The 72,089-nt window shown below is 39.0% G+C and overlaps 4 protein-coding genes across 4 annotated transcripts in view; all 4 read left to right on the forward strand.

The window, feature by feature from the left end:
- Nucleotides 1-4,786: 4,786 nt before the first annotated feature.
- Nucleotides 4,787-8,360, forward strand: LOC133997664 (uncharacterized). The gene is made up of 7 exons (XM_062437343.1): nt 4,787-5,070; nt 5,213-5,485; nt 5,646-5,702; nt 7,591-7,713; nt 7,802-7,830; nt 7,916-7,972; nt 8,225-8,360. Exons 1-7 carry the CDS (start codon nt 4,815-4,817, stop codon nt 8,267-8,269), a joined length of 840 nt encoding a protein of 279 aa, XP_062293327.1. The 5' UTR covers nt 4,787-4,814; the 3' UTR covers nt 8,270-8,360.
- A 9,720-nt stretch (nt 8,361-18,080) lies between these two features.
- btbd9 (BTB (POZ) domain containing 9) lies at nt 18,081-32,772 on the forward strand. The gene is made up of 11 exons (XM_062437269.1): nt 18,081-18,231; nt 21,961-22,169; nt 23,592-23,955; nt 25,213-25,480; nt 25,569-25,788; nt 26,671-26,790; nt 28,166-28,275; nt 28,426-28,615; nt 29,761-29,868; nt 30,813-30,891; nt 31,016-32,772. Exons 2-11 carry the CDS (start codon nt 21,985-21,987, stop codon nt 31,196-31,198), a joined length of 1,827 nt encoding a protein of 608 aa, XP_062293253.1. The 5' UTR covers nt 18,081-18,231; nt 21,961-21,984; the 3' UTR covers nt 31,199-32,772.
- A 3,596-nt stretch (nt 32,773-36,368) lies between these two features.
- zfand3 (zinc finger, AN1-type domain 3) lies at nt 36,369-55,241 on the forward strand. The gene is given in 7 exon segments (XM_062437526.1): nt 36,369-36,932; nt 46,359-46,399; nt 50,230-50,402; nt 50,404-50,422; nt 53,014-53,079; nt 53,180-53,350; nt 55,019-55,241. Coding segments are annotated over 7 exon segments (693 nt in total). The 5' UTR covers nt 36,369-36,864; the 3' UTR covers nt 55,174-55,241.
- A 9,839-nt stretch (nt 55,242-65,080) lies between these two features.
- The window catches only part of galnt14 (UDP-N-acetyl-alpha-D-galactosamine:polypeptide N-acetylgalactosaminyltransferase 14 (GalNAc-T14)), a 182,689-nt gene continuing 175,680 nt past the window's right edge, over nt 65,081-72,089 (forward strand). The window contains exon 1 of the mRNA XM_062437652.1: nt 65,081-65,419. Within this exon, the coding sequence (XP_062293636.1) occupies nt 65,264-65,419 (156 nt within the window). The 5' untranslated portion in view covers nt 65,081-65,263. The remainder of the gene's footprint in view (nt 65,420-72,089) is intronic.

Here is a 72,089-nt window from a genome sequence, read left to right on the forward strand (position 1 = left end):
CTCAGTTTCATGTTTACTTGTACAGAAGAAATCATTTTAACTTTCATTTATCATTGTTGTTAACATGTTTATCAGGAGTCCATCATGTGTTTGGTTTGAATGAGTCTTCCTGCAGTCAGTAACAGTCTTATCTTTGTTACATCTGATAATAATATAATATTCAAATAAAGAAATTATTACCATTTAATTTTACTGTGTTTTGTGATTATTTCATGTACAAACAGTGTTGTGCTGCTGTTGTTTCCACATTCTCACCAAAACACTTCACACATCTCTCATTTCTCAGAACATTTTACTGCAAAGATAAAATGAGGAACTAAAAGGTGTCAGATCAACAAAACATCATCTCATCTGTTCTTTCCAGCAGCTACAGCATCACCATGTTGCATCATGAGCATCAAGACTCAAAGTTTGACTCTTCATCAGTCTGTTCATGGGTGCTGTCAAACATCACCATGAATCCTGTCTGTTGTCTAATAAACACTAAATACAGAAAAGAAGAGTTGCATTATTACAAACATTTATCTTAAATAACAATCTTCACACGTTCAACTTCCTCAGTTCTCGTCTTCTTCCTTTCAGGAGGTCAAACATTGACAGAAATGCATCATGGGAAAGGAGTGTGCACAGTATGAGTCTTAATATTCAGTTGTTTGCTTGTTACAGCATTAGATTGACTCAGTTTGTGATTTAACCCTCCTGTTGTCCTCGGGTCAAGGAAGGAAGGGAAGAAGGAAGGAAAGGAGGTAGGGAGGAAGGAAGGAATGGAGGAAGGAAGGAGGAAGAAAAGGAGGGAGGAAGGAAGAAGGAAGGAAGGAGAGAAGGAAGGAAGGAAAGGAGGGACGAAGGAAGGGAGGAAAAGAAAGGAAAGAAGGAACGGAGGAAAGAAAGGAAGGATGGAGGAAAGAAGGAAGGAAGAAAGGTAGGAGGGAGGGAGGATATAAGGAAGGAGGGAGGGAGGGAGAAAGGAAAAGAGGAAGGAAAGGAGGAAGGAAGGAAGGAAGGAAGGAAGGTAGGAGGGAGGGAGGAAAGAAGGATGGAGGGAGGGAGGGAGAAAGGAAAAGAGGAAGGAAGAAAAAAGGAAAGAAGGACAAAGGAAAGAAAGAAAGGGGGAAGGAAAGAAAGAGAGATGGAAGGAGGAAGGAAGAAGAAAGGAAAGGAGGAAGGAAGGAAGGAAGGAAGGAAGGAAGGAAGGAGAGAAGGACGGAAGGAAGGAAAGGAGGGAGGAAGGAAGGGCGGAAAGGAAAGAAGGAAGGGCGGAAAGGAAGAAATGAAGGAAAGAAAGGAGGCAGGGAGGAAGGAAGGAAGGGAGGAAGGGATGGAAAGGAGGGAGGAAGGAAGGAGGAAAGAAAGGAGGTAGGGAGGAAGGACGGAAGGAAGGAAGGAAGGGAGGAAGGAAGGAGGAAGGAAAGGAGGTAGGGAGGAATGAAGGAAGGAAGGAAAGGAGGGAGGAAGGAAGAAGGAAGGAAGAAGGAAGGAAATGGGGAAAGAAGGAAGGAGAGATGGAAGGAAGGAAGGAAGGACAGGAGGGAGGAAGGAAGGGAGGAAAGGAAAGAAGGAAGGGAGGAAAGGAAAGAACGACGGAGGAAAGAAGAAAGGAAGGAAGGTAGGAGGGAGCGAGGAAAGAAGGAGGGAGGGAGGGAGGGAGAAATGAAAAGAGGAAGGAAGAAAAAGAAGGAAAGAAGGACAGAGGAAAGATGGAAAGGGGGGAAGGAAAAAAAGTGAAAAAGAGGGAGGGAGGAAAGAAGGAAGGACAGAAGGAAGGAAGAAAGAGGAAGGAGGAAGGAAAAAAGGAAGGGAGGAAAGAAAGAGAGAAGGAGGGAGGGAGGAAGGAAGGAAGGAAGGAAGGAAGGAACGATGGAAGGAAGGAAGGTAGGAAGGAAAGAAGGAAGGAAGGAAGGAAGGAAGGAAGGAAGGAAGGAAGGAAGGAAGGAAGGAAGGAAGGAAGGAAGGAAGGAAGGGAGAAAGGGAGGAAAGAAGGAACAGTCAAAACAGACGTGGTCCATTTGACCCGGGAGGACGACACGAAGGTTGAAGGCAGAAACATATTGCTGACACATAATCAGGTCTCCATCCTACATGTTCAGTGTGTTCAGTCTTTGTCAGGCTGCTGTGACCTCTGACCTCTGACTGTCTGTAGCTTCTGTTATTGCTGATCAAACAGTTTTTGACCGTTTGGATGAAAATGGGATGAACTCTGTCAACTTACAGTGAATTCAACACCTGACAGAAAACAGAATAAAACAGACTAAATGTCTCTACAACACAAACTACTGTACAGACTCTGACAGTTGAGAGCAACCATCTTCACACGTTCAACTTCCTCTTCTTATTTTTAGGAGGTCAAACACGTCATTGTGACAAACACACCCTGGTACCAAACACAGTGTGCACTTGTTGAATCTTAACATGGTTTAATATGGCTGCTCTGAATGCAGAAACATATTTCTTTACCTTGTGATCCATGATTACATCCCAGTTTCACAGGATCTTTGTCAGATGTTGCAGTTATGTGATATGTGTCTTAACCAATACTGAGATGCCACAGAAAATATCCTCTTTATTAGGAGGAAATCATTGAATATAAATACATGTCCTGTGCACAGGATGTGACGAAAGATGACTTACCTTGAAATTCTGCAGTAGAAAGGATGTGTGTTGTGGTTTCAGAGGTGAGTAGGTGGACACATTCACCCTTAACGTCTACAATCCTTTATGTATTTACTCTCAGCTGATTATAATATAAGATCTTATATAGATATAAGATACTGCAGATGTGAGAGGTTGCTTTCTCATGAAATACAAAAATGTGCAAATTTAGAGTCAGTATGCATCATCTAAAAAAGTTAACTCACAAGGAAGAAAAAAAGACGGAAGCCACAAAGAGGAGGAGACACTTTGCTCTTAATAGGAAGTAGATAGTGGATTTCTGCATTTTGAGAGCTGAGAGCGTGAGAAGAAGACAGAGAGAAAGACAGAGAAGCACGATGGTTGAACTCAGATGGATTAAAATGTTTTTATTTCTGATTCTGGGGCTTCAGTTTACAGGTAAGATACACAAATCTTATTATATAATTTTCATTTTACTGAGACAGTCAATTAAGCTGTTTGTTTTTAACATTCACACTACAGTCATATTCTCATTTCAGTTAATTTATCACATTTTTACAACGTAGTAAAAAGTGGAGAGGTTGTGATATGTAGCTCAACAAGCTAACAAAGTCCTGTCAACACAACTGCTTTTCTGCACATGCTCAGTGGCCTCACACACAATTACTGTCCAAAGACTAGAGACAAGGTCTAAGTAACCACTAAGTAGGTTATTAGTGATGACTGATTCATGTACACACTTCTGGGACAAACACAGAGCAGCAAGCACACCAGTTATCATCAGAAACATACTGCTGGAGTCTCACTGGTGAGTTTCAGAGATGAAAGTATTCTCTTTGTCTGGTGCCTTGATAAAGTTTGGCCTGTCTGTGACTGTGAGCCTCGTGTGGTTGTAGTGTTCATGTCGTCATATCAGAGCTCTGCTGCTGTTGTACCCACATTCTCACCAAAACACTTCCCCTCAGTTCTTAGAAACGGACTTCAAAGATACAATGAGGAACTAACAGGTCTCAAACCCCTAGTCACCATCTTTCTTTCCCAGCTGCTGCAGTATCACCACTTTGCACCGTGAGACTAAAATTCTGTCTTTACGCTATTCTGTCTGTTCATATGTGCCATCAAACATCAAAATGAATCCTGTCTGTTTTCTACTCCATGCTGTCTTAAAAAAAGACTAGTTCCTTTTTCATAATCAATAATCTTCACACATTCAACTTCCTCAGTCCTTTTCTGTGACTGTGAGCCTCGTGTGGTTTTGGTGTTTATTAGGTCATCATTAGAGGTTAAAACCTGCAGACCTCTGCTGCTGTTGTTTACACGTTGTCATGGAAACACTTCCACCTCAGTTATTAGAAACTGACTTCAAAGATACAATGAGGAACTAACAGGTCTCAGACCTCTGATACACCATCTTATCTGATTGACTCTTCATCTGTCTGTTCATGTGTGTCAAACATCACCATGAATCCTGTCACTACTGAATCCTAATTCTGTTTCAACACATATTTTATACATTTTATTTAACAGACATTAGAGTGGGAACCACAGAAAAAGTCATTTTTAAATGGGAATCATTTGTCTAACTGGTCATACTGGTCCTGTGCACAGAGAAGTGTCACATGATGAGGTCATGGTTATAAACATGAAGTACTTTGAAATGCAGCAGTGGAAAGGAAGTGTGTTGTGGTCTTGGTGGTGAGTGGATGGATACATTCACCCTTAACTACTACAATATATAATCCTTTATGTATTTACTTTTGGCTTTCTTGTAAAATACAATAATGTTTAAATTTAAAGCAAATATCCTCCACCTACAAAAGATAACTCACAAGTGATAAAAACTGTCTGAAGCCACAAAGAGGAGGAGACACTTTGCTCATTACAGGAAGTAGATAGTGTATTTTCTGCATTTTGAGAACTGAGAGCGTGAGAAGAAGACAGAGAGAAAGACAGAGAAACACGATGGTTGAACTCAGATGGATTAATTTTATTAAGACAGTGAAATAAGCAGTTTCTTTCTAACATTGACACTACAGTCATACTTTTACTGAGACAGTCAAATATACTATTTGTATTTTAACAGACGTCTTATTTCAGTTCATTTATCACATATCTCTTTCAAACTCTCAACAGCAGTAACTGGACAAACCCTCTACATCACTGTCAGAGATGGAGATGAAGCCACTTTGTCCTGTGAAAATGTGATGACTGATCAGGATAAATGTGACAGAACTACCTGGTTCTTTGATGGTTCAACAAACACAGCAGTAGTAGAGCTGATTAAACTTGGGCAGATTGGTGAAGAAGCCAAAGCTAAATCAGACAGACTGAGTGTTACAGCGGACTGTTCTCTGGTTATAAAGAAGGTCACAGTTGAGGATGTTGGTCGTTACACCTGCAGACAGTTCGACAGATCAGGACGATCTAGAGACTCTAATGTTCTTCTGTCTGTTGTTAGCAGTGAGTATTTACATCATAATGTTTTCAGATCAAACTGTCTTGTTAGAACAATATACTGAAACATTACAATAATTATGATTACAGTGATGAAGTTAATTTGACTCTTGTTGTCTTTCTCTCACAATATCTCCATCTTCACCAGTGACTGAACATAAGGACACTGATGAGGTGAAGTTAAACTGCTCTGTGTCGATATATGATGTATGCAGACACACAGTGAAGTGGCTGTATGAAGGAAGAGACTGGAACATAAATACCAGAGACACAAAGATATCACAGTCTACCTGCTCAGTCACTGCAGTCTTACCAACTTCTAATTTTATTTATACATCGAATTATAAGTATTTGCAGTGTAAAGTCACAAATCTCATCAGTAATGAAGAGCAGCTGTATAACTTCAGTTATCAGTTATCAGGTAAGAAACCAGGTGAGAAGATGACGAGCTGTTTAAAATTATTTTATTCTAATAAGAAATATAACAAACTACATTTGTTTATTTGATGTATTTTAAATGTAGAACAATGTGTTTTTATTTAATTATTTTAAAGTTTGTTGGTTTTAATTGAATCTGTCAGGTGTGGTTGCAACAACATCAAAACCTGAAACAACACGATCAACAGAACGATCAGAAGGTAAGCAGTAAAGTCATTTATATGTATTCAACATTTTATTTAATGTATTTAAACACTGCTGGCTTCAGAAACATGTGTAAACAGCTGTGTTTATATCCCTCCACTGGTGACCAGCTGCTGCTCACATCACATTCAGATTCCTGACACTTACTTACAGAAACTAAAACAGCTTGATGGACTGAAACCTAACAAACTTCCTCTAAACTCTCTATTCATTGTGTTTATGTAATGTCTGTTGGTACCAACGTCCTACTGGACTCAAACTTAGCTTCATGGCACTTACTAGTTGTTCTCTCTTGACTCAACCAAGTCTCACAGCAAAACGTATCACAGCTACGTTGGTCCACAGTGCAAAACGGAGCCATGGTGATGGTGTCATTCATTTAATTCTCAGTGTAAAATGTTATATTTGAAGATAGTTTTCGCATTAAAATGTGTTTTGATGACATTTCTAGAGAGAAATATGCATTTTGTTTTCACAATCTCTGTTCAGTGAATGTATATGATGTCTAGTTTATCACTTATTACCAAGTAGTTTCCAAGTGCGCCACAAAATTGTAGGAATACAACGTTTTGTCATTTGCTGTGGATTACGTTTGTTGGTAACGTTTTATAAATACGTTTCCATTAAATATAATTTAGTTTTCCTACAATAAGCTCGGCCATGCGCGGTAATATTAATTCAAAGTTTCTTGTATTTATTATTTTTCTGTGAATATTGTGAGATGAGAAGAGATTTAGAAGAGCAGTAATATTGGTGACAGGCTGATGAGGTTACATTTAACAAGTGATTTGAGATCGTTAACAACAAATAATCTTTCTGTTTTTCACTGAACGTGCTCATTTTAATGAATAGATTCATTTATAATTCCTGTGTATCTTACAGTATATTAATGATTCATCAAATGTCTCAAATATTCTTTCTCCTATAATGTTTGCAGATAACACATCCCTAGTGCTCTCTCACTTTAATTTCAATTCACTGATGAAGGAAGCTAATCTTGGTTTAAATGCCTACACTTCATGGTTCTGACTAAACAAATTATCTTTAAACATGAAAAAGATCCAAGTTCATAGTTTCAATGGTAAAAACTCATATCCAAAAGATTTCTCTTATATATATATTGAGTCAGTTGAGATGACTCAAGTATCTTCAGTACTTATACTTCAGTTCTCAGTTATCAGGTAAGAAACCAGGTGAGAAGATGACGAGCTGTTTAAAATCACTTTATTCTAATAAGAAATATAACAAACTATATTTGTTTATTTGATGTATTTTAAATGTAGAACGATGTGTTTTTATTTAATTATTATAAAGTTTGTTGGTTTTAATTAAATCTGTCTCGTGTGGTTGCAACAACATCAAAACCTGAAACAACACGATCAACAGAACCATCAGAAGGTAAGCAGTGAAGTCATTTATATGTATTCAACATTTTTATAGATCTTTTGAAAGCATTTGATACATTTAACCATCATATTTTACTGGAAAAGCTGCATAAATATGGTTTTCATGATACTACATACACAGAAACACACACACTTACTCTCATTTTCCTGGCTTTATTTCTTATTGTTGTAACTAAACAGTTCTCCCTGACTCTTCAGTGCTACAGGAAACACAGCAGCACTGTTTGGAAATGAGCAGATTTATAAAGATGTTGAAATTAAATCAGACAAACTGAGACAGTGTTTTGTCAGGTGGAAAGAAAAATATTTCTTGGAAGGTTTTTCCCATATGTGAAAATATGTGAAGTAAAATTTTGGCTAAAAAAACACAGACCTGCTCCTTAAAATGTTTTAAATTTGCCAAAAGCTGTTAAATGTTTAATGGAAAGGGGAAAAAAGTTTCATCTAATTTCTTCTAAAACTCTTCTTTACTCCACAGTTCGTGCAGATTGTTCTGCTCTGATCTACATAATGTTGGTGATGCGTGTGGTTGAATTCGTCCTCATCACTGTTGTTACTGTTCTCATCACTGTTGTTACTGTTCGTCACTTCAGAGCTCGAGGTGAGAAAATGTTCACCAACCTTTGTTCAGTCTGATTAACACAAACTGTAAGTTTAGAGCTGAAATGTTCCTCTGATTTGTTTAGCAGGGAACCAGAGACCACCTGATGACCACACTGTGAGTTGATGTATAAAATCAACTAATAACGTCCATGTTACTGTAATGCAGGACTGTGAATGTCTCACTGTTTGTGTTTGTGCAGGTTTCTTACTCAGTAAGAAGCAGAACAGCGAGGCGTTCAGGTCCAGCAGCCAGTCAGGTAAATATCTGATGGTGCGTTCAGGGTCTACTGACTCCACTGTGACCTGTGTTCAGTTTAAAACTTCAACAGTCAGCTGGGAGGAACATCTGGGAGTTTGAGACTCTTTCAAATTCATTTATTTGTATATATAAGATTATTTGTGATTGTGTTGAATGTAGAAACCTAAAGGTGAAAGAAGTGGGGTTGTGATTTGTTAGTTTTCAGTGTGAGTGTGTCAGACTTTGTGTTTCTTTGTGTTGTTTTTCACAGGAGATGAATGATGAAGATGATGGTGCGGTGAACTATGAAAACTGATCAACCACTTCCACACCAACATCAGCTCACCAGAGAAACGACTCCCTGACTGTTATATCATTAATATCCTCTCAGTTTTACATGACTAGTTGAATTATTTACTGAATGAAAGAATCATAACATCACTTTGACTGTTTTTATGATGATTTTCAGGATTTATTATTGTAATAGCTTCATTTGTCCAGCAGGGGGTGTAGTGAGTTAACTAGTAGCACTGTGTTCAAAGGAGGCTGTCTGGAGTGTAAATAGGCAAAATACATTATATGATACATGTTGGTTGATAAACTTGCTGTCAGGCATTTTAATGTGTTAGTGTTGTAGTTAAAGATGTTTTAGTTTGAACTTTTTACTTGTTTTTGTATCTTTAAAAAAAAAGTATCACCTGTTATTGTTTTATATGCAGTATTTTCTTACATGAATAGTTGAATTATTTACATAAAGAAAGAATCATAACATCACTTTGAGATTTTGACTGTTTTTATGATGATTTTCAGGATTTATTGTTGTAATAGCTTCATTTGTCCAGCAGGGGGTGTAGTGAGTTAACTAGTAGCACTGTGTTCAAAGGAGGCTGTCTGGAGTGTAAATAAGAAATGTTCATATGTTTTGTGTCCTGAGACACTTTTTAGTTTGACAAGAATATTAACATCTGGATTTTATCTCTAGTTATGTAAGAAGCATAGTGTGAGTTTTATTAAATGTGTTTTGCTGCATTATGTCTCTAACTTTTCTCATGTTTTCACTCATTTAACTCCCTTAAATCTGCTTCAAGTGGAAGAATTTAGACTTTAATTTAAAGTTTTAAGACTTTCTTGGCTGTTTTGTAAGTTGCAGCAGCTGCAGCTCAGTTTCATGTTTAAATTGTACAGAAGAAATAATTTTAACTTTCATTTATCATTGTTGTTAACATGTTTATCAGGAGTCCATCATGTGTTTGGTTTGAATGAGTCTTCCTGCAGTCAGACTTCTCTTTGTTACATCTGATAATAATATAATATGCAAATAAAGAAATATTTACCATTTAATTTGACTGTGTTTTGTGATTATTTCATGTACTAACAGTGTTGTGCTGCTGTTGTTTCCACATTCTCACCAAAACACTTCACACATCTCTCATTTCTCAGAACATTTAACTGCAAAGATAAAATGAGGAACTAAAAGGTGTCAGATCAACAAAACATCATCTCATCTGTTCTTTCCAGCAGCTACAGCATCACCATGTTGCATCATGAGCATCAAGACTCAAAGTTTGACTCTTCATCAGTCTGTTCATGTGTGCTGTCAAACATCACCATGAATCCTGTCTGTTGTCTAATAAACACTATATACAGAAAAGAAGAGTTGCATTATTACAAACATTTATCTTAAATAACAATCTTCACACGTTCAACTTCAAACATTGACAGAAATGCATCATGGGAAAGGAGTGTGCACAGTATGAGTCTTAATATTCAGTTGTTTGCTTGTTGCAGCATTAGATTGACTCAGTTTGTGTTTTAACCCTCCTGTTGTCCTCGAGTCAAGGAAGGAAGGGAAGAAGGAAGGAAAGGAGGTAGGGAAGAGGGAAGGAAGGGAGGAAGGAAAGGGAAGGAAAGGAGGGAGGGAGGAAGGAAGGAAGGAAGGAAGGAAGGAGAGAAGGAAGGAAGGAAAGGAGGGATGAAGGAAGGGAGGAAAAGAAAGGAAAGAAGGAAGGGAGGAAAGAAAGGAAGGATGGAGGAAAGAAGGAAGGAAGAAAGGTAGGAGGGAGGGAGGATATAAGGAAGGAGGGAGGGAGGGAGAAAGGAAAAGAGGAAGGAAAGGAGGAAGGAAGTAAGGAAGGAAGGTAGGAGGGAGGGAGGAAAGAAGGAAGGAGGGAGGGAGGGAGAAAGGAAAAGAGGAAGGAAGAAAAAAGGAAAGAAGGACAAAGGAAAGAAAGAAAGGGGGAAGGAAAGAAAGAGAGAAGGAGGGAGGAAGGAAGAAGGAAGGAAAGGAGGAAGGAAGGAAGGAAGGAAGGAAGGAAGGAAGGAAGGAAGGAAGGAAGGAAGGAGAGAAGGACCGAAGGAAGGAAAGGAGGGAGGGAGGAAGGGAGGAAAGGACAGAAGGAAGGGCGGAAAGGAAGGAAGGATGGAGGAAAGAAGGAAGGGAGGAAGGTAGGAGGGAGGGAGGAAAGAAAAAGAGGAGGGAAGAAAAGAAGGAAAGAAAGGAGGTAGGGAGGGAGGAAGGAAGGGAGGAAGGGAAGGAAAGGAGGGAGGAAGGAAGGAGGAAGGAAGGAAGGGAGGAAGGAAGGAGGAAGGAAAGGAGGTAGGGAGGAAGGAATGAAGGAAGGAAGGAAGGAAGGGAGGAAGGAAGGAGGAAGGAAAGGAGGGAGGAAGGAAGAAGGAAGGAAATGGGGAAAGAAGGAAGGAGAGATGGAAGGAAGGAAGGACATGAGGGAGGAAGGAAGGGAGGAAAGGAAAGAAGGACGGAGGAAAGAAGAAAAGAAGGAAGGTAGGAGGGAGGGAGGAAAGAAGGAAGGAGGGAGGGAGGGAGAAAGGAAAAGAGGAAGGAAGAAAAGAAGGAAAGAAGGACAGAAGAAAGAAGGAAAGGGGCATGAAGGAAGGAAAGAGAGAAGGGAGGAAAGAAAGAGAGAAGGAGGGAGGGAAGAGGGACAGACGGAAGAAGGGAAGGAAGGAAGGAAGGAAGGAAAGGAGGTAGGGAGGAAGGAAGGAAAGAGGAAGGAAGGATGAAGGAAAGGACGGAGGAAGAAAGAAGGACGGAAAGGAGGAAGGAATGAAGGAATGAGAGAAAGAAGGAAGGAAATGAGGGAGGGAGGAAGGTAGGAAAGGAAAGGAAAGAAGGAAGGGAGGAAAAGAAGGAACGACGGAGGAAAGAATGAAGGAGGGAGGGAGAAAGGAAGGAAGAAAAGAAGGAAAGAAGGAAAGGGGGAGGAAAGAAAGAGAGAAAGAGAAAGGGAGGAAAGAAGGAAGGACAAGGAAGGAAGAAAGGGGGATGGAGGAAGGAAAAAGGAAGGGAGGAAAGAAAGAGAGTAGGAGGGAGGGAGGAAGGAAGGACAGACGAAAGGAAGGAAGGAAGGAAGGTAAGAAAGAAGGAACAGTCAAAACAGACGTGGTCCATTTGACCCGGGAGGACGACACGAAGGTTGAAGGCAGAAACATATTGCTTACACATAATCAGGTCTCCATCCTACATGTTCAGTGTGTTCAGTCTTTGTCAGGCTGCTGTGACCTCTGACCTCTGACTGTCTGTAGCTTCTGTTATTGCTGATCAAACAGTTTTTGACAGTTTGGATGAAAATGGGATGAACTCTGTCAACTTACAGTGAATTCAACACCTGACAGAAAACAGAATAAAACAGACTAAATGTCTCTACAACACAAACTACTGTACAGACTCTGACAGTTGAGAGCATCCATCTTCACACCTTCAACTTCCTCTTCTTATTTTTAGGAGGTCAAACACGTCATTGTGACAAACACACCCTGGTACCAAACACAGTGTGCACTTGTTGAATCTAAATATGGTTTAATATGGCTGCTCTGAATGCAGAAACATATTTCTTTACCTTGTGATCCATGATTACATCCCAGTTTCACAGGATCTTTGTCAGATGTTGCAGTTATGTGATATGTGTCTTAACCAATACTGAGATGCCACAGAAAATATCCTCTTTATTAGGAGGAAATCATTGAATATAAATACATGTCTTGTGCACAGGATGTGACGAAAGATGAATAACCTTGAAATTCTGCAGTAGAAAGGATGTGTGTTGTGGTTTCAGTGGTGAGTAGGTGGACACATTCACCCTTAACGTCTACAATCCTTTATGTATTTACTCTCAGCTGATTATAATATAAGATCTTATATAGATATGAGATACTGCAGATGTGAGAGGTTGCTTTCTCATGAAATACAAAAATGTGCAAATTTAGAGTCAGTATGCATCATCTAAAAAAGTTAACGGACAAGGTAGAAAAAAAGACGGAAGCCACAAAGAGGAGGAGACACTTTGCTCATTACAGGAAGTAGATAGTGTATTTCTGCATTTTGAGAGCTGAGAGCGTGAGAAGAAGACAGAGAGAAAGACAGAGAAGCACGATGGTTGAACTCAGATGGATTAAAATGTTTTTATTTCTGATTCTGGGGCTTCAGTTTACAGGTAAGATACAATAATCTTATTATATAACTTTATATTACTGAGACAGTCAAATAAGCTGTTTGTTTTTAACATTCACACTACAGTCATATTCTTATTTCAGTTCATTTATCACATTTTACAACGTAGTAAAAAGTGGAGAGGTTGTGATATGTAGCTCAACAAGCTAACAAAGTCCTGTCAACACAACTACATTTCTGCACATGCTCAGTGGCCTCACACACAACTACTGTCCAAAGACTAGAGACAAGGTCTAAGTAACCACTAAGTAGGTTATTAGTGATGACTGATTCATGTACACACTTCTGGGACAAACACAGAGCAGCAAGCACACCAGTTATCATCAGAAACATACTGCTGGGGTCTCACTGGTGATTTTCAGAGATGAAAGTATTCTCTTTGTCTGGTGCCTTGATAAAGTTTGGCCTGTCTGTGACTGTGAGCCTCGTGTGGTTGTAGTGTTCATGTCGTCATATCAGAGCTCTGCTGCTGTTGTACCCACATTCTCACCAAAACACTTCCCCTCAGTTCTCAGAAACGGACTTCAAAGATACAATGAGGAACTAACAGGTCTCAGACCCCTAGTCACCATCTTTCTTTCCCAGCTGCTGCAGTATCACCACTTTGCACCGTGAGACTAAAATTCTGTCTTTACGCTATTCTGTCTGTTCATATGTGCCATCAAACATCAAAATGAATCCTGTCTGTTTTCTACTCCATGCTGTCTTAAAAAAAGAGTAGTTCCTTTTTCATAATCAATAATCTTCACGCATTCAACGTCCTCAGTCCTTTTCTGTGACTGTGAGCCTCGTGTGGTTTTGGTGTTTATTAGGTCATCATTAGAGGCTAAAACCTGCAGACCTGTGCTGCTGTTGTTCCCACGTTGTCATGGAAACACTTCCACCTCAGTTCTTAGAAACTGACTTCAAAGATACAATGAGGAACTAACAGGTCTCAGACCTCTGATACACCATCTTATCTGATTGACTCTTCATCTGTCTGTTCATGTGTATCAAACATCACCATGAATCCTGTCACTACTGAATCCTAATTCTGTTTCAACACATATTTTATACTTTTTACTTTTCAGACATTACAGTGGGAAACACAGAAAAAGTCATTTTTAAAAGGGAATCATTTGTCTTACTGGTCATACTGGTCCTGTGCACAGAGAAGTGTCACATGATGAGGTCATGGTTATAAACATGAAGTACTTTGAAATGCAGCAGTAGAAAGGAAGTGTGTTGTGGTCTTGGTGGTGAGTGGATGGACACGTTCACACTTAACTTCTAAAATATCTAATCATTTATGTATTTATTCTCAGCTGATTAAAATATAAGATCTTATATAAATATGTGAGATTATATAAAGGTACTGCAATTGTGAGTGCTAGCTTTCTCATAAAATACAAAAATGTTCAAATTTAAAGTGAATAAGCTCCATTTACAAAAAGGTCACAAACTCACAAGTGAGGAAAGACTGAAGCCACAAAGAGGAGGAGACACTTTGCTCATTACAGGAAGTAGATAGTGTATTTCTGCATTTTGAGAGCTGAGAGCGTGAGAAGAAGACAGAGAGAAAGACAGAGAAGCACGATGGTTGAACTCAGATGGATTACAATGTTTTTATTTCTGATTCTGGGGCTTCAGTTTACAGGTAAGATACAAAAATCTTATTAAATAATTTAATGAGACTGTCAAATATACTGTTTGTATTTTAACAGATGGTTGAACTCGGCTGGATTAATTTGATTAAGACAGTGAAATAGTTTCTTTAGTTTCATTTATCACATTTCTCTCTCAAATTCTCAACAGCAGTAACTGGACAAACTTTCCTCTACATCACTGTCAGAGATGGAGATGAAGCCACTTTGTCCTGTAAAAATGTGATGACTGATCAGGATAAATGTGACAGAACTACCTGGCTCTTCAGTAATTCGACAAAAACACCAGCAGTAGAGCTGATTAAACTTGGGCAGATTGGTGAAGAAGCCAAAGCTAAATCAGACACACTGAGTGTTACAGCGGACTGTTCTCTGGTTATAAAGAAGGTCACAGTTGAGGATGTTGCTCTTTACACCTGCAGAGAAAACGACAGATCAGGACGATATAGAGACTCTCAGGTTTATCTGTCTGTTGTTATCAGTGAGTATTTACATCATAATGTTTTCAGATCAAACTGTCTTGTTAGAACAATATACTGAAACATTACAATAATTATGATTACAGTGATGAAGTTAATTTGACTCTTGTTGTCTTTCTCTCACAATATCTCCATCTTCACCAGTGGCTGAACATAAGGACACTGATGAGGTGATGATAAGCTGCTCTGTGTTGACAGATGGACGGTGCAGATACACAGTGAAGTGGCTGTATAGAGGAACAGACTGGGACATAAACACTAGAAGTACACAGACATCAAGGTCTACCTGCTCAGTCACTACAGTCTTGCCCACTTCTCATTTTATTTACGAATCAAATTATAAGTATTTGCAGTGTAAAGTCACTAATCTCAACAGTAATGAAGAGCAGCTGTATAACTTCAGTTCTCAGTTATCAGGTAAGAAACCAGGTGAGAAGATGACGAGCTGTTTAAAATCACTTTATTCTAATAACAAATATAATAATCTACATTTGTTTATTTGATGTGTTTTATGTTTTTTAACAATGTCACTTTTTTCTTATTAAGTCACAGTAGTTGGTTTTAATCTAATCTGTCAGGTGAAGCTGCAACAACAACAACAACAAGAAAACCTGAAACAACAGCAGCAGAAAAAGGTGAGCAGCAAGCGAGCTGTTTAAAATCACTTTATTCTAATATGAAAAAATGACAAACTGCATTTATTTATTTGATGCATTTTAACTTTAAATATTTCATCATATTGCAGATGCTAAACGTGAAGCATGCTCTTACTGAAACTGTTTGTGATGTTGTTTAGGTCCAGATGGGAAAGGAAAAGCACCACCAACTAAGTCACCAACAAAGATGACAAATGATAAGAAGATTGAAAGCAGGATAATTACAGATACGGACACACCGATGCCTGATACACATGATAATTCAACTGGATTTAAAGGTAAAAACTCTGTCATTGGAACCATTATGTCTCTATGAACTGCTGACAGACGCTTCATTGTTTTAAAAGGGTTCGGGTTTGATTTACATTCACATGGAATTGGCTTTGGACACAGTGACAGAAGAAAAGTATACTATATGTTTTACCAAAACGTAGATTGGTATAAGAGAGATAAATAGATGCCACAAATGTTTTCACTCTTTTTTCAGACATGTGGTGGTTGTTCATCCTCGTGCCCGTGGCTTTAGTGGCACTGTTGATCATTTTTGTGCTACTCATCAGATGGAAGAGAGCTAAAGGTGTGAGGACGTTTACAGATTAAACTTTCATCAACGAAAAGCTTAGATCGACTTCTGATTTTCGACGGAAGTTAAAGCTGACTCTCTCTTTTCTCTTTTTAGGGAAAAAAACACAGATGGATGACAACATTGTGAGTTTAAAAATATGATTCACTTTAATTGTGTTTTATAGCTGAAAGAGAATAAGATGAGAATAATGAGTACACAACCAGCAACAAGTGAACATTACAAGCTTCATAAACTCGGTTTATCCACTCGAAATGTTCATCTATCACACTGCCTGTACCTCAAACATGCACAAGATGTATACTGCACATGTGTCCCGACAACATCTGTATTAACTGAACTGTGAGATGTTTTTTCACCACTCTACTAAACCTTATTTGTGCAGGGACTGGACTCAAACCCTGCAGTGACTCAGTCTGCTCCAGAGACCAGTCAGGACACGGTGAGATCACACATGACACTTCTGGTTCTTCTCTGACTTGCATAAGTGTCCACAGGTGTTTTTCACAGTCTTGAGAGTGTGCAATAAACATAGAAAAGAGAAGTTAGATGATGCAACTGGACTACACCAGAAAGGAAGATGAGTGTTAAGCAGTAGGCTGTTAACCAGAATGCTTTGAGACATCACATCACATGACCTCCTCTGCAGAAGTAACAGAAGTGTTTACTGTCATGAAATAGAAGTGAGACCACATTAATCTACATGTTACTCATCAGTATGTTGTCTTCACTGTGTAGGTTGATCCTGAAGATGGTGTTTCCTACGCCTCCATCAGCTACACCAAGAAGACCAACAGTAAAGCCCGGGTAAGAAGTCTGACTGGTTAGGATACTCATGTCAACAATGTGTCCACTTCATTACATGTTTTAATACACTGAACTGCATTTCACACATTTGCTTCTCATGCTGTTGCAGTGCGTTGTACTGTTGTTGTGTTTTCCACAGCAGGGTGCCATGATGCTTCCTGTAATCTTTCAACATGTGCCAATGCATTGTGGGGTATTACACACACAGCCATATCCCGTTGTGTAATTTATGTTGTGCTGTTTCTCAGGTTCCAAGGAAAGATGAAGGTGATGCAGTGACCTACAGCACTGTGAAAGCTTCCTCCTCTTCTGCTGGAGCCTCCACTGATCCCAGCAACCTCTACGCTACCATCAACTAACCAAACCAGACTCACATCATCAGATGATTCATTTTTGTGTGATTATTTTCACAACGTTTTGCTATAAAAAGCTATATTTCCAGATGGGGTGTCGTAAGTTAGGTAATAGCACGCTGTGAAAAGGAGAAGTAATGATGCAACGTTCATGTGGGTGGTATCTTGAAATGTAAATTAGCATGAGATACATTTTACTTGCTGAATCTTCTATCAAATCCTTATTGTGCTCAGTGATTGATGTGGTAGCATTGTGTCACAGTTTAAGCTTTAAAATGTTGTTTTCATTTTTTAAACATGTTGCTTGTAATGATTAGTTTTGAATAATTTATCAAGGTTAATCAATTTCATTACTTTTAAAAATGCTTTTATTCTATATTTACATGTAGCTATATTTTTAAGTTTAGTGTCACTGTCAGTGGTTTGATATGTAAGAATTTGAAGATTTATGTTTTTGTTGAGTTAATTTCGAATATCGTGGTATGAAAGTGTTCAGAGCAAAGTGAAAAAAGGTGGAATGTGATATTACATGATATTATTAACTAAATAAATGATGGCATGATTGAAAGTTGTGTTGTGGTCGACTTGTAGTTAAGAGCAAGTTAGGAAGCACATAAAGTAAAATAATAAATAATGAGGTACTGGGACATTATTTGAGATACTAAGATATCATTTTGAGATATTAAGTCATTATTCTGAGATATTAAGTCATCATTTTGAATTACTAAGTCATTATTATGAGATACTAAGTCATAATTTGAGATACTAAGTCATTATTATGAGATATTAAGTCATTATTTGGATTACTAAGTCTTTATTTTGAGATACTAAGTCATTATTTTGAGAAATTAAGTCATTATTATGAGATACTAAGTCATTATTATGAGATACTAAGTCATTATTTGAAATACTAAGTCATTATTATGAGATACTAAGTCATTATTTGAGATACTAAGTCATTATTTGAGATGCTAAGTCATTATGAGATAATAAGTCATTATTATGAGATACTAAGTCATTATTATGAGATATTAAGTCATTATTTGAGATACTGAATCATTACGTCTACACCTTTAAAAAAACAACAACAAAACAAGCTGTCTCGAACCGGAAGTGACTGCCGCTGACCTAGCTCGGCTTCCGTCGGGATGTTGGAGGAATCGTGACTTTGGTGCTGAATATTTTTTCTACTCATTTGGGAAAATAAACGACGTGTTTTAAATTGTTTTAAAAACTCCCGTCTTTTCTTTGTTCCTACCGAGGCACACGGAGTGGACGGAAGCTGCTTGGTGAGTAGGAAACGCGTTACAGTAAACAAACCAGAAGCTATATAATGTTCAGGTGTCAAATATCCGGACTGATCGATAACTCAGCTGATCATTTTCACCTGATAGATGATCGATAACCTGCTGTGGTGAAGCGCAGACAGTGTGATGAGTGCTACGTTTACAGTCAAGCCGGCTGCTTCTTGTTGTATTCTAGTTAGCATTTAGCATTAGCAATGAGCCGCCGGTGTTATGGTGTAAAGAGCGACCGTGTTATCTGGTGACAGCAGCAGCTTCTTCTTCCTGTTACACCAGGCGCCCGTTCAGTGCTCTGCTGCCTCCTACTGGTTGAAGAACGTCACTGCTTTTTACCCCTCTGAGACTATTGACTGTATTATGAGATACTAAGTCATTATTATGAGGGCTTTTCCCCCATCTGGACCATGTTTAGATCAACAACTAGTATACTAGATTAAGCAGGAGACTCCAGAGACGCTTTAAAACACAGTCACACTTTTTATTCTAGTTGTGAAAAATAAAAATAAAAGGAGGAATTTCACTGATCTTTTTCTATCCAAACCAGATTACACACATTAGTAGATTTACTTGTGGCTTGTTCGTGGTTTTCTCACCATTTCCACTAATTTACAGGGTTCCCACGGTCATGAAATACCTGGAAAAGTTATGAAATTAGAAAAACTTTTCGCCTGGAAATGGTTTGGAATGAGTTGAATGTTTTGGAAAAGTTTTGAATTAGGGATGACCTGCTCTGATATAAAAGATAACAGACATAAAACAGGCTGCATGAACTTGGATTGTAATTATAAAATGCACCCATCATTTAGTCAAAAAGGCTCCAGAATACAGGAAATGACATATACTCTGTTAAAAATTGTTCCTAGTTAAACCTTTGTTAAACTACTTAAATTCAAAATCATGGAAATTGCGTAAAATATTATGGAATAGTTGTGGAAAAGTTCTGAAAATTCATTGGTAAAAATGTGTGGGAACCCTGCTTCTTCTTCTTCCTGTTACACCAGGCGCCGGTTCAGTGCTCTGCTGCCCCCTACTGGTGGAATAACGTCACTGCTACTTTTACCCCTCTGAGACTATTGACTGTATAGATCAGGAGGGTCAAACTCATCTTCATTCAAGGGCCACAAACAGAACTATATGATCTGATGTGGGCCGGTCCTTTAAAAAGAGGGAAAGAAGGAAAGACAGATGGAAGGAAGGAAGAGAAGACAGGAAGAAAAGATGGAAGGAAGGAAGGGAGGAAGGACAGATGGAAGGAAGGAGTGAAAGACAGATGGAAGGAAGAAGGGGTGGAAGGAAAAGAAGACAGGATGGAAAATGGGCCGGATTGGACCCCTCGTTGGGTCGGTTCTGGCCCATGGGCCGCACGTTTGACACCCCTGGTATAGATCAACTTAAACAACAGCAAACATTTATTTAAATTAGTGTCATTTTAACTTATTTTTAAGTTTCTAACTTAAAAAAAAAAAGTTTCTCCAATGTGGGATCAATAAATCTATCTCTATCTCTTTATTTTATTATATTATATATTATCAGCCGATATTGGCCCATCACAGATACATCTGTATCAGTGTTTATGCCATCCCATATGTGCCAGTATATTTTTTAAACATATATATAGACAGCATTTTATGTATATTTAATCCTTTTACCTAATTCAAGCTTTACATATATACAGTACCGTGCAAAAGTCTTATGTCACCATTAGATTTATTGTTTTTATATAATTATTTTTCGGTCTCTTTATAAGAATACAACCAGAAAATACAGGAAATTTGCATGCAGTATTAAAAAACAGTAAGAAAAAAAAAAAGAAAATAGTCGTTTGCGGGGTCTAAAGTTGACCTTTGTGCTGTGGTCGTTTGTTTGTTTTTTTTACATTGAAAAACCTTAATAGAGTTGAGCTGTGTAGTCTACTATGAAGGGTTCACTACTACAGAGCAATTCTCACTTTCAGCCACTAGGGGGATGTGTAAGTTTTTGTAAACCACCTCCACCTTATTCTGAAGTAGAGTCAGACACAATAAGCAACGTGTGCAACAAGCATGCCACAAGTTAATACTAATAATAATAAAAGTATCCAAAATGAAGCACAATACAGTAGAGCATGGCATGAAAAAACACCATGAAGCAAGACTTGCTTTTGAGATTTAAAATTGCACTTGTGATAAAAGACCTCTTAAAATTAAGGATGTGTCATTAAAACCAATTAATCAAATAGTTGTTTGAAAGATCTAAAGATGAACTTTGTGCTGTGGTCGTTTGTTTGTTTTTTTTTTCATTTAAAAACTTTAATCCTGAGTTGAGTGTGTAGGGTTCATTAACAACTACTACAGAGCAATTCTCACTTTCAGCCACTAGGGGGAGCTCTAAGTTTTTGTAAACCGCCTCCACCTTATTCTGAAGTAGAGTCTGACACAGAGTGAATTTATACTCAGCTGCTTTGACTAGGTAGTAAATTAACCTGCTAGCAGACGAAGCCACACAAAAGTCCAGCGTGTAAAAGCTTCCAGAAAGTAAAGGATAAAGTTGTCAGGAGTGAAATATGTGGAGCAGAGTTGAGCTATCGTTGTTTCACATGGACACAAAGCTGCTGTCTGCTGTGACGGTTACTGAGGGAGACGGACCTGACGATCATCACCAAGCTAGTCTCAGAGAGAAAACTAACGTTACGTCTCCCATTGCTAACATGACTGTAAAGGATCTGATCAGCCTTGTTTATGACGGGGAGATAAAAATCTGCTCTGTTATATTTTTAGAGCTCTAACATTTGTTCTTTTAATCAATGTGTGTAAAGAATTGCAGGCTGATTATCATTTAAATTAACCTTTGTGTCGTCCTCCCGGGTCAAATATACCCCGTCTCACCTGTTGTTGACTGTTCCTTCTTTCCTCCCTTCCTTCTTTCTGTCCGTCCTCTCTTTCTTTCCTTCCTCTCTCTTTCCTCCATCCCCCTTTCTTCCTTCCTTCCTTCTATCCTTCCTTCCTCCCTCCCTCCTTCTTTCCTTCCCTCCTTCCTCCCTTCCTTCTTTCCTCTGTCCTTCTTCCCTTCCTTCCTCTCTTCCTCTTTCCCTTTCTCCCTCCTTCCTTCTTTCTTTCCTCCCTCCTACCTTCCTTCTTTCCTCTGTCCTTTCCTCCCTTCCTTCCTTCCGTCTGTCTGTTCTTCCTCCCTCCTTCTCTCTTTCTTTCCTCCCTCCCTCCTTTCCTTCCTTCTTCCTCCCTTCCTTCCTTGACTCGAGGACAACAGGAGGGTTAATACAAGTCTGTGCAGTTAAAGTTTGTTGTTTGTTATGAATATTTAAAGTTATATTTGACGCATTTTCCATTTAGCCCCTGTGAATGTTGGCATGCAGCAAATATTCGATTAGTCGTCGTTTATACTCACCGATTAGTCGACCCTAAAAAAAAAATGGGCCCATGCATATCACTAGTTCAGACTGCTGATTGTATATCAACAAGAAAAACAATTAAAAAGCACAAATAATGAAACCATTTAATTATATAGCTGACTCAAAAATCAAGGACAAAATACCATATTAACAACATGTCTGTTGTAGTTTGGCTGATGCTACAGTAAATATGCAGAACTAACCAGTAGTTACTCAGCCTCTGATATTGACTTTTACAACCTAACTTAAGGAAGTAATTTAGGACATTTAGTTAGAACTTTATGACTGTCTGGTTTACTCTGGGTATGTCTTGTCTGTCCCTGTGTCAGATGTGAGCTTGGCAGCCGTCCACCATGAGTAACAGCCACCCTCTGCGTCCACTGGCCTCCGTGTCTGAGATCGACCACATCCACCTGCTGTCGGAGCAGCTGGGAGCCCTGGTGCCCGGCGAGGAGTACAGCGATGTCACCTTCATCGTGGAGGGGAAACGCTTCCCAGCACACCGGGTCATCCTGGCAGCTCGCTGTCACTACTTCAGGTAACAGTTAAAGGACGAGGTCGCAGTTTTTCTACAGTCAGGAGCCCAAATGAACATTAAAGCTTGCTGTAATCATTCCTCCTGTTCATACTGACTATTAGAGGATCCCTTCATCATGCACTTACAATGTAAGGTGACATCCTAAACTGCTCGTTTCTCCACAACCCCAACAATGACTCAGTTTACTATCATAGAAGACTAAATAAACCAGTAAAATATTCACATTTAAGAAGCTGGAAGCAGAGATTTATGACTTATTTTCATATAAAATGATTAAACAATTATCAAAATAGTTTGTGATTAATAGTTGGCAACTAATAGATCAATCGTTCCCGCTGTTAGATAAGGAACATTAAGCACTTCATATACGTATAACTTAAACTATCTTGATATACGCTTTTGAAACATTATCATCAATCCTGGCATTAAGTGACCACTTGTAATCAGATCTCACTTCTCTGCTCTATATGAACATAAACAAAGATCACATTTATTGTTGTTTGTAACAGGCTGTAAAGCTGTGTTCAACTTGTTATATACCAGGATGCATCGTGTTCCTATTGATTTGGCCGAGTGCTGCATCTGAACATGTATGTAACAACTAATACAGTGTTATATACAGTGATGTCTCCCTGCTGCTGTGTCTTCCCATTGAGAGATGCTGCACACATTTACACACGAGGCACAGCAGCTGAACTTCATTGATTATTTAAATCTCCCGACATGCTAACAAGATCAGTCCGGTCGGGATCTGATGTTAATTCATGTTCTGTGTTCTTCTACATATCCAAAGGTCAGCTGTTATACACACACACACACAGATAGAAAAGATGAATCCAGACCGTCATCATGTCGAGCAGCGCAGCAAAACTAAAAACTGTACTGGACAGAGGAAACAGAGATAAAGACACAAGTACAAACAAGTTATTTTATGGTTGTTCCAATGATGGATTTGAAGAGGAAAACAGGTTTTGGAAAAGGGAAAATCAGGAAACTTTTTCTTCCCGTTATCAAACTATTTGCACACAGTTTTGGACGAAGGCTTCACAGAGCGGGACGCAGCAATGCAAACCCCCGTCTAGTCTGTGGGCAAAGAGAGGATGTCAGTTGGGTAGGCGGTCCTTCAGTGTGACCCAGGACTAATTACTTTCACACTGCTAAAAGAATGCAGTCTGAGTGATTGGTTCTCAATGTGTTGGATGCATTCAGACTAGTACTTAGAGCTGTCTGCTTGTGATCAGCCCATCTGAAAAGCAAGTTAGTTCCAGGTGTAAATGCGTCTTTTTTACGCCAGATGTTTGTGAGACTGCAGACAGCTGCTGGTCGACACAGTCTAACTGTCTGTGGAGAAAATAAATCAGAAAACGTTTAGTGTCTGAAAACGTATACACTCTTAAATCATCTCATCTCTGGCTCCTTTAGGGCCCTTTTGTACGGCGGGATGAAAGAGTCCCAGCCCCAGGCGGAGGTGTCTCTAGAGGAGACGCGGGCTGAAGCTTTCTCCATGCTGATACATTACCTGTACACGGGTCGGGCCAGCCTCAGCTCCGCCCGGGAAGAGGTGCTACTGGACTTCCTGGGCCTGGCTCACCGATATGGCCTCCAACCGCTGGAAGACTCCACCTCCGAGTTCCTGCGCACCATCCTGCACACCAACAACGTCTGCCTGGTTTTCGACGTGGCCAGTCTCTACTCTCTGAGCACGCTCAGTGCAGCCTGCTGTGCCTACATGGATAGACACGCGCCCGAAGTGTTGAATTCTGACGGCTTCCTCATGCTGTCCAAGGTAAGAGGCAGGATGATGGTTTTATTTAATACTACACCTGACTCACAATCACATTAGAGGCCCTTAATATATCCTGACTCTGTGAAATGATCCCTTCAGTGTCTCCTGTGTCTCATAAACCTGAGATACAGAGTCAGGTGAGTGATTTTTATAAGACAGAGCAACAGAGTGAGACATTAAAGGAACGGCTCACAGCAGTCAGGTAAAGAGGTTTTCCTCTCTGTAATCATTCCTCCTGTTCATACTGACTAATAAAACCTTCAAATGTGCTTTCAGTGTAAAGTGATGGAGGACAAAATCCACAGTGTGTCCACACAGTCATTTAAAAGTAGATTCATCAGTCTGAGTTAGTCATATCAAGTGATATCTGACACATTTACAGTCTTTTTAGCATCAGATTCCCTCTTAGTGTTTCCCTTTTGAGCTGTGGTGGAAGTATAGTAACAAAAAGACTTTGCTACTAAAAACACTGTAACGTTGAAACATAGAAGATGAAGATTTGACTCATTTGGACGACTGAAGCTTCATATTAGCTTCATATTTCAATCTTTAAATACACTTTACACAGAAGGAGGACTTTGGATTTAGTCCTCCATCACTTCCATTGTAAACATTATGAAGGGATCTTCTAATGGTCAGTATGAACAGGAGGAATCATTACAGCAAGAAAAACAGCTTCAATGTTCATGTGGGCTCCTGACTGTTGTTTTAAGACACACTTGAAAAACCTGCCCTTTAACTGCAGGCTTGGAACAGGGTTTTAAGACAGAACATGTGTTACTTGACCTGACTGCAGCTTAATGACATGGACACAGGCCTAAAAACTTTGCAGGGCCAGATAATGATATTTACCTGCTGTGTTTATCTGCAAATGTCTAGTTCCATTACATGTATGTCTGTAACTGCTACTTTCAATGAATCAATTATTATTTAGGCTGCAAATAGTAAAAATACTAATTCTCATCTTGAATTTTAAGGACCAAAAGTCTTAAAATAACCTTATTTATCCAGCCAACAGTCAAAACAACCCTAAAATATTAGATTTATAATGATAGGAAATGCAGGAAGACAAACAAATACTCATGATTTAGAGGCTGTAATCACCACATTTGCTATATCGTGTGTGTGTGTGTGTGTGTGTGTGTGTGTGTGTGTGTGTGTGTGTGTGTGTGTGTGTGTGTGTGTGTGTGTGTGTGTGTGTGTGTGTGTGTGTGTGTGTGTGTGTGTGTGTGTGTGTGTGTGTGTGTGTGTGTGTAGCCTGCCCTGCTGACCGTGGTCAGACGGGACTCGTTCGCTGCCACTGAGAAGGAGATCTTTCAGGCTTTGAGCCGCTGGAGCCGGCAGCACGGGGAAGGAGCAGAAACCAAGGAGGTGATGGCGGCCGTGCGTCTGCCGCTCATGACGCTGACGGAGATGCTGAACGTCGTGCGACCGTCGGGCCTTCTGAGCCCCGACGACCTGCTGGACGCCATCAAGATGCGCTCCGAGAGCCGAAACATGGACCTCAACTACCGGGGAATGCTCAGTGAGTTTGTATTATTATAGAGTTTATCCACATTTCATTTCATTTATTCATCCGCACATAACATACGTGTCTTCTTCTTGGGTTTCAGTCCCGGAGGAGAACATCGCCACCATGAAACACGGAGCTCAGGTGGTGAAAGGGGAGCTGAAGTCGGCGCTGCTGGACGGAGACACCCAGAACTACGACCTGGACCACGGCTTCTCCAGACACCCCATCGAGGAGGACGGCCGGGCGGGGATCCAGATCAAGCTGGGCCAGTCGTCCATTATCAACCACATCCGCCTCCTGCTGTGGGACAGAGACAGCCGGTAAGACCGACATGTGTCAATAACTTGTTTTTAGACACATTTAGTATTAGTCAGGCGGGGAGATCCGGTCCTCTGAAATGAGTCCAACGTGGAAGTAACTTAAAACTGCATTCTATCAAAAGGCCACCAGGGGGCGACCGTTTTTGGTGTCAAAAGGACTTCCGTCTCTATACAAGTCAATGGAGAATTCACCAACTTCTCACTTGATTTCTAACCTCAGTAAACGTTTTCAAAATGTGTTTATGGTCTCAATCGCTAGTTTAAAGCCTTCTTCAATGCAGTATGATGTTCATTTGGGACATTTTGGCCTCCCTGATTTTATATGTGACGATAAAGCAGGGTATGCATTAGGGCGTGGCTACGTCGTGATTGACAGGTTGATTGGTTCACAGGTTCAGGAGGGCGCCTCATGCTCCTCCTGATGCCCATATAAGTAGAATCCCTGTTTTTATTTTTCCCAGCATGCACCTGAAATTTTCAAGATGGCGCTGCTCAGATCCGATACTATTGGCCTCCGAGCAGCAGTCCACAAACCAATGGGTGACGTCACGGATGTTACGTCCATTTTATATACAGTCTATGGTATTAGTATACTAGTATTTTACAGTGTTTTTTAAGGAATATCAAACTACATACTAGAGTTTATTAGTGTTATGTTGCGTTGTCAAGGTGACAGGAGGGCTCGTGTGAAGGTTTTTGTGTGTTTCTGTGTTAGTTTTGGTTCACAGAGGTTTTTATTCATCTTGTATTGAAACAAGCTTCATTCCAAAATCAGAAACCTGCCAGTTAAAAAAACAAAGTTAATATTCGTATAAAAATGCTGCTGATTGAACTCATTTTGTTTACTGAGCCTCATTATACTGACTTTCTGTGTTATTTAAGGTCGTACTCGTACTACATCGAGGTGTCCATGGACGAGCTGGACTGGGTTAAGGTCGTGGACCACTCTAAGTACCTCTGCCGCTCCTGGCAGAATCTGTACTTCACACCGCGAGTTTGCAGGTAAACCCAAACTAAACTCAGGCTTCAGGTAGAGTAATTAGCACCGAGCACATTGTGGAAACGTAGACTATGGGGCATTTTTGAGCGTTCCCAATGCACGGGAAAGAAAACCAAACTCATAAATAAGAAACACAGATACTCTGCAGCAGCTCAGGATCTTTTTTTGTGTCGTGTCGTCCTGCCAGACTGGAAACTTTGGCATCAGGACGAGTCAAAACAACTCTACACTCGATCTCTATAATCAGTGCCGAGCTCTTTGCCATAACTTTCTTTAACCTGGTGTACGCACCAATTTAGAGCGTGTTTTGAGGTTGTTGGCTGTACTTAGTGTGGATTATATTCTCAGTGTTTACAGACCACAGCGCTGTTCCTCTGGCTGGAGACAGAAAAGTGTATTTTCTACCATTTCAGTCCCAAACGTCCTTGTTCTTACCTGTTCAAACACACCAACATAAACTTGGACTCACTCCACATTGAGAATAAAGCGCTGTGGCCGTGCCTGCTTGGAGATAACGGTGTGTAAACATCCAAACGGAAGATAGAAGATGTGAGTCAAGTCTTCCCTAAAGGAATGCAGTACTGGTGTTTAACCATCAAACTGTAGCACCATCATTACTGTCACCAAGTTATTTTCATAGTTTACAGAAACACAGTCAAATGTTTGGAAATGACCAGAATGGAAAAATAACAGATGATAAATATTCAGAACTGCTGAATCGTCTGTTTAGCTGATATATTCAGATATCTACTATAGAGTCTTTCTACTGTAAATTTCTAGTTTTCCTGCTTTGCTTTAAATATTCAATCATTTTATTCATATTGCAGCTTTCATACAGGTTAATAATAGAGTTCAAAGTTCTCCACAGTTGATTGACAAGCTGATAATAAGACAGAACAAATGACAACATGAAGAAAAGGGAAAAAAAACAAAGAACAAATTACAAAGACAAAAGAAAAAATTGTGACCAATGCACACGGGAGAAAATTGTAATAATAAAAGTATAGTAAATTATTATGAACATCTGCATTAAGAAATAAGAGAGAAAATAAGAGAGAATAACAATATAAAAAATTAGATTAAAAAAGACGAAAAAAAACAGGCAAATAAAATGGATGAATAGATAAAAAATATAGAATGAAATAAAGTAGAATAAAATAATAAAATAACAAATTAAGTAGAATAAATCTTTAAATCATCAAAACAAATTCAAAAAATAACATAAAATAAAGTAGAGTAAGATTTTAAAACATCAAAAGTAATAAAATAAAAATAGAATAAAAGACTATAATACTCATTCTGAAGGAAAATATTGGATTCTGGTAAATGTTTTGTTTCCCTGCTCGCTCGTATCTGACGCGGCTCTTTGTGTCTCAGGTACGTTCGCATCGTTGGAACTCACAACACGGTTAACAAGGTCTTCCACCTCGTCGCCTTCGAATGCATGTTCACCCACCGCTCGTACACGCTGGAGAACGGACTTCTGGGTAAGATGAAGAGTCACTGAAGTGATTTAAGAGACAGGAAACTCTTCTGTCTGTGATCTTTAGTTTAAGTTGGTTGTGACGTCTGTGTGTAAGTGTTTAAAGTGTTAAATAAAGCTTGTGTGTGTGTGTGTGTGTGTGATGTGTCTGCAGTGCCCAACGAGAACATGGCGACCATCGCGTCGTGTGCCAGCGTGATCGAGGGAGTCAGCCGGAGCAGGAACGCCTTGCTCAACGGAGACACGCGCAACTACGACTGGGACTCAGGCTACACCTGCCATCAGCTGGGCTCCGGAGCCATCGTCATCCAGCTGGCTCAGCCCTACACCATCGGGTCCTTGAGGTTAGCATTCACACTTTATATTGTTGTTTCTACCACAGTCAGCTGTTGAAGTTAAAGGTGAATAAAAACAGATGAAGAAGAAAAAGCAAAACAAGAATAACTGTTTGAAAAGGAGTAGTATATTCACTAGTGTCAATAAATAAATGAAACCAACCCTTTAACACAGCCCATCCTCATCCATATGCCTCTTAAAGATAACTCCATATCCACACATTCACCCCACACATTTAGATAGACTTTGGCTTTTTCTTAGATTAAACTCTCATGTGTTCATGGTCGAGGCAGATGTTCTCCCACTTTGAGCCTGGTTCTGGTTCTGAGGTTTCTTCCTGTTTAAAGGGAGTTTTTTTTTCTTGCCACTGTCGCTAAGTGCTTGCTCATGTGGGAATGTTGGGTCTCCTTAAAATTAAAACCTGTAGAGTTCGGTTTAGACCTGCTCTATGTGTAAAGTGCCTTGAGATGACTTTATTGTGATTTGGCGCTATACAAATAAAGATTGATTGATTGATTGAGTATGCTACGTTACATTACACACTATCCTCATTGCTCTTTTTTTGTACTATGTAAGTTGCTTTTATAGGTGTTACCTCACACTTCCACACAGTTACAGTTGAACTAGATTGAACTAAATTCTTTAACCCTTACTGCTGTTCAGGGTCATATTTAACCCATTTTTACATTTGAGAGCTGTTAAAACACCTCATACACATTTCCTTTAGCAAGACTTTCCCCCGAATATACAAACAAACCCCCAAAACATCACATTTTTATACATGTATTCTTCATATTCTATAAAATGTTCAACTGGACTATAAAATAGTGATTGTGAATGTGTTTTTTCCCATAGATAACCACTCTGTTTGATCTCTGACAACTTCATTAAGGATTAATCAAACATTTATTAATGACTGATGAGTCAGAATATGAACAGTATGTAAAGGGTTAATATCTTCAGCTGCTCAATTTGACTGTTTGGTAGTTTTAACATTTAATTCCTGCATATTTAACCTGGTTTAATACTTTCTGTCCTCTTTAAGAATGTGTTTAATCTACAGTATGAAACAGCATTAAAACCACATGTACAGTGATTACTATGAGCACCATTAACAAGGTTTGTTTTGTTTTTAAATCCACTTCCTGTTCAGGCTGCTGCTGTGGGACTGTGACGAGCGCTCCTACAGTTACTACATCGAAGTCTCCAGAGATCAGCAGCAGTGGACGAAGGTGATCGACCGCACCAGGGTGGCGTGTCGGTGAGGCTCCTGCTTTAACCCTTATTTAACCCTTATTTAACCCCCATTTAACCCTGATTTAACCCTTATTTAACCCTGATTTAACCCTTATTTAACACTTATTTAACCCCGATAACTGAGCTCATGGAACAGAGTCATTAAAAGAATTTATCCTGTGTGTGTTAATAACTGAAGCCTGTGCAGCATTACTGTACATTACATTTTATAAACAGCTTTTTATTCTGTGCTCAAGGTTTTTACATCTTTTTTTTTCATAACACCCAACATTTGTTTAATTTGAGTGAAACTTTTAGTGAATTTTCTCATTAAGTCTCAAACTTAGAAACAGCAGAGGAACTTTAACATGGTTCCTCCTCTGAAAATGATTATGTTAATGAGGAAAACTTTAAAAAAGGCTCATTTCACTCCAGATATTGTTGACTTCATTTGGTCTTGATATGACTGAATGTTAAGCTTTCTTTTTTATTAATTCAGTACATTTTTCTGCTCATATGATCTTATCCTAGATATTAGAGCTGCAGCAATTAGTCAATTAATCAAGTAGTTGTTAGCTATCTTAATAATGGTTTATCAATTTATCATTTTAAGTCATTTTCTGAAGACACAAATGTCTAAATGTTCTTGTTCCAGCTTCTTAAATGTGAATATTTTCTGGTTTCTTTAATCTTCTGTAACAGTAAACTGAACATGTTGAGTTGTGGACAAAACTAGACATTTGAGGATGCTGCTCTGGGCTTCAGGAAGCAGTCACTCATTTTCAACTTCTTATCGATTAATTAGAAATGTGTCAGCTTATATATCATATATATAAATGTATAGTTATCCACCAGAGACTGCTAACAACAGTAAAACCAGGAATGTGTGACTGTGACAGACATTTAATAAAATAAGCAGTCAGTCTATCATGTCGTCATTTTCATATTTTTACCATCCTTGTCTTTCAGATCTTGGCAGACCTTGAAGTTTGATAAGCAGCCAGCCTCCTTCATACGGATCGTGGGGACTCATAACACCGCTAATGAGGTGAAGACGCTGTTTACTGTATCTGGAAGCCACATCACGACTTTGTGACTGACTCTTTGTGGTTATAGATGTGTGGATGGTTTCTGGTGTTTAACGTCAGTATTTGTCTCGACTCTCCCTGCAGGTGTTCCACTGCGTTCACTTTGAGTGTCCGGCCCAGCTGGACACCGAGGTGAACGAAGGCACTCCGGGTCTGGACTCCTCCGACTCAGCGGCCGCCACCCAGCAGCCTCGACCTCAGCGACCATCACGCACACACAGCCTGCTGCCCTCCCAGCCTTCTCCACCCTCATCATCCTCCTCATAGTCACATCATTACACCCCCTCCTCCTCCTCCTCTTCCTCCTCCTCCTCCCCCCCCCTCTTTGTTGAAAAGGTGTAGAGAGAGATGAAGGGAGACCTCAGAATGCCATTTTGCACAGCCTTCATTATCCAGACTGCACTGCTACAACGCTGCTAACGGCGATCGTCTCATTGTCATAAAAACCATGGTCCTTCTGTCATAAGTGCAACATTAGAGACTGGTTTAACTGTAACAGCATCGTTTAATGGCTCCAGTCTTCCCAGTTTTGAAGCTGAATGTTAGGTATAACATCCACTGGCTCATACATATTTTGTGAAGGTACTTTTTTAGCTACTAAGACTCAAGTTTTATCCCTTTTTGAAGCCCAAATCATCAAAGCGGGAATCTTTACTTCTCCAAAGATGAGGTGCACACACTGAAATCTGGTTATACTGTACCACCAAAGAGCAGTAAGACCAGTGGGGGGAGGGGTGGGGGGGTTTGGGGGGGGTTCCTATCTCAATTTTACCCGTTGATATTTCCAAAAACAGGTAGATTTTATCCTTGAACAAACTATTTTTTTAAACAAAACTCTGTCTTAATAAAAAAGCCTCTACTCACTTTTCATACCATCGAGCAGAGCAGAGTAGCAAGTGGAGTATTTTTCAAAAGTTAGGAAAATTTCAATTCTTCTTCTTCTTCTTCCTTAAATAAAAACAAAAGGTTTTGCCAAAGCCGCAGAGCTAAATGCCTCCTGTGACATCTGTATGCAAATAGCACTTAATCCAATTATCGCATTTGCATATATTGAGTTAATAGCCGTCGAGTATTTGTCGACAGGCGTTCACACCTGAAACCAAAAAAACCTGCAAAACCTTTGATCCTCATCTGGTGTGACTTTTTTTTTTTTCTTCTTTTTTTTGATAGTGGAAATTCATACCTCAAAAAAAAAAAAACTTTGCTAAAACTGAACTTAGATTGATTTAATTTAAGTATTTGAAGCACTTGAATAGCGTAGCACAAATGAATGAGGGGCGGAGGGGAGGGGGAGGAGGGGAGAGGGGGAGGGGAGGAATCAATTAGGATTGTGAAAAAAAAATCGGGGCTGACAGACTCGGACCAAATCGTGTGATCATGTATGCACTCAGGCTGCCAGAAGAAAAAAAGTTTATAATGTAATGTAATACACGAGCAGCTGCTATTGGCACTTTATTGAACCTCAAGTAATACGGAAATAAAGGTTGCAGCTTGGGTCTTCTGACTGAAGAACAGTACTGGAGTGCTGGATGTGGTTCTCTTTGTATGTTAAGTTAATTTAAACAGTTCCTCGCTCATGGATCTGTCAGGTTTGAGCTATTTGAGCTGTCTTTTGTTATGTGTGTGTTTTTTTTTGTTTGTTTTTTTTAAATTAAGCTATCAGTGCTGTGGTTCCTGTTTTTGTTTCCTCTGTGTCCTGATGTTGCACTTTGTCTTTTTAAAAAAACTCCTCCTTTTTTTTTTTTTTTGTTGATGTGTTAAATAACCTGAACTATGTAATGACCCTCTGATGTGTTTCTATAAACCTACTTCTAGTCCCCCCCCCCCATCACCCCTCCCCCCCCTCCTCCTCCTCTCCATCTACATTTTAGGAGATTACCCATTAGTTGGATAAAGTCTTCCTTAATAACTAACCAGAACTGAAATAGGGCTTCGTTAAGGTTTCATAGTAATGTAGACAACACACTCCCAACCCTCCCATCTAACTTTGTGTATGTGTATAGTTTTTCTTAATATATATATTAGTTTTGACCATTGATGTGTGATTGCATTTCACTGCCTCTTGTTCAATACATTGCCTGTCAAAAATGTGATAATGGAAACAACTGACATTGTTTATTAATGCTCATTGCTGTGAGGGGGTCAGCCCCGTGTGCTTTGCTGTATCGCTGCTGTTCAACACACAGTGGAGATCTTTGATACGAGCAATACAGTGATCTCATCTTCTGTAACTCTCTGAGCGTCTGTGTCATTCCTAACAGTGCTGATTGATCATTCATGTCGTCTTCTTGCTTTCCTGGCGGGTGACGCAGGCCGAGGAGCCGTTCAGTCGTCCCCAAACATCTGAAAGAACTTTAATCATGAGTCTCACTCAGATAATCCTTGTCTGTCTGTGTTGGCCAAATAAATGTGTAGATTATCCTCTCCTGTGTTTCAACACACAGTGAGAGAGAGATTTGAGGGGCAGAGATGAAACGTGACTTTTGAAGTCCCTTAAATCAAGTTTTTTCTATAAATTTATTGCATCACCACATGATCAAAGGCATAATACTACCTGGAACAACACCCATCTTTAGGTTTACCATTATTTGTGATCATTTCATTAATTGAAAATTTGGTTGGTAATGCTCGGAGCTGCCACGATTTATCAAATACTCAACTGACAGAAAAGTAATCTGCAAACTAATTTAAAGTTTGAATTTGAAGCCTTTCTTTTTGGTAAATGACAGTAAACGTAATATATATATATACGTTTTAGACTTATCAGGACAAAACAATACATCTAAAGACTTCACTTTGGCATCTGGCTGGTGGAGCAGATATTTCCTACAGGAGTTGGTAGATCAAAGCAGCAGTGAGATTAAATGTGGACTTTGATTCATCAGGTTACTTTAAACACAACTCCAGATACATGATGCTGCTGTTGTGCCTCCTCAAAGTGACCAAAAACCACATTTATGCAGGTTTTTATTGAAACTAAAACTACAAATGATCTACACAAAGAACAGAGTGAACAAGGAGGCCAGAGATGCCTGTAGTTTATTTTTTTACCCCAGGCCAATGAAGAGAGTTAATCCAGCCCTGCCTGCCTCCCATTAATCATCTCACGACCCCTCACATTTATCTGCTGACCCTTTGGAGGGGCCCCACCCCTAGGTTGGGAACCACTGGACTAAACTAGCTAACTGTATATAAAGTAGTGTAAACTAGCTCCACCTCCAGCAGCTACAACAGTAACATGCTGCTCTAACACTGATGCTTCACTATTAATAATCTAATGATGTCATAATAATAATATATCAGTCAGAGGACCAAACCACTACTTTTACTGTAATACTGCATACTACATCACTCATAATACTGCAGTACTTTTACTGTAATACTGCATACTACATCACTCATAATACTGCAGTACTTTTACTGTAATACTGCATACTACATCACTATAATACTGCAGTACTTTTACTGTAATACTGCATACTACATCACTCATAATACTGCAGTACTTTTACTGTAATACTGCATACTACATCACTATAATACTGCAGTACTTTTACTGTAATACTGCATACTACATCGCTCATAATACTGCACTACTTTTACTGTAATACTGCATACTACATCACTCATAATACTGCAGTACTTTTACTGTAATACTGCATACTACATCACTCATAATACTGCATACTACATCACTCATAATACTGCAGTACTTTTACTGTAATACTGCATACTACATCACTCATAATACTGCATACTACATCACTCATAATACTGCAGTTATTTTACTGTAATACTGCATACTACATCAATCATAATACTGCAGTACTTTTACTGTAATACTGCATACTACATCGCTCATAATACTGCACTACTTTTACTGTAATACTGCATACTACATCGCTCATAATACTGCAGTACTTTTACTGTAATACTGCATACTACATCGCTCATAATACTGCAGTACTTTTACTGTAATACTGCATACTACATCACTCATAATACTGCAGTACTTTTACTATAGCAGGATTTTTACATTGTTGTATTTATTTAAAGGATCTAAGTAGGTCTAGTTCTTCCACCACCAGATGGATATTAGGTTGATTTTTTATGTCTTTAGTTAATTACAAATATCTTACACAGTGAAGTATTTCCCTTTAATCAGGTTTAACATTCTACATTATAGCCTATCTCTAGTTTTGCATTATATGTCAGTTGGTGTTTTGCATTATTGACATTCCTTGTTTGATGGACGTGTTTCAGGTGTTACAACATATTTGGTGACCCATCAGATTCAGTGACCTGCAGTGTTAGAGAAAGCACCCAGATCTTTAACTTAAGTACAAAACATCAGTACCACAATATAAAAAACACTTCATTACAAGTTAGCATCCTACATATGAAATCCTAGAGCACAAATTTGGTAGAATATCAGCTCGATTCAATGCAAAATGAGTTATTCTACTTTAGTGCTTTAAGTAACTTTAGCTGGTAATACTTCTATACTCTTACTTAAATAGCATTTTAAATGTGTGATTTATTTTGTACATGTAATGATGTATTTTCTTACATATATTTACTTAACTATAATGTCAAGTGAATCATATATTATACATGAGTTTTAGAGAGCTCTACATCATCAGGATATGTTTACCTGAGAAACCTGATGTATAAGATCAGAAACATGCAGTGCACAGATAAACCAATGCAGTGTTGAATTACTAAATATTTTGTAGTTTATTTTATTATATTAATTCCTGTTGAAAATATGTGTCAAATGGGATACAGCAGGTATAGAAGCTCATTTATCTGTGCATCTGTACATTTCATGCATTATGTATCATCATCATACATAAACAGTGTAGTAGGTGGTGATATGAGCTTTATGCAGGACTTTAAACAACATTGTATTCATATGTTTTTGAAATATAAACTGTAACTGTAAAAAGTTCCAGATGTCTAAAATATGATACAAAATAAAACTCATGTGTCAACCAGGTGTCAACTCATTACTTGTCAGAAGGTCCAATAAACACTCACACAGTTTCAATGAATTAGCATTTTCTGGCAATTATTTGATGATTAAGGCTTTTACAGGGTTAAATAAACAAAAACATATGAATACAATGCTGTTTAAAGCCCTTATAGGCTCTGCATAAAGCTCATATCACCACCTACTAAACCAATAAACACTCACACAGTGTCAAAGAATTAAGATTTTCTGGCAATTATTTGATGGTTCAGGCTTTAAAGGGTTAAACAGCATTTTACATGTGGGTAATAATGTCTTTCTTTCTTTTTTTTAAACATATATTTACTTAAAGCATCTTAAAACACACTGCAGGTCATTGAATCTGCTGGGTGACCAAACAGAGTGTAACACCGGCGGCCCAGCATACCTCCCATCAGCGACGTGTGAATAGGGGTGGTCCTGCACTGTAAAGAGGGGAAGTCCTTCCTCTTGTCTTATTTATTTTCTCCTTTTCTCATACCCCACCCACGTATTTAAACTTAAACGTCGACACAATCGTGTTTTATCCGTACCAGTTGACAGCTGAGGATTTTTCTACAGTTTTTAGTGTCGAGTAAAACCTTTGGACGCCCCTCTTGTTGTTTTTTTTTTAGTATGGTCCAAACGCGTCCAGCAGCTGATTGATTTCTTCCACTTCACACGAAACATTGTTTCTCTTTGTGGCCGAAACGGAAACAAAACGAGCTCGCCACCTTTTTTTTCTCACCAATTTATGGACTTTAAAGCAAAAAAGGACATTTGTATTTTTCCCCTAACTTAACCATTGGGTCGTTTTTTTTTCTCCCTTCTTCGGCTCCCCTCCTTCATTGAGCGACCAGGCCTCGGATTCATCCCCGGCCTTGCGTTTCCATATCTGGGTGGTTTTTTTTAGTGTGTGTGTGTGTTGGAAGAAGTCATCATCATGGGAGACACCAGCGAAAGAAGCAAAGCTCCGAGCCTACCTCCCCGGTGTCCCTGTGGATTTTGGGGGTAAGAGTTAAACCTCTTCATATATATATAAAATAGATAAGACTAACATTGTAGTTTAAGGGAAATTATGCTCTACCCCATTGTTGTTGTTCTGTTGTGTGTTACAGGCCGAGAGAGAGGTGGTGGGGGGTTGGGAACTAATAAATAACCCTTCCAGCTTTTTAAAACTGAACCACATTTCCATTGTTTGACACGTTTTTAAAGCTACTTCAGGCCTGCTGTGTTTTTCAGCAGTGTTATATCGTATTTTTAACGCTATTTAAGTGAAGCCAGGAGATGACGTACCGACAGAGAAAATGATTTACTGCCAGCAGGCTCCTTTTAAACCTAACCCTGTTTTCTCTTCTGTTTAAAAACCCTTTTAAACCAAGCCTCACTGATATATTTAAAAAAAAAAAAAAGGTGTTTTTGTTTTCCTCTTCCTCTTCTTCTTCTTTTTTTTGAGGAGTTTTTTTTTTTTTTTACACACTTGTCTTGTCAAAGTGGTGGATGTGTGTGTTGCATACCGGATGTGATTCACTGATGTCTCCTGTGTTGTTACCCCATAGCACAAAAAGACTATGTAACCTTTTTTAAAAACAAATAATCAACGATACTGAACCTGAACAAACACGATTGACTACTCCTCCCTTGTTAAGGCATGTAATGGCAGAGAAAGACATATGATTGTTACTTGTCATCCAATTAACCACACACACATACATATACACATACACACACACACATACACACACACGAAGCCCTTTGGCCTTGTGTTACCCAATAGGACAAAATGACTACATGTAACCTTTAAAAAAACAAAACTATTAATCAACAATACTAAAACAAACACGATTGACTACTCCTTCCTGGTTAAGTCATGTAATAGCACAGAAATAAATTCAGTTAACCACACACACACACACACACACACACACACACACACACACACACACACACACACACACACACACACACACACACACACACACACATTATTCCATTCCATTGTTTTGTTTTTTAAATTGCAAAATATCGTGTATTTTTAAACAGTTTATTCAGGAATGAGACGTCGATAGTCTAGCCAAACATCTTCAGTACATGACTCACTTATGAGCCTGTGTGTTCTGTCATAGAGCCTCATCAATGATCTGGTAAAAGAGACTTAATAGTAACATGGCAGATAGAGGTGGGGATATTTGGTGTGACGATATGATTCAGAATTCATTCTCACATGAAAACCAAGCCCTTTGGGACTATTAACAAATGACACACACACACACAGCTAACAGTGATGTCAGATACACCCAGCACCATAATAGCCCTCATGTATTGAGGTATTATCAATGTAGAGCATTGTCATATGACTTGTCATTTGATTACCACCCTCTTCCCCTCCCCCTGTGTCCTAGCCCCCAGCCCCCAATTGCCTTCATTTTTTTTCATCGGTAAGCAAACTAGGAACCAGTAACCCACCTGTCAATGTCAGGTGACACAAATGGCAGCGTGGTGTGTTTACAGCCCCTTGCCTCGGCTCAGAATAACACCTGGCCTGAGGCTGCTGGCTGTCCTGTCCCACTTCACACATGTCCCTGAAACTCAAGGCCTCTTAAAAAGATCCTGAACCAGGTTACACGGTTTGGCTTTAAATTCAGCCATTGGAGCTTATTCAAAAGCCAGGATTGCAGACTCTTACCCAGGATTACATGACATGCTTCTCCCCACATGTTAATATGGTGTTGTATTTGTGGTTAGTTCAAGGTGCAGATAGATTGATGCAGAGCAAATTGAGATTTTACCCTTGTGTGACGGCTAATCGGTTTCCACAACACCTTTTTAATACTTAAAGGAGCAAAAGTCTCATATAATATTAATACTAGGTAACATAACCATGTGTTGAATGTATGCATGCTTTATTTCCTCTAAAGAACCTGCTGATATCATTAACCCTTAAACAGGCAACATGCAGCAGGAGATACAGACTGTTTAACACTCTGTTAGTAGCATGATTAGTTAAGGTGGTTGTTAAATCGTATATGTGCTTTGAATTGGTAGAACTGAAGCTTGTGGGAGGTTTATACTGTGATAGAAATGATAAAAATCAGTTTAGAAACTAGTGTGTTATATTAATGACAAGGGAAAGCAAGAATGTATCACATCTCTATATTAAATAAAACATTTAATAGGTTTTTTTAACCATTATGACCGTTTTATACCTTAATAGGGGCAACGTGTCCTGGTGGAGATACAACTCATAAAATCCAAAATATATGTGGAAATGTTTTACTTTAGGTTCAAATGAGATAGCTAGTAACATCACATTGTGTTTTTTTACATCTCATTTTCCACTGTTTCGCCTGTTTAAGGGTTAAATAGTTCCTGCTCGTGTGGCTGAAGCTAATCAGTGTAATAACTGTGAAGCATTCTTATACAGATATTGATTTATGAGAATATAAAGACGACATATTCTGCACATCTCCAGCTCTATATTTATATTCTGTGTCTCTACTGGAATATCTTTGCATGATTTCCAGTTAAAAACTCCTTATTTATCTTCTACTGGTCCTTTATGCAGCCGCTCAGTTCAGCCTCTGTATAAAAACAGTCCGTTTTAGCTCCTGTCTCTTTAACCCCCCCCCCCTCCTGGTTTCACTACTTTTTCTTGTTTTTCTTACTAGAAATACTTCTCAAGCGCATCCGTACGCGCTCGAGCTAAAATCTGACCTGTAATATGCGAGCGAACAATACAAACGCCTTAGCAACGACCTTAGCAACCAACGAGCCGACGACAGCTCATTAGTAAGGTAGAGACAACCGTTACTACTGAGTTATGACTTTCAGGGAGCATTTCTACACAAGTTAACCCTACATTTAAATATCTAACATATTATCACAATATAAATGACAACAGAATCAGAAATATGTCCCCTTTTTAAAAAAACAACAACAACCAATTAATGATCTAATGGCAGATATTCATTTCTTTATTTCTACTGAAACATAAAACCAACATTTTTGCCTTTTACTAAGGTTATTTAAAGGTGCAGCATGTAGGATTTAACTGCCTCAAGCGGTGAATTAGCTGCTGTGAAAGGTCATTAGTAAAGCCAGTGTGTGGTTTGTCCGCTCTGGGCTACTGTAGAAACATGGCAGGCTCTGTGGAAGAGGACCCGCTCCCTCTGTAGATATAAAGGCTCATTATAAGGTAACACAAACACAGTGAATCTTATTATCAGGTGATTTTACACTCATTAAAACATACTTATTAATATTATCTCTGCGTAAATACATCAGCTTTAAGAACAACGGTGCAATTTACAGCTGAAAAAACCCAACTTGACTGTTTTTAAACAATGATAATAATACTGCATTTTATTTAAAGGCACCTTTCAAAGCACTCGAGGACAACTTACAAGACACACATACAACAACAACAACAACAGTACATCAAACAATAGACATCAGCAAACATAGATGTGGAAGTATAACTTTACAAAGATAAATAAATAAATATGAAATGAGCTCAAACATATTTATCAGCCTGACAGAAATATGTATTGATCTGTGTCTGGTGAGCAGCCTTTTTAAAGACAAGGCGATCCACTGTACCTGTTTATATCATTGTCAGAGAACACAGGAACAACTAACATGTAATAATATATATTTTATTGTAGTTCTGATCAGCTCAGTATCGGCATGATGTTGTAAAGCTGCTGCAGATCAGTTTGAATGTTCCTTTAAAAGCTTCTTAAATGCAGTGATTTGATAAGTTTGTGTTCAGTATGTTTGAGCTTCATGTTTTAATGCTTTAAGTTGGCACCACTCAACCTATTTATTGTTATTTTTCAACCTTTTTTTGGACTATTATTAATAAGTAAGTGGAGAATATTGAGAGGAATGTAGTAAAAGGAAAGTTAGTCTCACTTGAATCAGGGTTCAAGGTGAGAAGCTTGTTTTCTGTTTGTCTTCTCTGTGTTTGTTTTTTTCACTTTGCTTTCTGCTCTCTGAGGAACCAGTCGTTTGTTTTTTTAACCTCCTGAACAACATATTTCACTCTGCCGTAGCTTCTTTTTTTTTTTTTTCTTCCTTTCCCCCAGTGAGTGTAATCAGATATTCCCATCAGCTCTCACAGACGCTTCTGAAGTCTCCTCATTCAGATCAGTTCAGACTCATCAACGTGGCTTCTAATCATATTTGAGCTTCATCAAAGATCAAGTGATACTGACGTGTAATTGAATTAGTTTTGGCTTGAGTAGCTTTGCCTCGGACAGATTTATCTGTGTGTGTGTGTACGTTTTAATTTCAGTTTGTATGAACTTTATTTGACCCTTATTTGATTTTCTCAGAACAAATCAATCCTCTTATTTCCATCAGATCTTTATCTTAAAGACATTAATTGAAGAGTAATTAATTCCTCATTAGGATGAAGTGCAAAGCTGGGCTGAACAATTCATTTACATTTTTATCAATCTCGAAATGGTCACCTGCAATTTTTAAAGCACGAGGCACATTTTTAAAAGGTGAAATATGTTAAAATATCATTTTAAATTAAATATTGTGGTGTTGCAGAGACGTCCTGTCATTAAAATCACACTACAATCATTTTAAATGAGAATAATGATGTGATTATTCCCTATATATGATAGATCAATAGATAGATATTTTATTGATCTGCCCTGCTAATATCATAAAACACATCCGTTATTCTAATAATGTGAATTAGATATTCTTTGACGATGGTTCAGTCTTATTGTGCAGAGGTCTGAACTTGGTCAGACTGATCTTCTCTAACCTCTGAAAGCAAACCTGCAAATGTTCAAAGTAAAAGCCGCTCAGCTCCGTTAAACTACATGAATGAGTGACGTTTAAGTGACAGCACGGACGCTACGTTAAAGTAAAGAAGGCGTCTGTAAGGCAGAGAGGAGTAGTGTGACTTCATGAATGTACAGAGATAGAAGAGAGGAGAAACTGAGCAGGAAAAACAAAAGAAAGGACTGCAAATGATGATAAGAGAAGAGCCGGTCTGAGCCCTGTCACACACACACACACACACACACACACACACACACACACACACACACACACACACACACACACACACACACACACACACACACACAGACGGTGCTTGTTGTCACAGCAAATGTCCGTCGGGGTTCTTCAGGCTCTGTTGACAGTTTTCCATCAGGAGCCACTCGAGCCTTCACAACGAGCTGAGATGCAGCTTTTATCTTTTGAGACTGAGCACAGACAGTCAGACCCATGAACCCTTCCTCTCTCTCTCTCTCTCTCTCTCTCTCTCTGTACACCAGCTGACAAGATTGACCTCATACTGCGATTAATCTTTCCATTGTCAGCTTTTTTTTTTTTTTTTAGATTGCAAAATATCGTATTTTTAAACAGTTTGTTCAGGAAGGAGACGTCAAGAGTCTAGCCAAACATCTTCAGTACATGACTCATATAAGAGCCTGTGTGTGTAATAAATGAGAGGAGTTTATCCTTTCATAGAGCTTCATCAATGATCTGGTAAAAGAGACTTAAAGTAACATGGCAGATGTCACTTTACACCAGCGTACTGTGTGTTAAACCTTTCACTTGTGTCCTTTAGTCCACTGAATTGCAATAAGATGATAGGGAACAAAGTTGGGAATGACATGAAGCTAAAGTCTGAGTTGTAGTTTTGCATTAATGTGGAAACATCTTTATTATCTTCTGCTTTTATTAATATGATAACAGGAAAGTGTCGTCCCTCCACAGCTGGTTAACTTATACTCGACTGGAGTTCAGTGCTGCACTCGTCTAATATGAGTCTCATGCAAAGCTAATTATTAAGTCTTTAAATCCAAAATGTTTGTGTTTTTTTGAAGATAAAAAAACAAGGAAGCAATTGTTTTCATTGTTGATTAACCTGCTGGTTGTTTTCAGTTAATTGAGTCGTTGTTTGGTCTTTTTTAAAATTTCCCAAAAGCCAAATTGACATCTTCAGATTTCACGTTTTGTCAGACCAACACAATGATTAGCGACTTATACAATAACGTAATTATCAGCATCATCATGTCTATATGTGGACTTATCGTATGATACATGGACATGACTTTCGCCCACTCTCCAACCCCCCCTTTGCATTATTATGCTATTATATTATTATTATATCAGTTGTATAAAATGATCTTTTAAATGACAATAATATTGTTTATCGCGATTATTTCTGAGACAATATATCGTCCAATGAAAGTAGTTATAGTGACAGATCTAGTATTTGTTTGTAAATGTTGAAAAATGGCCGTTATTTGAAATTTCTCGAAGGCCAGATTCGTCTTCAGATGTGAACAACACTAAAGGCTTTAAATTCTCACATTTGAGAAGCAGGAAGCAGCGAATATTTGACATTTTATTTTAAAAACATGACTGAACATTTCTAGCTTGTGTTTGTGTTTGTGAATAATAATTAAAGACAGACTACACAAACAGACTGTGCTGCATCTGTGAGACAGCTGAATAAGTATACAGTAAATTACAGCCATCAGTTCGCTGTGCTGTAGACGTCACGTAGACCTTCGGTATGGTCATCTCTGCCGTTTGGATCGTTAACTTATCACAGAGTTATGAGTGTGTTGGTCGCACCTGTACAGACTAATAAAGCCAACAGTCCTGCAGTAAAGCTGTTTGTGAAGCCTCTCGTGTTCAGTGCGTGTTGACTCTGTGTCAGCGAGGTGTTGATTCAGGGAGGACAAACAGCACAAACACCTCATGTACTAGTTATGGCTCAAATATGAAGGTGGACGTATCGGAGCACCATAAAAAAAAACCGTAACCAGACCTTAAATGTAACGTGTTTTGTATATACTGAGGTATCTCGGTCTCCTCGGTGCAGGTGAAACATTCAGTGGGAGCCAGTCCTGCAGCATTAGTCACATAGCTCCTGTAGGGACAATGATGCTGAATACCCTGCGGAGTTCCAGCCTCGGCTCCATTCACACGGCTGACAGAGACGTATTGTGGTGGGTTGAACATTAAAGAGAAGTCCAGAAGGTGACACACACACTGTACCTGTAGGGCAGGTGAAATCACCAAGAAGAGCAGGGATTAAACAAGGATTAACCCCCCCACCCCACCTCCACCCCCTCACTCCCCTGCCAGAGGATCAGCAGATTTCATGGAGGTCCGCTGGTCTTAAAATGAAGCGTTAAAGGACACATATCAGTATCACAGAATGCTTCATCCAGTTATTAGTGGTTTTATTACGCTGTGTAGTCACATTACTTCTTTACAGTCATATAAATGGTGTTTTATCACAGTAACAAAATGATAAATGTTATTTTCTTCCTTAAAATGCTCTCATGTCTCCCATAAGGCACCAAGAAGCATTGAAAGGATAGTGAGATATGGTGGCTGTTTCAGCTTTTTAAATATACCTTACTGTTCCTTTTTTAAATGTGGTTTTCAATGATAACAGTAACTTCCATGGATGCAGGGTTGGTGGTACAGGTACTGGTGCTGGTTCTGGTGCTGGTTCTGGTGCTGGTGTAGACATTGTTAGACAACTAAATAACATAACACCATAAATCTAGATATTTAGCATAATGATACATCGTCGACAATAATACATAATGAAATAATCCTGATAACAAAAATACAAAGTATAAATTTACATTGTTAACAAGGTGTGTCTTTTATTTGTCTTTTTAGTTCAGTTTTTATTTGTTTAAAGTTACCACGGTACATTTTATAATCCAATAAAACTCCTGGTGTAACTTTGGCATTTTTATTTTGGAGGACATTGAACATCTCTGCGTTATCGGTCATCTGACACTCAGCTCTGAGTCCTTAGATGAGACTAAACTCTACTTTTTTGTCGTCCTGCTCGATTGATGGATTTTAGATTTATCATTTATTTAAAATATTTACATTTGCAGCACGAATAAAACATGTTTTTTATTTGTTAATTCATCTTAAAGACAAAGTGATCTAAAGCTGACTTTGGAGTTAAACCTGCTTTTATCTGCAGAGACACTCAGTGATCTATAGTAGTGTTTAATAGCAGCTGGGTCAGAGTTCTGTCCCCACATCATCCTTTCACTTCCCCTTTGTTTGTCATTTTCCTTCAGTGTCAGTTTGTCCTGACACACACACACACACACACACACACACACACACACACACACACACACACACACACACACACACACACACACACACACACACACACACACACACACACACACACACACACACACACACACACACACACACACACACACACACACACACACACACACGAGCTCGATTGCTGAAATGATGCACGAGGACGAAGGTTGCTGAGAGGGAACTTTTTTTAAAACATTTTTTAAAAGAGATTATGAAAGATGTGTTTGACGCTCAGGATGTGATGCAAGTATGACTTTGAGTTATTAGGAAAAGATCCAGCTGGTAACGGAGGAAGTAGCTGTTCTGTTTTAGTTACTGTGGATAAAGTTTACTCTGGAAACGATGTGTTTGGAAAGTGTTTTTTTTTAAATGTTTTATTTGCAAATGATTCTCCAGATAATTAATGATCATGTGCGTCATTCAGTCGGTGTAACAACAACTCCACAGTAATAATAAAAAGAAATGGCGCCATAGCAACAGTTTGACTAAGTAGAAACTAAACTTTGATGCAGGAGAAAAGGATTTATTAAGAGTAATATTAAGTAGCATTATGACTGTTACTGATATCTATTTCAAGAGAGTCAAACACAGTTTTAACCCTTACATACAGTTCGGATCAAATTTGGCCCCATTTGACATTTGACAGCTGTAAAAACACCCCAGATGTCTTTTTGAATGTTATCTTTTCCTAAAGTGCCTCAAAAAATGCACAAAAATGAAAATATTTTAAGTATAGGTGCTACGTATTTTTGTCCATTGAGGCTGTTCTGGTTCAGATTATCTCTGTATCTATTTTCATGTGTTTTAGTGAAATGAATAGTTAATAGTTTGAATAAGATAGTAGTTATGAGGATTTCTTTTTATGATGTAGCAGTGAAGACTGATGGCTGTAATGGTTATACAATAAACCCCACAGCTCCATAAAGTTCTGCTCATTTTACACATTACATATAAAATAACATTTCAATCATTATTGCTATGTTATATTTTCATGTCTGAGGTAAAATAGGACATGATATTGTGTGATCAGTAGATGTTTAGTGGTGTAAAAGCTAAAAAATACACTCTCTCTGCTCTCTGAAACATGAATCAAGGTTTAATCACATTTATTGATCAGTCAGATCGACTATTGATGCTTTCTAAAGAGATCTGTGCTTCAACATTTGGTATAGAAACACTTTTAACGAGGATATTCTTACTGTGAGGGTAGAATATGAACAGTATGTGAGGGTTAATAAAACATAGATTTTCCTTCATTCAGTCACTGACTTTAACTTTCTCTCTCTTGTGTCTCTGCAGGTCCAGTAAAACCATGAACCTCTGCTCCAAATGTTTTGCTGGTAAGTCTTCAGACACAATATATATATAGATATATTTTGTATTTTTTATGACAGTGAACATAATAAAATGAACAGTGGGTCAAACTGAAATGAGAAAGCTTGACCTTCCTGCTGCCTCTATAACTGTGGAACTACGTAACTTCACCTTCTTCACTTTAAATCTTAGTAATAAAAACTATTTCCACTTTTAGCGGAGCTGTCATCATAACCATATGTTTGTTTTTTTTACGGCCTGAACTTTTTTTCTTCTTCTCCCCCCTCTCATAAATGTGCTCTGCAGCTAAAGTCAGACTTGTCACGACATAATTTTATAAGCACTGTAAATACTGTCTGTTTTTAAACTGCTGCTGTATTTGGAGAAGCGGTGTCCTGTTCCTCATTCTTGCTTTGGGAGGCGGAGCTGCTATCATCTGTTCCCTTCTTCTATTCTAAAAATGAACTGACAAATTTGAGGCGTACCAGTTTTTAAGACCTGTGAATTGAACTTTAAATTATTTTATTATCACTTCCCTCCCAGTAGTTTACCTTTTAAAGTACAGATGCACTCCTAAATGTATAATTATAACAATAATCTACTTAATTTCATTACAAGGTGCTTCATACATCACTTAAACTTAATACAACTAAAAGAATATCACACACAATAATAATAATAGTCAAAGAAATATAAAAGAAACACATTAAACAATTAAAAACATCAACAACAAAAAAATGCATTTTTGACCATAACGTTTCTTCAGTCTCCGTTTGAGTCTTCTGTAGGTTACTCAGCCGTTCACGTGTCACATTGTAAACGTGAGGAAAATGGCTCCACGTTTGTTTTTTTAAGCAGTGAAGTTGTTTCTTGGCACTCGGAGCCATTCTCCCTGACAGACAGCGACTCAGCTAGCAGCAGCTCCAGGCTAGCTCTGCCTGCTGATTTCACTGAGGAATGCTAACAATGCTAATAAGTCATTGGAGGAAAATGGAGGGATGAGTAAACGGCCTCACACTCCCAACGTGATACAGCCACCGTTTGCAGTTCTAGTGTATGTAACCATAAAGCACCATTACTGTTAAGGGCAGAATCATCTGATTGTTAGAGTCACACATTCAGCATTTTACTTTGAAATACTTTAAATTTAGAAGCTTTATTTTCCTGCAATGTGACAAATTCCTATATAAAGATAAAAATGTCACAGTATGCATCAAGTTTTCGTCAATGACTCCTCTGGTCTGGTTTGGGAGAGGATGGGTTGAAGGTGAGCTGCAGCCCCGTCGGTGTCCATGGCAACCAGCGAGAATATGGCAGACAGCGAGGACCTAAGGGCCCCGGCGTTGAGTTGGAGCATCACACAGGCTCAGAATAGACTCAATCCACACGAGTACCAAGGCAGAGCAGAAGTGGGTTAGCCCACATGTGGAGGAGAGACTCAAATCGAGGCTGACCTCCCTCAACCTCCCCAGAGACAGAGAAGAAGTGAAGACAACATCATGGAGGATCAATAGAGTCTGAGATTATCATTATGTAAAGGGGTCTGAGTGCAGCACAGTCATCAGAGAGGAGCGTGTCTTTCTCCTCGTGTGTCAGGTTTCAGTTCAGCACAGTTAACTTATAAAGTCATCTAAACCTTCAAAATAAGATGCTGAGCAGCACTACTAATCCAAATAACTATCATTTTAATTATCAATGATTCTGCTTATTACTTAATCACATAGTAGATTGATTATACTTAGTGTATGAAATGTCAGAAAATGGTGAAAAAGAATATTTTCAAAGTGAAAGTTTTGTCTGACCATGTTCCAAAATCCAAATATTCTTTTTTTATAATCAGACTATCTGCAAATATTCACATTTCAAGAAGGTAAAGATGTTTGTTTTCATCTGTTCATCTAAAAATTATTTTCATTATTAATCAGTGAATTATTTTGTTTCTAAAAAGTTAGATAGTCGCCCTTTTGAAATGACTATTACATCATTATTATTATTATTATATTATTAGATATTTACTGTAGCTTCATGTAGGACAAAGAAAAGTATTACATCATCACATCTGAGAACCTGAAATTCTGGCATTTTTACCTTTTTTTTATATATATATATATATATATAAAAAAAAAATGACTCAAACAATACTTAGATTTTCAGAATAGTTGCCAAATAATTTTCTGTCAAATACAACAATAGGCTAAATCAATGCATCCCTTTTCTTTTCTTTTCTTTTCTAAATGAATCAGCTAGATGTCTGTGAGGTTAATAAGAGTACAGTGTTATGCAGCAGCCAGTTGGATTGACCCTTTAATGCACCAACAAAGAAGAGTTCTCAGCTGTACTGGCTGAGAGTTTTTATGTTACATTGAGACCAAAGCAGGTCAAAGATAAGACAGACAGTCAGAAGTCCTTTAACATGATATCAGTAAAGTACACACACACACACACACACACACACACACACACACAGAGCAGGTAGTCTGATCATGTCAGAGATTAATCCAGTCTGAAGATCATATTCAGTAAATAAAGCGTATAACTTACACAGTTTGTCTCCTTAGTAAAAAGAATTCCCTGTTTGTGTGGACGGGCAGCGTCTTCCTGTCCAGCTGCAGTAGACGGATCCAAACAAAAAGAGGAAATTTGACACCAGCAGTCAGTAACTATGAAACATATCAGCTTCAGTTTGACCAATTTAAGCAGCTGGAGCCTCATTTTAGCTTCAGATGAACTGTCCGTACAGTACAGTCAGACATCTGTCAGTATTCATTAGACACATGGTTATTGTGTTAAGATAAGATAATCCTTTATTAGTCCCATGATGAGGACATTTACAATATTTCAGCTACAAAGTGGAAAGTAAGAAAGCATCAATAAAAAGTTGTACAAAAGCAATGAACAGTAAATAATAGTAACATGATGTACAAAAGTAAATAAGTAATATTGATGAGTGATAATATGTTTGAGTTGAGATTGCTATTGCACAGGTTTAAAGTGAGAATATATAAATATACATATATTACACAGTGAAAAATGAGTGAAACCGTCCTTTAATAATACGTTTTACTTCAACACATTTCCTCTTCAGTTTTTTTTATTATTTTCTTTCTTCTTATCTTTATTTTCCTTTTAATGTCCCACCTCACATTTCTGGTTTTACCCACTTTATCTTATAGTGACTTTATTTGATTATTTATTTATTGTATTTATTTATTTTTTCTTTGGGTATTCTGAATTTTGACATTTTTATCCTATAAAACCTGCAGATTCATGAGTTATGACAGCGTTTCCTCAGTTTCTGTTTTTATTGAGTCATTATTTATCTCTTTTACTATCTAAAGCACTTTGTGTAATATTACTATGCATGAAAAGTGCTTTACAAATAAATACTGATTGATTGATTGTAACTACGCTGCTGCAGCCACACTTGTGATTTAATATAAAAAGATGTTCATATATTGACTTAAACATCTTTCAGGATGCAGATTTATGATGTAAAAATATCATGTTATCCTCCCTGGAAGATAGAATGCACTGTTTTCTACACATGTGCACAAGCTGCATAAAACCTGTTATTACAGCCACAGTGACAGGAGGCAGTATATCTTCTATCTGCACCCAAAACCATAAACAAGCACATGAGTCCAGATCTGAATGTTTTGAGTCTGATGTTTCTGTGTCGTCTCTTTTTCTCTCTCTCTCTCCTCTCTCTCTCTCTCTCCTCTCTCTCTCTCTCTCTCTCTCTCTCTCTCTCTCTCTCTCTCTCTCTTTCTCTCTCTCTCTCTCTCTCTCTGTCCCATTTTTCCATCTCTCTCTCTCTCTCTCTGTAACTCGCTAACTCACTGTTCTTGGACCACAGACATCGAGAAGAAGCAACCGGGGGAGGACTGCACCTCGAACCCTATCCAAAGCACTGGGAGTAGCCAATCACCTGTCTTCAGTAGCGAGACGAGCAGTAGCAGTAGCCAGTCTCTATTGTCGTCGCCGCCCTCGAGCTCCGAGCAGCCGTCAACCGAAGAGCCATCGCCCACGTTTTCCCAGCACGAGGGAAGGTAAGACGAGATGACCGACGCTTCCACACACGCTGTTTAATTATTTGTTTATTTTTTTTATCATATCCATATGAATCGGGAATCAAAAACAACCAAAATATGCCAGGTTATGCTTTGATGAAAAACACAGAGCGAAGAGGAAAATTGAGGGAAAAAAAGTTTGCAAACGTTAGATTAAAGTTTTTAGATATATGCTGATATTAAAAGGCCGTCCACACTAAGAACGATAACCCCCTGTAGACTAGGGCTGGGCAATATGGACAAAATCAGATATCATGATACTTCTGACCAAATACCTCCATATCGATGTTGTAGGGATGCTTTCACACAATATTTACACAGTGGAGACTACATCTAATCATCAGTAATGTGGGGTAAAGTCAAATAATAGAACAGCTAGAACAGTCTGGTATAATCAGAAAAGGACATTTTACTATAAAGCAGCTTTTAAAACCAGGAGGAGACACCTGTGTCATCACGATATCACAATATGACGATATCCAAAATTCTATATCGATATCTAGTCTCTTATTACGAAGTTGATACAGTATCGATATATTGCCGAGCCCTACTGTTAGACAGCAGCAGACCGAAGCTGTTATTGAGCTGTGGCATACAGTCCGAGCACTGATCTGAAGTCTAAAAGATTTGTTAACAACATTTTTTCACACTACAATACAAACAAAGTTTCAGCATCTTTGTACCATAAATAATTTTGTATAATAACTGTATAACAAATCGCCTCTGGGTGTCATTCTGCTCCAATCTACAGCGCATCATTCCATGATGAGAGAGGAGCAAAGCTGCATTAAAGTAAATAAATATAATTATATAAAGAATGAAGTTTTACTGTAAATATCAGGCTGGATGCAGATGTTCTTGTGCTGTATGGTTTATAGGAAGGATTTTTGATTGGCTGTCAGCGTTTCTATCGTTCATCAAATCGCTCTGAGAGTGATCCGACGATATCGTTCTCCGCTGTCGATGTCGTTCTAGTTCTGGAGTTGGACCCATTTTTTAAACTATATATTTATAGTTGTAGTTCTTGGTGTGGACGAGCCTTGACTCTGGAGTAAAAGATGTGTTATATATACAGACTTGATAAATACGACACTGGCAGTCGGTTACAAAACTGCTGATGAATTGTCATCTTTAACTTCAGTGAGTAAGTACAGAAGGAGACGAGAGAGAGAGAGAGAAGAGAGAGAGAGAGAGGAGAGAGAGAGAGAGAGAGAGAGGAGAGAGAGAGAGAGAGAGTAAGAGAGAGAGAGAGAAGAGAGGAGAGAAGAAGAGAGTGAGAAGAGAGAGGAGAGAGAGAGAGAGAGACGAGAGAGAGAGAGAGGAGAGAGAGAGAGAGAGAGAGAGAGAGAGTAAAGCTCTGACTGGATGTAGCCACAGGGCAGAGGGGCTGCTGAATCTTCACCTGAAATGACCAAAGAAGCAAATTTCACCCAACAATCGCTGCGCTTCAGACTACACCAGCAGTAATTTCTTCATAATTAAGAGTAGCATGAAGTCTTGAAGGTTGCACTGAGGCCGAGCAGCGTTCCTCACCTTTAGAAACACAGTTATCAATCAGTAACAGCAACAGTAGCAGTGCACCGGTTCACAGTGACATGATACTGGAAGAACTGGAACACACGTACAGTACAAGAGGTGCAATACACAGTGAACATACTGGATGTTCAGAACTGATAAAAACTGTCTATGTAACACACTGTGATATGAGAGTCAGACTATTAATGAAGTTTTAAAATAGCAACTTTATTAAGAATCAGTGGAGAAAGTCAGTCCGTTAGTTTCATGTTCAAAGAGCGTTGTTGAAACGTCCGTCTGTCCACACAACAGTGGAGGCATCTGTCATCTATTGTTTTCGGTATTGACGATCATTTCATTGAACTTCCTGAAAAAGACAAAGTGCTGTGGAAAGAAATGGACTCTTATCCTGCTGGCAGACCGTTTCTCTGTTTGTTTTGCAAAAATCATTAATGTGGGACGACATAATAGTGATCTATTAAAGTGGAGAGTTCCAGTAGTAGGAGGTGTTGACATCCCTAAAAATACTACAAAATTGTCTCACAAGAATAAAACTTGAAATGCACACATTAAAAACAAAATCAATAAAAACATACATTCAGTGAGGCAGAAGCAAGAAAAACAATAAAAACCAGATTAAAACATAGAAGATCATAAAAATATAAAAGCAAAACAAACAGAGGACTTTCAAAAGGAAACGCACAACGGAAACAAGCACTAAAACATTTAAAGGTGAGAGAAAGGTTGATTTATAAAGGTGTGTTTCCACAGAGGCTGCAGGTCGTAAACCAAGAGGAAGAGACTTCCTTACTGTTGCAGCAGATACTCACTCAGGCTTTTATTTGTCCAGGTTTCAAGAGATAACTTCCTCATATTTCAGAGACCCTTCAATACCAACTGTTCACATCTATCACTGGAAGATGCCTTTCAATAGCACTAAACTACAAACTGTATGTTTATTGGAGTTTGTGCCACATTAATTGATTCAAATGTGGTTTGTTATACTGTGAGGAAGTTTCACATCCCATCTCACACGTCTCTTCTTCCATCTGCAGGCGTGTCGTGCACAGAAACAGCTCAAGGCACACTCTGCACACCCACAAAACGTCCACGAGAATCAGGTACAGCCGGCCTCGTCTTCCTGCCCGTGACTCTGCGTGACTCTGTCCCACTTTGAACACTCTCAAACTCCATCTTTGGGTTTTCTCTTTTTTTGTGCAGCCTCGGGCTCAGAGAGCGAGGCGACGCCAGAGAAACGGCCACGCACAGAAGAGCAGGAGGGGAGCAGCGAGGAGGCCCGCGGGACGCCCAAGCAGAAAAACCGTCGGCGCTGCTATCGCTGCCAAACCAAACTAGAGCTGGTACAGCAGGAACTGGGCTCCTGTCGCTGTGGTCAGTACCCACACATCACTGTGGCTTTCCATCGCACATCACCACCAGCAAAAAGAACACACACACACACACACACACACACACACACACACACACACACACACACACACACACACACACACACACACTAACTTTCACCTGAACACCACTGCAGCTCATTTCACTGAGCCTGTGGTTCAAAAAATATGTCAAAAACAAAGTCAGCTGCTGCAGAAAGCAAATAAATACATGAAAGAACAAGATTTGAATTGACTTTAAAATGTAAGTGATTGTTCTTACAAGTAAATCAAACTTATTATTGTTTTATGATGGTTTTAAATGTTTTAACATGTCATTTTTGTGCAATCAAAGGAGTAAAAACAGGACAATATGTGGAATGATGGCAGTAGTCAGACTCTATTATTATGTAGGTGAACACATCCTACATTTATAGTCCTAAAAAACATGGACTGTAATGTACCACGATGCACTGGAGCTCTAAGTCATGTGTCATCGCTACTAAAAGGGACAGCATACACACACACACACACACACACACACACACACACACACACACACACACACACACACACACACACACACACACACACGTCTAATTTTACTGATTCAGCGCACAGCTGTGGTTCAAAATGTGTTTCACTGTTAGACTGTAAAAGTAAACCAACACAAACCACTGCTGACATCAGACTGAGATAAGTACAGTTCACAGTTTAAGAGTTGATTGTTTATATATAGCAAACCCACTAATGCTCCACCCAAGTAAAACAAATCATCAAAATACCTACACGTATGTTTATAGCATGTCTGAAGTACACTTTAATTTATCTATCTCCACAAAAAGTCTTTATTAGAAACCAGTATATGTTCCAGTAGTTTTATATTTTTCCCTACTTGTGGTGAAAAAGAAGCAGAACACCAACTAACTCCGATACCCCACCCACCCACCACAACCCTCAAAAGCAGAAAAGAAAGAAAATGTACCAAAAATGAATAAATGTATAAATAAATAAAGTAAAATAAAACAAAAATAATAAGTAAGAGCTATAACAGGGAGAAAAATGCCATAAGATGGATGCTCAAGATGCCAACCTTAAAATACAAAAATATACATTACCTTACCTTTATAAGTAAAGAAGGAATTTTTATTATGTGAAAGTCTTTTATCAAAAAATGTCGATAAAAATCCTCATATGTATAAATAACAGAGAGCCAGTTATCCAGCTAAGTGTTTCTGTAAATTCATCTTTTATATTTAGTAAATATTTTTGACATTTACATCCTTACTTACACACTATTACTAGTTCAGCTTTAAGACATTTTATGACTCACAGAGCTCTATAAAGATTGAAGCTCAAAGCTGCGTGTAATTCAATAAAAATGTAAAGATCCGTGCAACATAACACATTCCTGTCTGTATTTTAACACATCAAAAAAAGGCAGAGTGTCATAAAAATACTGTAATACATGTATTTTAAATGCATGATGAAAGGGGAAAGCAGTGCAGATCAGCTAGAGACTTGAATTCAGTTGTGTGATAAGGTTTTTTAGATTAAAGCAACAGCATTATGGGATGTTTTTTCTCCGTTTAAAGAAGGAGCAGCTAAACATTTAACGGGGTCACTTCTTTCCTCACCGCTCTTGTTTTTGTTTTTTTGGTTTCCCTCCCAGGCTACGTATTCTGCATGCTCCACCGTCTCCCCGAGCAGCACGACTGTCTGTTCGACCATCTGGGCCGTGGGCGCGAGGAGGCCGTCCTCAAGATGGTGAAGCTGGACCGCAAGGTGGGCCGCTCGTGCCAACGCATCGGGGAGGAGTGCTCCTGATTGGCCACGCCGTGACCAGCCATCCAATTAGAGACGAGGCGCTTACAAAGAAGAAGAAGAGGAAGAGGAGGTGGAGGAGGAGGTGGTGATGGTGGTGGTGGTGGAGGGAGAGCTAGGAGGAAATGACAAATGGGTTGATGGGTGGGAGGGGGAGGGAAGAGAGGGAGGGGAGAGGGGAGGGGAGAGAAGAGGGGAGAGAAGAAGAGGTGGAGGAGAAGGGGGGGAGGGGAGGGGAGGGAAGGGAGCATGGTCGCAACATCCAGCATCTGACCAGGTGATTTTTTTGGATCTGAGCTTGACGCCGCCCTCCGTTGACGCCCTGATTTCCCGCCCCGGAGCGTCTATTTGGACTCGGCTCTGGACGAGGGCCGCTCAGGGGGGGGAGCAACAAAAGCAGGTTGAGGGGAGGGAGGCGGGGTGGCCTGGTGGTTCTTCCTGCGGAGCCACGTTCAGTATCGCATGTTCACACACACAGCCTTAACCCCACCCCACTCACCCCACCCCCCCTTCACCCACACCCAAGTCTTCAGAGGAGAGGAAGGACGCCCCCAGAGACAGATCCAGATCCAGTCAGTCGTACATTGTGCACAGTTCCACAGTATCTCGCCACGGTTTTCCTCCTCTTTGCTCACGCTCCTTTCTTTTCTTTACATTTTTTTTTTTTTGTCAGTACAGGAAATTACAGAAGATGAACTGTTGTAGCGTTGGGCTGAACTGATCTGTTTGGATTCTCATTCGACAGCAAGTTTTAGTTTTATTTGTGTTTTTTTTCTTCATTTTTCTCGGTCGCGGATGAGGGGTCCAGCTCTATCCCACGACCACTCCTCAGGTCGTCATCAAGGGGGTTGGAGTATCAAACCTGTAACCTCGCCTTCCTCTTTTCTTTTTTCTTTTTACCAACGTTCAGGTCCATGCTCCGTACATGGTACCAGCGACTGTGTATTTGTGCAGGTTTGAGCGTGTCACTTGATCATGTGAGGCAGTCCAAGGATGCTGTCATGGTTTGATTTATTTTTATTTTTATTTTTTCTCCCCCCTGTGTGGCCGTCATGGTGATCAGCTCTGTTTTTACTGCTTAACCACGGTGTCATGGAGGACAATACAGCCAATCCCTGCCTCTGCTCACACGGACTGTTGACGAAAAAAATGAAAATACAAATAAATATTGAAAAAAGGAAAAGAAACTCCACACTAATGGACTAGAGTCACTCAGATAAATCCTCTGTGTAGCAGATCCTCTTCTCCCTCTCTCCCCTCCCCCTTTTCAATATACTGAGTGGTACTGTTGTTCTTGATACATTAAGGGGAATACGACTGAATTTTTTGTATTCAAATGAAGAGTTGTTCGCCAAAACGCAGTGTATTCACTTAAGGAAAAACAAACACCCGAAGTTCATCACTGAGTATCTCGAGAGTCGATCAGTCAAGAGTGCTAATTTTGTCTCCCGAGTACCTAAATTGCCTACTACCCTTTAAATAGATATATAATTTATTTCTTATTTTGTGTTTTGTGGGGGTAGAATTAGGTGTCATTCTTTTTCTTCAGATTGGGGATATCTGTTTGGAACATAATACCTTTTTAAATATTATATAATTTCTTTAGATTTTTTTTATTTTACATTGATTGTTGCCCAGGGTGTAATGCTGGTGAGCTTTCACTTAATCTTTAGAGAAAAGGTTGGTTCCACAGTTTGAATCTGTGAGGTCGTTTCAGGCTGAGAAATTAAACAAAAGCTGGTTAACTTTAAAAAACAATGTTAGTGAAATAAAAGCAGCCACCATCTGAATATTGTTAAGTTTTAGGATGTGGCTGCACTCTCAACTTGTCACCTCTGCAGGTAACTGACTTGTTTTTTGAGTTTTAACAGTGGGAAGTCTTTTGAGAAGCTGATTCTGGTCCTTATTCTTCTATGTGCGTAAATTTAGCCATATTACAATTAATAAACCTTATTTTCATAAAATATCAAACATGATCTTAAGACTTCCAGCAATATAAATATATATGTATATATTTTTCCGAGGTTGTTCATTTGTCGACATCACAGATTCAAACTGTCGCAGCTCTCCAGAGTCTCACGATGCCTCAGCTGGTTTTGGCTGCAGAAATAACATGTGAATTCTCAAATTGAGTGGTTTTCCCTTTTTCCTCATTAGTTTTTTGTTTTGTTTTGTTTTGTCATTATTTGACATTGTTTCAGATCTTGCTCTTAATCAGCCTACACAGTCTGACTGCTTGGACTTTGTGCTGTGCATATTGTTCAGTTACACACCTCTCTTCCTTCTACTCCTAAAAGTGGTATTCCACCAAAATTAACTTTTTGTTTGTGACGTTGCAAAAAGCTGAAAAATGTTTTATTTTCTTTATTTGGGCATTTTAGCACACAATGTAGGTGCGTAAAAATGATAAGTTGTGAATTGTTTAATACAAGTTTGGGAAACTATAAAATTCAGCATTACTGGAAATGTAATTTAATGATGCCGAATTGTATATTATTGTTTTTCCCATCTGGTGAACTAAGCTGAAGGTTTCCTTAAATCACAGGAAAAACAAAGTATCTTTTTTAAAATTGTATTATTTTGCAAAATAACTACAGAAAGGTTGATTCAGGTGGAGTGCACTTTTAATCAGACACCACTGAACTATGCTAATCCTCATGCACAAGTTATTGTTTCTCCCCCCCTTCACCTCCTCCCACCTCCCATCTTCTCCAGTGAGAACACAGCGAAGGATAAAGGGAGTCTGGAGCAATGTCTCGGCTGGTTCTTATTTTGATATTTTGAGAGAAAAAAAAAGAAATCCTGTTCCTTTTTGAGTGCTAATGAGAAATTGAAGTAATGGAATATCTTTCTGTACCTTTTAAAGAAAAAATTATTTAACCTTATATCAGTTTGAGTTACTTACACCCTAGCATAGAGTGGCATATTTAGTTATATGTATAAAAAAGCAAGAACATAATTCTGTCCTATTTCTCCTTAATTTTATCGTGTTCCATTTTCTGCTGAGGAAAATAAACTGGATTAGAGGATGTGGTGTGTGTTTATATGTGTGTTTCTTATTACTATAAAATAAACCATGAACAGAATGCCATCCATCAGAGTTTGCCTATTAATGATAATAATAATGCCTATTCATTATTTTATTGAACAACTACATTTATTTTTTTGTTTCTCTCTGGTCGTGTTGTTAGAGTTGAACGAATTTTGAAATTAAAACACTTGTATAATATTTGATGTGTGATTATGTTTATATGATAGTTAATTTATCTGTTTGGCTGCTGAAAAAGGAAGATATTCAATAACAAGGATAAACTTTCTGGGTAGATTTTCCAAAATGAAACGTCAACCATAAATATCATTTGATTTGCTCTTGAGGAATTTGGTTACCACTGAAATGTGATTGAAAAAATTGCAGAATTGTTCTTAAAACTATTAATTTCCTTTTAAAATATAGGACCAATTAAAATGTGATATCTAGATAGCCTATTGGTTGGACTAGTAATTAGTAAATAAATGTCACTCAATATAGAATATTAAAAAATATATATTTAGGGAAAGTTGTCATGAATACATCGTTATAGTATTAAGGATAAATAAACCCAATCTGTTAGTAAATTATTTTTATTTTTGGAATGAATACCATGAGAATATGGTCAAAAGGACTAGAACAAGCTAGTGAGTTGAGCTTGTTTTGTGACTGTTTTCTCTGGGGTTTTTTGTCAAGAATTAATTAAAAGTGAGGTTCAATACAGGACTCTCAGTATAGATGGGAAGATTTAAGAGGTGCTCAAGAGATTCACAGCAATAAGGAACCCAAACTGCTGAAGAAGACAAGTCAAAATACTCAGAAGAAGGAGGGAGTGGACTTGAGTTGAGATTGTTTTGTGAGTTGCTGTTACTAAGGGCAACAGTAAACTCAATCTCATTGGCTACGGCTACGGCAGTGGGCGGGGCCAAATAGCGGGTTTTGATTAGTTAATTGGCTAACGGGACTGCTGCTGCTGCTCCAGAAGTTTCTACTAAAGTAGTCTGGTACTTATTATTACGTTATAGTTACCGTTGAGGTCAGCCGTTATCGTTACCGTTGAGGTCAGCCGGTAAGTTACCGCATTGAGGTCAGCCTTTATAGTTACCGTGTTCAGCCGTTATCGTTACTGTTGAAGTCAACCGGTAAGTTACCGTTGAGTTCAGCCGTTATTGTTACCGTTGAGGTCAGCCGGTAAGTTACCGTTAAGGTCAACCGTTATAGTTACCGTTGAGGTCAGTCGGTAAGTTACCGTACAGGTCAACCGTTACAATTACCGTCGAGGTCAGCCGTTATCGATACCGTTGAGGTCAGCCGGTAAGTTACCGTACAGGTCAACCGTTATAGTTAACGTTGAGTTCAACCGTTATAGTTACCGTCGAGGACAGTCACTAGTAATGATGCTAACTAGCAAACCTTTATGTTATGAACTGATAGTGTAAGTACTCTCAGTGGTAGCCTACTCCTTTAGTTTTTAATATAAGTTAGCTGAGGTGTAGAAACTAAACTCTTCAGTGAAATGTAAAGTTAATACTAACACAGGAGAGGCTACTTAGTGATTTATTAGTTTAACAGTTACAGTTAGTGGTCTTAAAAAGGCAAATAAACAAATGACTGGACCTCAGCAGGGATCAGTTGATTAATCCATTAGTTGATCAACAGAAAATTAAGCGACAAACGTTTTGGTAAATAAATAATCTTTTTAGTCATTTTATAGACAAAATGCCAAAATATTCAGTGATTGCAGCTTTGTAAAGGTGAAGCTTTTTGTCATACATGATAGAAAACTGAATATCTTTAGATTTTTAATTGGACAAAACAGATTGTATGAAGATGTGTTTTTGAGATTTAAGAAATTATACCAGACCCTTTTCTCTATTTTCTGACATATTATACACAAAATAATTAATTGAGAAAATAACAGATAGGTTATCTGATATTATGACTAATTGTTACTTGCAGCCCTAGTTAATTCAAACATACTCATACTATATATCTTTTAATGTAACTATTTCATCATATTCATCAGGCACAAATTGATCAAAGGTGATTTAATACAAGTTTTTTTTCTTATTGATAAACAGGTAAAAATGTGCCAACAACTGATAACTGTTAATGGGCCTGTTTTTAATTTATTTCTAGGATTAGAGTAATGATATGTAATGGGGTTTTTTTTAGACTTTTTTCCTAGCCTATTTCCTTGTTCTTACTCAGGGTTCCTCTGCAGGAAGCTTCCCCACCAGATTGTCTTCAGCGCTGAATACAAACCGAGAAAGAGAGAGAGAGAGAAAGAGAGAGATAGAGAGGGAATCAGACTGAAAGAGGAAGCTGCAGACTTCACATAGGACAGGACGGTAGGTTGTTTCTATTAGCTGCTAAACTGACAGCACCAAGACTAAAACAATAGTACAGTTTGACTTCATAATTATCAGGACTCAGCTGAACTCCAGATGTCACTATTCTCTGTGTGAGAGCTGATGGGGCTCTGAAAGCTCTAATATACGTTATATTTTCCTGCATTATAATCCAGTAGATGGTTCTGTGTGCCTCTAGAGTCAGGTGCTGCTTCAATTCTGAAGGTTAATTTTTTAAATTTTATTTATGCTTTTGAATCAATCATCAGTCACAAAATCTCCCAGGCTGTTATTTTAGGAATCAACGACTACATTATAAATCGGAAATGTACCGGCCATAATATCTTAGCTGATATTAGCTGACTGCTTATAGCTGTGGTGGAGATTTGGTTCCCCCCCTCCAGTCCACATGTTGAAGTGTTCAAAATACTGGACCCCAAATTGTGTGTGTGAATGTGTGAATGTGGCTTGTAGTGGAAAAGCACTTTGAGTGGTCAAAAGGCTTGGGAGGTGCTATTCAGTACAGTTTGATTACCCTGTTGGCCAAAAAGTATCTACAAACAATCTTCATTTCATATTTTTTTCCAGCATAGAGCTTCAACAGCTGTAAAAATGTCCTGCTCGCTTCATATCTTGGTCATGATTCTTAAAAAGAAAGAAGTATTGGTTTTGAACATGACATATTGGTCTGGCTACACATTGTTCAGGTCAGCAGGTCAGATAATCTCATTAGGAACACACTGGTCTAGTTGTCCTGGTGACTGAGAGGAGACAGTTTCCTATAACATGAAGCTAATTTAGGGCTGCAACTATTGCTACAATTTTCATTATCAGTTAATCTGAGTTGATTATTTTCTCAATTCATTGATCAGTTGTTTGGTCCATAAAGTGTCTGAAAATAGTGAGAAATGTCACTCTGATCACTGTTCTTGAAGCCCAAAATGATGTTCTGTAATGTCTTGTTTTATTCACAACCCAAAAATATTCAGTTTACTGTCACAGAGGACTAAAGACACCAGAAAATATTCAGTTTACTGTCACAGAGGACTAAAGACACCAGAAAATATTCAGTTTACTGTCACAGAGGACTAAAGACACCAGAAATATTCAAATGTTTTACATTAAAATGACTCAAAACAATAATCGATTTTCTAATTGATTTATCATTACAGCTCTAAAAACTTGTCGGCATAGTGTGTGTGTGTGTGAGTGTGTGTTTGAGAGTGATTGAGTGAGTGAGTGAGTGAGTGTGTGTGTGTGTGTGTGTATTTTGTAATATCAGCTTTCTGTTCTTGGGTCTTTACAACAGTGCAGTTTAAACATATCATGTTTTAAAGACCACAACATTACAACGTGCGCACACACACACACACACACACACACACACACACACACACACACACACACACACACACACACACACACACACACACACACACACACACACACACACACAATCTTACTGTTCACCAGGAGAAGATGAAGCAGAGTTACTCTGTTCAAACACTAGATGGCGCACTAAGACAGTAAAGACATGGTTTCTCTGGCAGTCGATCCCTTTCTCACTCAGTAAGGATCATTTTTTTTATGTTTTGTTTTTTTAATAACATTAAGATGGACTCATGTGCACAGTGATGTGTCTGATTTACTGAAATAAAATAAGACACTTTTCTTCTTGTTGACTTGTCTGTTCATGTGACAGTCCATGATCCCCTCTCCCGTCTTCTCTACTCTATTTTCATTTAACTTCATTCTTGCACTCATCTTCATCTACTTTTGTCACTTTTTTCGTACTTTTCTTGCTTTGCTTCCCCTCTCCACTCTTTTTCCTCTCTTCTCTTGCTGTATTTTGATCTGCTTCTCTCCTTTTCTCGCTGCTCTTCCTCTTTAATAGTATTTTCTTTGCTTTTGTATCTTCTTGTCACTTCTAGTTTGTGTCTTATTTCATGTTTTCTTCTCTCTTTAGTTTAGTTTTTTAGTTTAGTTCATTTTCTCCCTGTTTTCCTTTTCACTTTAATGTAAGCTGGAACACATTCACACAACATACAGCTGATATGCTGCGTTATCATATGTTAGTGCCGTCTGTGAGGACTGAGCCTTTTTCAGAGTTAATTACTAAGTGAAGAGTCAGCTTCTTTTTGATGGAGAGAAGCTTCTCTGTATTATCAGCTGTGAGCCTGTTTCTGTTTTCATCTACAATATGTGACACTGAGCTAAACATCCTTTCACTGTCCACATTACTGCATGCTGACATCTGGGCCAGAGGGGGAATCTGCACCTTGTTAACCCCCCCCAGTCCTGCAGTGGTCTCTCCAACGTGTGTCTCTAGCTGAATGGCTGCACTGCTCTGTGATGTTGATGCTTAATCTGCTGTCTCATCAGACATACTGTCCAGACTGCTCCTGGGCTTTGTGTAGCTTTCTGGCAGGTGGTTCCCCCCAGATCCCTCCTGCTTGTCTGCCTCTCGTCCAGACGCCTTCTGCAGCTGCCGCATCACCGTCTGTTCAACCTGTTTGAGAAAAAACATCTTCATGCAGCTCACGTTCCCCTCATTGTTCTGATGCCATGGTCTTCGTCTGTTTCTTTGGTGACAGGTCACTGAAGCACTGTCACAGCAGATCTGACATCAAAGCATCAAAGGAGCTCACTTTTTACTCTTAAAAATGGAGCCAGAACAGATATAGTCATTTCCAGAAGTGTCCTCTGGTGAGCGCTGGAGGTGCTGAGTGTCTTCCAGGTGGGAGTACGCTAAGGCCAAATGTTTAAAATGTCCTATTTCACATCTGACTGCCACCGCATCAGCTACGCTTCTCCTAAAGCCTAAACACCCTTGTTAACAGCCAGCTGGACGGTGTCTGAGACTTGCAGCACGATAAGGGAGTCCAGCATCACTCATGGCCTCGATCATGATTTTGGCATTGTCCCGGAGCTCCACCTCAATCATCAAACAGGACTGTTACGGCTTGGCTAGTGTCCGAACTCTGAAACTGCTTTGCTTTGAGGATGGCTCTCTGGGGAGTAAAATCCTCATCAATCCGCTGTGCAGTTAAACTGATGAGAGACATTAGGCTGACACTGCTAGTCTAAATATCAGCAGTGAATTTACATCCCTGAAATGTTCCTGCAACAGGCTGCTGATGCGCTGATGTGAAATCTCATACTTCAGCTCCAGGACACTGAGAAGACGACAACGAAATAACTGACAACAGCTGGTCATCAGGAGCAGTGTAGTAGGAGCTTCTGTTATTTTTACCACCTCTCCTCTTGACATTTAAGCAGAGCATAGTTTGCAGTCTGCTCTACTTTTGTCGTCATGGCTTAATACTAAAATATCTCCAGACTGCTGACGTTGCTTTTACTTTGCCTACCTGCTCAACTGACGACAAGTTAACATTTTGTGCGGCTGTGATTCAGGACGTAGATCTAGATATTTCATAAGATCAGAGGTTTGATCCCCGGCTCCTCCGGTCTGCATGTAAGAGTGTGAATGATGGCATGTAGTATAAAGCGCTTTGAGTGATCAGAAAACTAGAAAGGAGCTATATAAATACAGTCTGTTCACTATTTAACGTCACACTGCAATAAGTTTACATACATGATCACAGTGTTGGACTGATCTGCTTCATCCTTCTGCGCTTGATTCAGTTTTATTTAAGTTTATACTACTGTGATTGTGCAATGTTCCCTTTAACTAGTGTGTAAATACCTACACTATATAACACCCTCAAATAATACACAATGGATCACATGTAAATCTCAACCAGCTGCTGACTGAATCTGTCAATGTATTACAATTGTGATTAAGAGTGAAACATATTAAGATATTTCAGTTCTGGCAGTGTTACTGAGTGAAATGCGATTGAAAATGTAATAATTAATATTAAATATAATATAAATGTAATGTTAAAAATCGTCCGTGGCTCTGGGTGTTCTGGGCTTATCCCCGGATCTCATCTGCTAAATCCACTCCTGGTGTCCCATATCTTGATTTGCAGCTCAATATTGAATGGAGTATTTAGTGTCTGTAATACAGGGAGGAGTCTTTTCTCACTTCTCTCTGAGATTTTTTCATTTTTCTCTCTTCTATTCTCGTCTATTCTATTCTTTTTTTCTATTCTATTCTCTTCTTTTCTACTCTCTTCTATTCTATTATCTTCTATTCGTTTCTCTTCTCTTCTCTTCTACTCTCTTCTCTTCTCTTCTTTTCTATTCTATTCTCTTCTTTTCTATTCTCTTCTTTTCTATTCTCTTCTACTTCGGTGTAGTAGTTGGGTGTCGGCAGGTGGAGCTCCATGCTCTCCCATTCAAACCTTCAGGAGGGTCCAGGACTCCCTCAGTGACACACACACACACACACACACGCACACACACACACACACACACACACACACACACACACACACACACACACACACACACACACACACACACACACACACAGATTCACACACACTCACACACGCGGCTGTCAGGCGTGTCAGAGTAGCGCTCGAGCTTCTGTGAGTTGAGACAGAGCGCGAGAGAAGAGCGCGCGCTGTGTATAGTCCGCGTTGTACCGTCACCGGGACCGGGACCGGACAGACTAGTGTGTGTGTGTGTGTGAGTGTTACCGCGGCTGCTCGGCGTGTTTTCTTTTTGTTTTTCTCGCTTCTATAAAAATGGGATTCTGACATCAGCCGGGCTGCGGGCGCCGCCGGCTCCTCCTGACCGGAAAATGAAGCGTCTCTGTCGGAGGCTGGCGGTGGCCGTGGCGGTGCTGGTGTGGCTGGGAGCGCTGGTTTACCTGCTGGTGCTGAGCCGGAGGAAGCTACCGGAGCTCGGTACCGGGGCAGTAGCGGGAGTAGCGGGAGGAGGAGAAGCGTACAACCAGGTGAAGTAAAAGATATAAGCACCTCTCCTGCTGTGAATGCTGTGCGTGTGTCCATAAGATCAATGACTGTGATATCACTGTGTGTGTGGAGTTCACAATAGTCACTTGTCCGATAGTATCCCTCTAATACAAGCAATATCCTGACTTAAAGTGCTCCGATAATGACTTTATAGTGGCAGCATTGGTTGTTTTATAGCAGCCCTGTAGAGAGTTTTTCTGATATCTGTGTATTCTCACAAACATCAATGATATTTTTTGAATCACTTGAATAAAAAGAGGAAGAATTCATGAGTTGTAGTTTGACCAGGTGCAACTAGGGTGGATTAGGATAATGTGGGACAACTAGACTCCTGTGCATTTATCACTTTTTCTATTCAGTTATTCTAAAGCTATAACTAGTATAATGCACACTGTGTAAGTTATATTGTTTAACATTACACGTCAACATACAGGCTGCTATTTTTTTTTAACCTTTCTGATGAGAAAGTTGTGGCAGATAAAGCTGCTTTGTATAAATCAAAGTATTTCTAAGCCTAGAAAATAGTGTCCCACATTACAAAATCTACCAATTCTGAAACGATTTGACACAAGAAGCATTAATATATGTGCCATTTCCCTTTTGAGTACAATATCTAAAACTGTCTTCTGATTTAACATGGAAAAATCTAAGGGATTTCATAGGGATATTAGGTGTTGATATAATGTATTGGATTCATATGTTGAAAAAGTCAGAATTGCAAAAAGTATCCCACCTTACCCTAATCCACCCTAATTGGCACTAATAATAAGTTTGAAATGATTTCAGGGTTTCCTATATTTAGTTTTTTATTCATGTTGAAGGTGAAGTCGCTGCAGTTCAGTGTAGAAACTTAAGCTCATAATCTTCTCCTGAAATGTGGAGGAATTAAGGTAAGAAGTCTCAGAAAATTCAAACACCAAATTTAAATATAACCAAAAGTACCAAATCCTAAGAACTTAAGTCGAGTTGTGAGTAAATGGAGTTAGTTATTTTCTCCCTCTGGACTTTGTTATGTGAGCTCTAAGTGTAGACTCAAGAAAATCTGTCTTAATGTTAATCTTATTTGCTGTTATAGCATGCCAGTAATAGTACAATTAAATCCCACATTACTCAGATCTGTAGATAATGACTCAATTTATTTTATATTTCCTGTGATAATACCGTAACAGTTTTCCTATAATACCCCAATAATGTCCTCATACATTAACTAAAGTGGCTCTGATCATTGTATAAATTCATTATCAGATTTTTGTGGTTCCTTTGACGATAATTAGGTTAATTTTCAGCTTAATGTCTGTGCCCGGCGTGCACTGCAGGATGTCTGTAACGCATAAGACCCACAGCGTGTTAACTGTGGCTGGTGGGCTAAGTTGTATTGATCCCGCCTCTCTTACCTTGTTTTATTGACACACTACAAGCCCACACATATAAAACTAGAAATATATCAGCCTTCATACTCAAGAAACACAGACATAGAATGTACAAATCTGATTAATTAGCATGACCAGTATATTGTAAGTGAGTTCTTGTAAAGAGTCAGTGTGATCTTACATTGACAGTATACCGATATGTTGTACTCGAATCACTCGGCACTACAGGCTAAATCCACTCAGTTCAATGTAGTTTAAAGACATGAATTCAATGAATATTTACAAGGGATTGAGATAAAAGATTTTAGGATGAGAGGCTGTTATATCTGTGCGTTTGTTGTGTGAGGACTGCTGCGTATTCAGCTCCTCCGACACATGCCGAGACTCAGCAGTCTGTGTCAAAGTGACAAGTTTTTATGTAGAAAACAACAAAAACACATTAAAGAGCTGCGGCAAAGCTTTAAATCTATGAATAATCTTAACTCACAAGATGATGCTGTGACCCTCTGACCTTTCTGTAGCTTGTAATGCAGGTGATGCAGGGACTGAAGCTCACTCAAGTGTTGTTCTCTGTCACATAAATGAGTAAAATGTAAATGCACATCAGTTGCAGAATGAAAGCTTTCAGAAAGGAGCGAGTAAACAGAATGAACACACATTAATACGAGACCACCTGCGGCCAAAATCATGTGCTGTAACAAATATGTGTATTAAGATGTGAGCGCAGAGCTGAGGTTAAATTCTACTGATCAAATGTATCAGTTGATGCTTGTTTGAAGAAGAACTTCCTAATATATGCAAAGAGCTGTTTCATATTTGTGAGAAATAGAGAATCCAGTCTGTACGAGTGTCATTATTACATGTCAGCGAAGCTCTTAAGACGTCAAGAATTCCTGAAGAAAAAAGCCACACTTTGGTTCGCCTTAATTTTCTATGAGTAGGAGGTGTTTTCAAACGCTGGATAATTCAGGCATTGAAGCTTAATCTTCTGTTGCTCTCATTGTAAGTTGACCTGGATAAGATCCTCAGCTAAATGCCTCAAATATGAAATTTGAAATGTAATTAAACTACTTGAGTCGGAGCGGCAGAAACAGCTGCAACCACTTAGACGATCAGGAGAAGAAGTAGAGGAAGAAGAAGAAGAAGAAAAAAGAAAGAAAGAAAGACAGTGGTTTCTTGTGTGGAATTGTTCGCTGAGGTGTGAGCCTTACAAGCTAATGAGAGAATCTTTGTTCATTCAGCAGGATAGTCTGTGTGTGTGTGTGTGTGTGTGTGTGTGTGTGTGTGTGTGTGTGTGTGTGTTCTCCAGTCAGGACACACATGATGTAACACACCTCGGCTAATACTCGTGCCGGATACACACTTGCCAACTTAATCCTACAGTTTTTCTCAGCCAGTGTAAAACTGAGAGATCTGTCAGCAGGTGCAGACCGCCCAGTATCATCATTAACGCACACACACACACACACACACACACACACACACACACACACACACACACACACACACACACACACACACACACACACACACACACACACACACACACACACACACTGCTCATATCATCATGAAAAAGAACATGAATGGATTCCTCTCTGGTGCAGTGATATATTATTAAAATACCAGTTTAAAAGGAAGCGATACAGTCTTAATTCATTTAAACCAAAACTAAAACATTTCTTTGGAAAACAAGGAACACTGTTGGAAAGTAATAAAACAGTCCAGTAATCCAGTCTGGATAGACACATGGAGTCTGGTGGTTGACCTGTTGTGAGAACAGCTGACTGCTGCTCATCATCCGGCCTCTTTCGGACCAAACTGAGCATCCTCTGTTTGTTTTTGCTCTGTTTACCATCTGAAGAACTGTGAAGATCTGGTGAGCCGGACAGATTAACAGAATAATAAGTGATGTCTTTGTTTGAGACGTGATTCTAGACAACAACACAGAATGATCTCGCTGCTTTCAGTAATTTATTGCTGCGACTTTTGACTTTATAGCTGTGATGTTGGAAAGTAGGAGTCCTGCAGAGGCCAGAAAAGATGGAACATGTCAGAGAGGCAGATGGATCAACAACCTGCTGAGCGATTTCTTGTTTATTTTTTCTGTTTTAGTATGCAACCGGAAATTCTCTTTTAACACCAGTTTGGAAGTCTACTTCATAATACTGATACTACTGACAGCCAGAGCTCACTCTGTGTCAATGTATGCTGTTTTTTCAGTTTTGTGTTTGAGTCCACTCTGGCAGTTCTTGGCTCATCATTAACCCTTACATGCTGTTCAGGGTCAAATTTCACCCATTTTAACAGTTGAGAGCTGTAAAAAACATACAACAGAATAGAATAGGAGAGAGAAAAAACATCAAACACATTTGTGTTGAATATGCAAATGTCTAAATTTGACCTGCATTCATAATAAAAGTCAAAAATCAGCATTAAAACATGTTGTTGTATTCATCATGTTTTATAAAATGTTCACCTGGACCATAAAATAGTGATTATGAATGTTATTTTTTCTATAAGTAAAGAGAATTTATCAATTTGAATTGGTGCAGAGACTAATTATGAGTCAGAATATGAATAGTATGTGAGGGTTAAATCTACCGCTGGGACATTTGGGAGGTGGGGCAGAAACCATGTCAGATAAAACTCCTGAGTATACCTAAAACGATTGCTGGAAAAGTCCCTTTATCCCTTGGGTTTTAAAAATAGTGCAGGAGCTTCTGTAAGTCTAATCATTTCTACATGGTGGTGAAGCTAAGACAGACACAGGCACATGTTCCCGTGATTACACACACTTGCATGTAATCAGATGTTGTTTACATGGGCTCTTACCCTCATTACTGGCCTAATTACAATATAATCACATTATTAATGTGCATGTAAATGTAACGTGTGGTTGTGTTGGGCAGCCTGCAGGTGAGAGTCTGCAGAAGTGAGTACATCTTAAACAGGTTGGAGCTCATACACCTCCAGTGGTTAAAAAACTATCAGCAGGTAGTCTCCACATCTTATACTGCTATAAAAATACTCCTCTTCAGCTGTGTGTGTGTGTGTGTGTGTGTGTGTGTGTGTGTGTGTGTGTGTGTGTGTGTGTGTGTGTGTGTGTGTGTGTGTGAGAGAGCCAGCACTGGGGATGTGTGTTAGTTTTGTCAGCAGTACTCATGGCACGGTGCGCTATTCAGATGCTAATGCAGAATTCCCATTCCTCACAGGATTAGCCTGCACTCCTGTTTACCTAGCACGACTACTTCCTGTACACGCTATGGTACACACACACACACACACACACACACACACACACACACACACACACACACACACACACACACACACACACACACACACACACACACACACACACACACACACACACACACACACACTATGAAATGTTTATATGCATGATCACACCCTCATCTGCATGTGCACACAAGATTTCTTGCAAAGAGACTGAAACACACACACACATACACACACACACACACACACACACACACACACACACACACACACACACACACACACACACACACACTGAGAGAGCCTTTGAAGCAGCGTGCTTGGAGTGTGCCTGTGTCCTCAGGCAGGTTGGCAGGGGGTCTTTATGGAGTTTGTGCCTTCAGAAGTCCAAACATGAGAGGAAACAATCTGTTGGTTCATTGAATACTGAAGGACAGTCTGCCACCTCTCTCTCTCTCTTTCTCTCTTTCTTTCTTTCTCTCTCTCTCTCTCTCTCTCTCTCTCTCTCTCTCTCTCTCTCTCTCTCTCTCTCTCTCTCTCTCTCTCTCTCTCTCTCTCTCTCTCTCTCTCTCTCTCTCTCTCTCTCTCTCTATCAGGGCAGATGTTAGATCAGGATTCAGGCAGGATGCTCTGTACGATGAACCAGACGGTGAAACAACCGGATGTCGTGCAATTAAAGGAATTCCAGTTAGTTTCTGGACGTTTGCCTTTAAGCTCAGAGACAGCGTGGTCAGTAAAACTACTCTTGTGTGTCTCAGCAGATTTTTTAAAACACTGTTGCTTCATGAACTGTAACACTTGACACCGTTAAACTCAGCAGCTGAATGTTGTCATGATCAGTAATGCTTCATAGTTACATGCGTGTCACTGACTCAAAACTCCAAATGAATTTAAATAGACAACGTTTGGAGCTGTTGGAGTTTTGAAGGGATTGTCTGGAGTGTAGCATTGAAACATTTGTTTGTTTAAATATATTTGTGGTTTGGAGTCAGTCTGCACACGTTACTGAGATCTGAGTCACATGGGACTATTGAACTTATCAAGTACATTACAAATATACAATATACAAGAATATTGAACATGATATTTGACTATATACACAGTGATACTGTGTTAAGCCTTAACTTCACACATGTGGTCACAACTTGCCAGCGGGGTCAGCTGATGGCTTTTACTGTGTGTTAGATGGTTATTCATTGAGAATGTGCAGTAAATAGTAACGTAGAGAGCATGTAAACATTATTGTTGTTGTAGTCTTTTGTCTCGTAGTCGAATCAGAGCGGTTTTATTTGATTACTAGTTTATTGCTCTGATTGTGTTTTTTTCAGAGAGGAGAGGTGTAAAGATTTTATCTTGGTGTGTGTTTATTAAATGAGGCTGACTTTACTTTTGTTTGTATCTTATAATTTTTTTAGTGGTTCAGTTACGAAGGGAGAAGATTAATAAGCTGGAAATAATCAGACATGACAGTAAAGAATGTATCAGTATCTGTGTGTAGTCGTGCCATAATGTGACGGAGAGATAAAGGACAGAGAGGAGATGGAGAGATCAGACTCCTCCTGTCTGTTCATGCAGTACAGCTCCTGCTACATCCTCTCATCATGTCTTATATCGACTACTGCAGCTCCTTACTGGTGTATGTTCAAATCTCTGAACATCTGGTCTTCAACCAGCCTGAAACAGCACATCACTCTGCTGTTCATAACCCTGAACAGCTCCTGCCTTCCTGAGCTCCACCTCGTCCCAGTCACTACGCTCTGCTAATGAAAGGTGTCTGAGAACCACAACAGGGCCTGAAGTCACTAACCAGACTCTCAACTACAACTCTGTTTGATCTGCAGACTTCTTCTCGATTTTTAAGAGAAGTCTAAATATCCACATCTTTTATGAACACCTCCACAGCTGACGTATGTGTATCTTATCTATACAAGCGGCCAAAATGAGTTTCCTCTGGAGAGTGTCTGTAGAGATGGGGTTAAGAGTTCAGACACCTGGAGCTGCTGCTCCTTCACATCAAGAGGAGCCAGCTGAGGTGGTT

This window comes from Scomber scombrus, chromosome 17, assembly GCF_963691925.1.
Source record: "Scomber scombrus chromosome 17, fScoSco1.1, whole genome shotgun sequence".
In the NCBI taxonomy this organism is placed as follows: Eukaryota; Metazoa; Chordata; class Actinopteri; order Scombriformes; family Scombridae; genus Scomber; species Scomber scombrus.

Bases quoted from the DNA above. Each gene is read 5' to 3' on its own strand.
- btbd9 (XM_062437269.1), top strand. From the start codon at position 21,985: ATGAGTAACAGCCACCCTCTGCGTCCACTGGCCTCCGTGTCTGAGATC. The intron at 25,789-26,670 runs GTAAGACCGACA...GTGTTATTTAAG, and splicing joins CTGTGGGACAGAGACAGCCG to GTCGTACTCGTACTACATCG. The intron at 30,892-31,015 runs GTGAAGACGCTG...CTCTCCCTGCAG, and splicing joins CTCATAACACCGCTAATGAG to GTGTTCCACTGCGTTCACTT.
- LOC133997664 (XM_062437343.1), top strand. From the start codon at position 4,815: ATGACTGATCAGGATAAATGTGACAGAACTACCTGGTTCTTTGATGGT. The intron at 5,071-5,212 runs GTGAGTATTTAC...CATCTTCACCAG, and splicing joins TCTTCTGTCTGTTGTTAGCA to TGACTGAACATAAGGACACT. The intron at 7,714-7,801 runs GTGAGAAAATGT...TTTGTTTAGCAG, and splicing joins TCGTCACTTCAGAGCTCGAG to GGAACCAGAGACCACCTGAT.